The sequence below is a fragment of the Hibiscus syriacus genome, unplaced genomic scaffold (assembly GCF_006381635.1).
Source record: "Hibiscus syriacus cultivar Baekdansim isolate YM2019G1 unplaced genomic scaffold, ASM638163v2 tig00111427_pilon, whole genome shotgun sequence".
Taxonomy (NCBI): Eukaryota; Viridiplantae; Streptophyta; class Magnoliopsida; order Malvales; family Malvaceae; genus Hibiscus; species Hibiscus syriacus.
The window spans coordinates 5,332,722-5,404,810 of NW_024063088.1; the positions used below are offsets into that span (position 1 = coordinate 5,332,722).

General features: G+C 34.1%; 4 protein-coding genes and 2 pseudogenes across 7 annotated transcripts; 5 read left to right on the forward strand and 1 right to left on the reverse strand.

Annotated features, from left to right (window-relative positions):
- The first annotated feature begins 2,799 nt into the window (after positions 1-2,799).
- Positions 2,800-3,937, forward strand: LOC120162955 (expansin-A10-like). Its single transcript, XM_039172987.1, has 4 exons — positions 2,800-2,831; positions 2,928-3,058; positions 3,145-3,457; positions 3,564-3,937. Coding segments are annotated over exons 1-4 (753 nt in total). The 5' UTR covers positions 2,800-2,829; the 3' UTR covers positions 3,871-3,937.
- Positions 3,938-17,042: 13,105 nt separating this feature from the next.
- On the forward strand, positions 17,043-23,806 carry LOC120163195 (annotated as a pseudogene).
- A 9,815-nt stretch (positions 23,807-33,621) lies between these two features.
- On the forward strand, positions 33,622-35,899 carry LOC120163047 (myb family transcription factor PHL8-like). Of its 2 annotated transcripts, none has more exons than XM_039173071.1 (7): positions 33,622-33,750; positions 33,935-34,372; positions 34,499-34,575; positions 34,650-34,707; positions 34,797-34,872; positions 34,974-35,040; positions 35,126-35,899. In XM_039173071.1, the coding sequence occupies exons 2-7, from the start codon at positions 34,195-34,197 to the stop codon at positions 35,744-35,746; spliced, it is 1,077 nt and encodes a 358-aa protein (XP_039029002.1). In that variant the 5' UTR covers positions 33,622-33,750; positions 33,935-34,194; the 3' UTR covers positions 35,747-35,899. The 2 variants fall into 2 exon arrangements, with proteins under 2 accessions (XP_039029002.1, XP_039029001.1); XM_039173070.1 differs by having other exon boundaries at positions 33,624-33,750; positions 34,971-35,040.
- A 19,436-nt stretch (positions 35,900-55,335) lies between these two features.
- On the forward strand, positions 55,336-58,166 carry LOC120163002. Of its 2 annotated transcripts, XM_039173039.1 has the most exons (8): positions 55,336-55,447; positions 55,615-55,865; positions 56,083-56,154; positions 56,552-56,616; positions 56,773-56,929; positions 57,462-57,542; positions 57,658-57,747; positions 57,910-58,166. In XM_039173039.1, the coding sequence occupies exons 2-8, from the start codon at positions 55,620-55,622 to the stop codon at positions 58,027-58,029; spliced, it is 831 nt and encodes a 276-aa protein (XP_039028970.1). In that variant the 5' UTR covers positions 55,336-55,447; positions 55,615-55,619; the 3' UTR covers positions 58,030-58,166. The 2 variants fall into 2 exon arrangements, with proteins under 2 accessions (XP_039028970.1, XP_039028969.1); XM_039173038.1 differs by lacking the exon at positions 55,336-55,447 and having other exon boundaries at positions 55,509-55,865.
- Positions 58,167-65,374: 7,208 nt separating this feature from the next.
- Positions 65,375-66,402, forward strand: LOC120162962 (zinc-finger homeodomain protein 11-like). 2 transcript variants are annotated; one of them, XM_039172996.1, is made up of 2 exons: positions 65,375-66,082; positions 66,116-66,402. In XM_039172996.1, exons 1-2 carry the CDS (start codon positions 65,396-65,398, stop codon positions 66,167-66,169), a joined length of 741 nt encoding a protein of 246 aa, XP_039028927.1. In that variant the 5' UTR covers positions 65,375-65,395; the 3' UTR covers positions 66,170-66,402. The 2 variants fall into 2 exon arrangements, with proteins under 2 accessions (XP_039028927.1, XP_039028926.1); XM_039172995.1 differs by having other exon boundaries at positions 65,375-66,402.
- A 3,235-nt stretch (positions 66,403-69,637) lies between these two features.
- LOC120163076 lies at positions 69,638-71,400 on the reverse strand (annotated as a pseudogene).
- Positions 71,401-72,089: the final 689 nt, after the last annotated feature.

The window sequence follows — 72,089 nt, forward strand, 5'->3', positions numbered from 1 at the left end:
TTTTTAAAAAATAATAATAATAATAATTCTTTTACTATCAAATTTATTTGGTTAGTCTATAATTAAAATAGTAAAAATAAATATAAGGCGGTCCATTTATGGGTTTTTTTTTTTTGAAGTTTGACCTTGAATCTCGAGCGTGGCGCCGAATGGGTGTAGCTTAGTTGGCAGCACGAGCTCGACTTGAAGTTTGAGCTAAACCAAACATTGCCATGCCTAATTCCTTCTACAATGGGGCAAGCAAGCCCTAATACCCTGTGCGCATCTCCTTCCTCATTATTAATCATGTTTTAGTAGTAATCCGCACTTAAAACTAGAGCAGTAAACAATACGAGTCAGGTCGCGAGATATTTGAGATCGACTCGATCAAAGTTCAATAAATAATTGACTCGAGTTTGAGCTCGATTCGAATTCTTAACGAGTCGAAATGGATTCATTCATACTCGACTTAAAAGCTCGCGAGCTGCACGAAAAAATATTGTACTAAAATTTTATGTTTAAAAAAATTTATTATTAATAATATTAATATTTATGTGTTAATTTTTCCCCAAAATATACAATATAAATGTATTTAAGATTCAGATTCGAGTTGAATATAATAATTCTATTTTCTTTCAATTTGAATTATTATTTTAATTATTTAATTCTATTTGATTATATTTTAATCATATTAAAAATTATATTTTAATTTAATCATAAATATTATTAATATTCTAATTATATAATATTCTAATTATAAAAATGAATTCTAATAATAAAAATAATTATAAAAATTATAAAAATAGTTATATATTTCTTATTTATCTATATATTAAGTTCAAGTTTGAGCTTTAACCGGGTTAAGTTTAAGATTTTTTTATTTCGAGCTTTTTCGAGCTTCAATTCATGGTTTTGAGTTCGAGTCGAACTTGAAAATTTTAGACTCATGAGTTTTCTAGCCGAGTCGAACTCCATTTAAGAGTTTTTGAGTCTAGTCGAACTCAGCAATACTCGAGCTTGACTCGGCTCATTTACAACCCTACTTAAAACTATTGGAACTAATATGATAATTATAAGGCTAAATCACATGTTTAACTAATTTTTTTTAAAAAAAATTTCTAACATTTAGTTTATGTTTTATTGGGTACATCTCCGTTAAAAACTTAATGGCAATGTTGACGTGTCATCATAAGATAATGTCATGTCATTATTTAAAAATTTGTAAAAATCTCACATTAGCAGTTCTATTATTCTTTTAACAACGTGTATCAAATTAATACATAAACTAAACATTAAAAATGATTTTACAAAATTTAAAATATAGATACTAAAATGAAATAAAAATAATAATTTAAGTATTGAACTTGTAGTTTATTCTAATTTTAAATTGGACCAGTACTTTTCAACTTGACCCTAGAGATTATGGTTACTCTAGTTAACGCCTACTTTTTTCTAATAAGTGATGTGATTTTATTATCATATTTTTAAGATTTGGAGTGAGTAAATATGTTCACATTGGTATACCAAAAAAAGATAAAGCTCTTGAATTGAATTCATCCAATACCATTTATCTTGGTAATGAATGACAGTGTTACAAACTAGTAAACAAAATTAGGTAAAATTTAATCGATCTAAAAAATTGATAAAATTTAAATAATTAAATATGATTCATCAATTCGATTAATTGGATTTTTTTTTAATTTGAACCACTTATATATTCACTTCTAATTATTCTTACTTCTAATTCATCATTCATTTTAAATTCATGTTTTAACAATTTTTAGTGGAACATGGGTTTTTTTACTCAAATATATACTTAAAAAAATTATTTACATTTTTAGAATCCATTCCAGATTATTTTTTTAATTTAGCATTCTTTTATATCGTGTAAGTGGAAGACATTTTCTGTATGAAGTGCTTTTAAGAAGGCGGTTTATGCGGGAAAAACCTTTGGCTTACGTGACACAAAAGGTTATAACTCTTTATGTTGGATTGAAATGAAAGAAAAATAAAATTATGAGTCAAAAATGTGAAAGAAAATTATAAAAAATTTATCTAAAAGGAATAAACGTGTGATGAATGTGTCAAAGACACGTAATTGCACGAGCACAAACATGAGTAGGGTTGGATGACGATGAATGTGTATTAGCCCATATTGCTTAGATACGTAGATTTACAAATATTTAAATATAATATTTTAAGTATTTATTTATTGAAGGATTAAATATAAGGTTAATACATAACGTCGTCGCTCAACTCAACTCATGCTCGTTTTCATACTAGTGTAAAAGTCACATACTTTTTCATATTTTTAATCACTTTTTCTTTTATTTTAGTTCAATTTGATCGAGATTAACAAAAGATCTTCATGCAAAACGGGTCTTTGCTTATCTCACAAAATAAGTGTTAGATTGAGAATTAATTGAGAATTAGTGTTATTTTGATTATTATTGTTATTATTATTTTTGTTGATATTTGAGTAAAAAAGCCGGGAAATAGGGGATGCTTACAAAATACTGAGCAGAAGGGTAAAAGCGGCATATCCCTACTTATATTTTTAAGGCAATTTCCTACACAGAAAGCTACAAGACCACGCGGTTTCTATCTACTTTCAAGCCACAAAAACAGCTCCCCCATGTGCCTCTGCAAAACTACCTTTTTGTATGTATAAAATATTTTTTAGTTACTGGAAAAAAAACAATTTGTGTCTGGTCCCTAATGCCCCAAAAGTGGAGTTAATGTTAGTTGTAGCTTGCAGCTCTAAACTTTTATATAAATCCCCCTCACCTTCTCCCCATTTCCTTCACCATTCTCATACCCCTGGTTTCAACTCTTTCATCTTCTTCCTTCATGTAATCTTATATTCCTCTTCACAAATGTTTCCATTTTGAGCTTATGGTTCTTACTTGGAAGCTCCAACAAAGTTTTTAACTTGCGTTTGTTTGCAGGAAAATGGCTTTTGCTAAGGTCTTCTTGTTGGGTTTTCTTGCAATGGTCTCTGCTGTTCGTGGACATGGTGCTGGTTGGACTAATGCACATGCAACCTTCTACGGCGGGAGTGATGCTTCCGGGACAATGGGTATGGAACTAAATGAAGCAACTTTATGTGGTACAATGGGGTGGCATGTTCTGTTTCAGTGATTCATTTAAGCTTTTGTTTTGCAGGTGGAGCATGTGGTTATGGAAACCTGTATAGCCAGGGTTATGGGACGAATACTGCGGCTTTGAGCACTGCTCTGTTCAACAATGGGCTGAGTTGTGGGTCGTGCTATGAAATTAAGTGTGTGGATGATGGCAAGTGGTGCCTGCCTGGCTCCATTATGGTCACCGCCACCAATTTTTGCCCTCCCAACAACGCTCTCCCTAATAATGCCGGAGGCTGGTGCAACCCTCCCCTACATCACTTTGATATTTCTCAGCCTGTTTTCCAACACATTGCTCAATACAGAGCCGGAGTTGTGCCTGTTGCTTACCGAAGGTGTGGTAAAATTACATGCAATCGTTTTTACCCTTACCTCCAGTAAAAACTTTTGCTTTTACTTTCTTGATAACATCACTACTTTTTGTGGGTTTTGAAATTGTAGGGTAGCATGCAGAAGAAAGGGAGGAATCAGGTTCACAATCAATGGCCACTCCTACTTCAACCTAGTCCTCATCACCAACGTAGGCGGCGCCGGTGATGTGCACTCGGTGGCTATCAAGGGCTCCAAGACCGGTTGGCAGCCCATGTCTAGGAACTGGGGCCAGAACTGGCAAAGCAACAGCTACCTCAACGGCCAAAGCCTCTCATTTAAGGTCACAACAAGTGATGGCCGTACTGTGGTGTCCTACAATGTTGCCCCACCTGGCTGGTCCTTTGGGCAGACCTTCACTGGCGCCCAATTCCACTAGAGGAACACACTTTGTTGTCTAGATCTTTTCAATTACTATATACTATATATACATTAAAGTAGTAGTATTTATTAGCTTGACTTTTAGTATATGTAAGGAGTCCTATAATGCCATGGGATTTTTGGGTCAGAAATGTGAAAGGGCTTATTTTAAAATAGCCCTTTTATCGTTTTGGGTTTGGTTTTATTGTGGGGGTAGGTGTCCTAGTTAAGGCAAGGTGCCCTTTTTTTAGAGGTATTGTAAGGGCCATTTTTCTTGTGTTGTTTGTGAAAACAGGAGGAAATGGCAGAGGTGGACTTTTACCACCCGCCAACCTATTAGGTCCTTTTTTTCTCACCTAAGGGATGTTGAGAAGAAGCATTGTTTTGGCTTTGATTAGGTTTTGCTGGCTAATTTGTGAATTTTTCTATTCCCACTAGTAATGCAAAAGTGAACTTTGGTTTATCATATTATGATCGAGTTTTATTTGGCATCATTCAGTATAATAAGGCTGTTGGAGAAGAAGGGGCATTGTCCGCCCAGTTGCACCTGCAACGATCCATTTCCACTCGAATCGTTCAGGACACCGTTTTCTTGTCCAGAACACGGTAACTCAGAACTTAAACTGGTTCCAAAGTAACCCGAATAACTTCCGAAGGAAAACCATGCAGAGCCCTCCACATCTCTGGAAATAAGCAGAGACTGTTATATACTAATTCGCCATGCCACTTGTTATCTACATTATATACTAACATCTTCATCTCCTGAGGGGAATCGAATTCGGGTCCTCCGACAAGGCCATATGCCTACCATCATGATTCAACATCCACACAAGATCAGTTTGGAGCTGTTGTTGAGTGCCCATTCTATAGGGTACTTGCATTTCATTTTGGAACTGCAAGAGAAAGGCTTGTTAACTAAGCCAACTTCCACACATGCCCCTTGGGAGGACACTATCATTTTCTGTCAACTACATAGGGGAACATGGCATACCTTATGGACTTGAATTTGATCTAGATATTCCATTGGCCCCAATTGTTCTACATTGCTGATCGTCTATGTTAGTCCAACAGCTGAAAAGTCATAATACTGTTAGAAATATGTTGTAGAGTTGAAGTAAACGAATGAACTATACAAAGAGGCACTGTGCTGAGAAGAAGGTGGTCGTGCACCATGTACCCAGACATTCATGAATATTTACATCATGGTCCAACTTCTTGAATGGTTTTTTTTGAATGCCTAGATTCTCAAAGATAAAAGAACTATGTAATTGATAAGAATGATGACCCAAAAACTTGATAACAGCAAAAAAATATGACGAAAATCTGTTGAAATAATAATGTTTTAGCTAATTTTTTTATTGATTTTGTTATTTAAATAATAATAAAATCGGTAAGTATTTTTAGCCGTATATAAACTGCGCACGTGATCACTTTCCAAATATGATACGCTGTTTAAGATAGTGGGTTTAGGAAAGGACTTACTTCAAGGCTTTCCAACTTCCTGTTTCCAGTAAATAGGAATGGAAATGGAGTGTTGATAAGTATGATATCAAACTGTTAAGTATGAAAAATATACAATTAGTAATAATTTCAGTTACAATCGATAATGTTACATAAGTTTTTTAAGATACTTGTTAAGTTACAACTCAAATAATTATATAATACTGATTTATTATGAATAATATATATATTTAATTTTAACTTCAAATATTATTAATTTTAACATAAAAAAGATTTTCTGTATTTTTATTAAAATTGTTTTGCAAACTTAAAAAAGGAAAACACATGAGGTAGATTTTTAACTTAATTACACAGTTGAAATCCTTCTAACAACAAATTTTAAATTTAACGATATCTAAAATCCTCAAAATTTTATAGAAAAATCAATATGGTCCATGAACTTTTTTTATACTCAATGTGATCCTTAAATGATATTTAATAGTTTAATTTATAGTAATTTTATATAAATATTAAATATCTTAATAATTGTTTATATTTATATTTAAATTTAAACTACATCTTATTTTTTTTAAAAATTAAATAAATCGTCAAACTTTCTAAAAAATCAACTAGACTTTCAAATTTAATAAAAAATTTAATTAAGTTCATCTATAATCATCATTCATCGTGTGCTGCCACAAAATATCGTAAAATGTCACATCAATAATGTAAAATATCATGTAAGCTTTGTGAATGTTATATAAGTGTCGTGACGGTTTAATTCTGTTAGTTAAAAGATTAGATAGATTTTTATCTCAGTTTAAGTCACACTAAGGGCAACTAAAAATGTTCAAGGCTACACTAGTTTTTTATTCCCAAAAATTTGAGGGACTTAAATTAACTAAATATATATTTTTATTCAATGACTCTTTTATGTGCTCTTGCTTACAACAATATTGTCTAATTTTTTTAATTTAATTGATACCCAATACATATTAACATTATACTCTTATTATAAACTAAAATAATTTTTGTGATATGAAATTAATAATCAACTTTATTGTTTATATTTTCATAACTCACATTAATTTAAGTAATGCTTTTTTAATAATTATATTTAATTGAATTATTTAATATTATTTGTTTATCTCCATTTAAAAAATTAGATATCAAATATATTTTACTATTTTATTTTGAAATCACGTTTTCATTTATATTAACCAAACATGTTTTCTAATTTTTAAAAAACTGAAAATAATTTTTTTGATAACAAAATAATAAATAAAAACAAAAAATATTTATAGAACCAAGCAAACCCTTAGTTTTATTATTTTTTATGTGGTTAGAGATTTATTGTTATCCATTGAAATCTTGGGTTTGAGCATAGTATATGTACGAGCATAAGCTTTATTATCAATTATTGAAAGTTCTTAAACAAATATTATATTGTATTAACCTAGATTATAAAAAAATAGAGAAAATAACCTCAGTGACCGAAAAATTCCTTATAATACGATTTTGACCAATTTTTTTTCTATTTGCCAAAATGACCAACAAAATCGCAATGCGGTCTCTAAATCGCAACGCGATCTCCAGTATCGCAAATTAGTTTCCAGATTCGCAACGCGATTTTGACTATCACATTACGATTTTCCAAATTAGCGTTGCGATTTTAGAAAATCGCAATGCGAATATGTAAATCGCAACGCGATAATACATAATCGCAACGCGATTCTGACTATCGCAACGCGATAATACATAATCGCAATGCGATTTTCAAAGCGACATTAGTATCGCAACGCGTATTTTATTTTCATATTCCAAACACGAATATTAATACCCGTAATCGTAACTCTTAACCTAAACCTAAATCACAACTCAGTCCCATCTCCATTCTCACTCTCTACGGCGACATCCTCCCCATCTCCGATGAAATCCGTCCCCATCTCCGGCGAAATCTGTCGATCTCCATCTCAGAGCCACCCTCACAATCATTCACGATAAGAAATGGAAAATCAACCAAATCAACCATCGAGGGTTAGTTTTTTAATTATTTTTATTTTGAAAATTTGCATTATTATTAGTTTTTCATATTGAAATTGATGACAAGTTTACTGGTACATCCCGTAATCGCAACTCTTAACCTAAAATCCTAAATCACAACTCAGTCCCATCTCCATTCTCACTCTCTACGGCGACATCCGTCCCCATCTCCGATGAAATCCGTCCCATCTCCGGCGAAATCTGTCTATCCTCTCAGAGCCACCCTCACAATCATTCACGATCAGAAATGGAAAATCAACCAAATCAACCATCGAGGGTTAGTTTTTTAATTATTTTTATTTTGAAATTTTTGCATTATTATTAGTTTTTTCATATTGAAATTGATGACAAGTTTACTGGTAATTTCAATAATAGATTAACCATTTCACTTAGATTGCTTATTAAATTCATTCAATTGCTGCCAATACTGCTAAACTGTTCTAAAATAACCATGTGAAGTTAGTATTTGTCTTTGTTTTGTTTTTTTGGTTGAAGTAATGCAATCTATTCAAGTTTCAATTTTAGACAATGACTATTTGAAACCGAGGATCGCAACACGAAATGAAAATCGCAACAATAGTCAAATTCGCGTTACGATAGTCATTTTCGTGTTGCGATTTTCATTTCGGGTTGCGATTATCTCATTGCGATAGTCAAATTCGCGTTGCGATAGTCATTTTCGTGTTGCGATTTTCATTTTCGTGTTGCGATTTTCATTATCGTGTTGCGATTTTAAGTTTCAGAAACTATTATTCTTCTGCAAATTGAAACTTGAATGAATTGCATTACTTCAACCAAAAAACAAAGACAAATACGAAATTCACAGTGTTGCAAATTTAAGTTTAAAGAATAAACTACTACTACTTTTATGTTTATTAATGTTTTTGGTATATCTTCACAGTGTAGTTGTTAATCTAACTTGGTATGTTTATTGTTTTTGTAGAACTTTTTTTCGGCTCAATTGACCTTAAGGAATAAAATAAGCCTAGTCACTACAATTGCGTCGAAAGCTTTCACCTGTACAAAGAAAAATGTTTGAGGATACTTGCTTCGGGCCATGGCTGAAAGTACAACATCCAGGTGGAGATGCTATGTTAACCCATTTGTGGCTTCAGACCATGACTAGCGATCTACCCGAGAGTATAAAATGTGGTAATAAAGAGATATGGTTTCATTTTCAACCGGCGTATACGTGTTTTGGGCGGGAGGAGTTTTGCTTAATAACTGGTCTACGCTTCGGACACGATGATGTAGGTCGATACACTAGTCATATTACTCGCCCATCATGGTTATCCCGGGTTTTTCCTGAGCTGTCAATGGAGAAGCCGAATTTACACGTCGACGACTTGACGAGATTATTGAATAAGAAAGATGGTTTTACTCGGATGGATGACGTCGATGTTGTCTGAGTATGCCTTTTAGTTCTTTTGCATGTCGGCTTTTTAGGCAGAGAGGTCAGACAACCTATTCTTAATGACCTAATATTATTGGTAGAGGACATAAATGCATGGAACCTATTTCCGTGGGGTTCATATCTATGGAAAGCTACCTGGAATAAGTTGTCGTCTGCCTTTGATGACCGCAAAAGTTTGCGTGGCGATGATTCCAAATACACTTTGTCAGGCTTTATTTGGGCCTTTAAGGTAAGAATTTATATATAATGTTTCGAAAATTATAATTAATTATTTAACAATTACTAATGTTTGTGTATTATATTGTTTTTGTAGATTTGGATATTTGAGGCTTTTCCCGACATGCAGACATATGCATTAAAAACTTCAAATGATATTTCTAGAGCTATTTCCTGGAAGAGGAAACGTCGACTGTTGATTTGGGAAGAGTTATTACGGTATACGATAATAAATGATGTAAGTTAACACAAATACTACTATATATAAACAAGTTATTACTAGTACACGTTTAACTTTGTTTGAGTTTTTATATTGTTAGGAGGTCAACACTCCATTACAGAGGCTGAAACCCACGGAGGCTAAGCTTGCCACTGATTGGTGGCAAGCTAGTAAGCGTTTTTTTGATGGCACGGATGATGAGAAGCCTCCACTTCGAGAGCCATCACCTCACCCAGAGCCATCACCTGATCGACCACACTATATACCTCTACAACGAGAGCCATCACCTATTCCGTCACATCATCGAGCCTCTTCTCCACCATCACCTCATGATAGGCGACCGTCAAAGATGCCACGACATTTATCTCCCTGTTCTCCACCTCCACCTCCACAGGATGAGTTCGGGGAGTTGCGTGATAAGGTCAATGCCTTGCGTGAGGAAGTCGGTACTTTACGCGATGACAATGGTGCATGGCGTGACGAGGTATCTACTTTACGTGGTGAGGTAGCGGCTCTACGTGAGATGGTAGTATCGTTGTAGAATGAGGTTCATACTCTACGCAACGAGGTAAGTTTAAGATTTTTCATATTTAACTTGATTTACTCGTAATTTCACTTAGATTAACCATTTCACTTAGATTGCTTAGTAAATTTATTCGGTTGCTGCCAATACTGCTAAACAGTTCTAAAATAACCCTGTGAAGTTAGTATTTGTCTTTGTTTTGTCTTTTGGTTGAAGTAGTGCAATCCATTCAAGTTTCAATTTGCAGAAGAAGAATAGTCGCAACACGAAACTTAAAAATTGCAACGCGAAAATGACTATCGCAACGCGGAAATGACTATCGCAACGCGAATTTGACTATCGCAACGGGATAATCGCAATGCGAAATAAAAATCGCAACGAGAAAATCGCAATGCGAAAATGAAAATCGCAATGTGAATTTAGTTTCGCGTTGCGATTTTTATTTCGCATTGCGATAGTCAAACTCGCGTTGCGATAGTCATTTTCACGTTGCGTTTTTAAGTTTCAAAAACTATTCTTCTTCTGCAAATTGAAACTTGAATGGATTGCATTACTTCAACCAAAAGACAAAGACAAATACTAACTTCACAGTGTTGCAAATTTAAGTTTCAAGAATAAACTAATACTCTTTATGTTGTCCTTGAACATGCACTAAACCTATATGTTGTCCTTTTAAATGTTTATATATATATAAGTGCTTACTTCCGCAATGTTATCTGATGCATTTTGTGAACTATGATAGAATAATGACTTGGGTGAATACCGTGCAAGTTTGAAACATATTTGTCTTTGTTTTCACTGTTTAATATCATGTCTATTTATTTACTGATTTATGTATTAATTTATTTAATTTTAGCGGCCCGATAAGGTGGATGCTTTACGTTGGGTTTTTCTTGCACGACGGGGTTCACGCATCAGACGGCGTGCACGTGCCATTACGTCTCCGTTCACCCCAATAGTGCAAAGACTCCATAAAAAGAAGTCCGACTCACCTGTCATCGTTCAAGAGGCCTCTCCTATCGTTCAAGAGGCCCCTATCATCCCTTAAGAGTCCCCTCCCACCGTTCAAGAGGCCCCTGTCATCATTGAAGAGGTTCCTCCCACCATTCAAGAGCCTGATTCATACGGCGTAATATGTCGAATTATTGAGAAACCCCCTCATGTGTCAGACATGATGGATGGCTGTTGGCTTTCGTATGAGTTACCGGCCAGAACCATTCCGGCAGATGAAGTGGAGAGGAGACAACTACCAGAAATAATTCTGGATAATACCCTTTGGGCTAAGACCATAGTTGATTTTTATCTACATGAGCGGAGCCAGGGGTGTTACGGTGACATATACAAACTCAACGATGATATGCATTTGTTGATTGATCAGTCTTGGTGGGGTGTGTTATTAGGGGTCTTCTAATAGTAAGGAAATTGAGGAAAAAAAAATACGCGATATACAATTATGCCGACGTCTTTTCACGTAGTTCACTTGAAGAATCAACGACAGGAATCATATGTGTTGGCTAATGGACAAGCTAAACTTTATCCTACATGGTGGGAGGTCGATAAGGTTAATATTTATTTTTAAATATTTTAAAGGTGTTCATAAATAAGTGCGCAATTTGAATTATTACTTATAATTGCAGGTGTTTATCCCTGTTTTGGAACGTACTCATTGGCTTCTCGTCGAGCTTCAGCTTCCATCCCTGAAGATAATAGTATATGGCAGCATGATAAATTACATATCATTGCCTGATTTGAGAGATATTATTAAGGGATGGAGCTCTCATTTGGCTAAATTCTTGGATGCGATTAATTATTAGACTTATTCTGGAAACAAGAAACCAAAAAAGTTCAATGTTACAGTTATCAGAGACGAGACCGTGCCACAATAAACGTAGGAAGCCAGAGGGGATTGTGGTCCTCTCGTATGCATGTGCTTGGAGCGTTTGACAGGAAGTACACAGTTTCTACCTCCCATTGATAGAGATAGAGGTGCAGTGGGCTTGTGGTTTCGGCATTTTATGGCTAGAGCGATATATGCGAGACGCTGCCTACCTGCATCCGCGTTCTGAAAGTGTCCATAGACAATTTTTAAGTCAAATGCAAGTGTTGTTAAGTACCTAGAATTCTATAATAATTCTATAAAAAGTTTTGTTTGAGCAAATGTTTGGTTTCTGCAGGTTAATCCTGAAGTGAGCTGCGTGAAATTGATGTATGGGTGCATAAACAACTGTCTGGGGTATACTTTTTTTGATTGTTTAATTTATTCTTAAAAGTCTGATTTGTTTAATTGAGGAAAATAAGAATATTAGCATTTTTGCTTGTTTAATTGATTTGTAAAAGTTGATTTGTTTAATTGATGTGTAAATAATTCTTATTTGTGCTTGTTTAATTGATTTGTAAAAGTTGATTTGTAAAAGTTGATTTGTTTAATTGATGTGTAAATAATTTTTATTTGTTCTTATTTAATTGATTGAAATGTAAAAGTTGATTTGTTGATTTCAATCTGCATCATATTGAAAGCAAAAGTCCTGTTGAAGGTACACTTTCGCAACGCTAAACTCAAATCGCAATGCGAAAGTCAAAATCGCAATGCGAAAGCCAAAATCGCAACGCGAAAGTCAATTCCCGTTGCGATAGTCTAATACGCTTTGCAATTTTCTCGTTGCGATAGTCAAATTCCCGTTGTAATAATCAAATTCACGTTGCGATAGTCAAATTCGCGTTGCGATAGTCAAATTCACGTTGCGATTTTGGCGTTGCGATAGTCATATTCGCGTTGCGATAGTCAAATTTACGTTGCGATTTTTGAGTTACGATAGTCAAATTCACGTTGCGATAGTCAAATTCACGTTGCGATAGTCAAATTCGCGTTGCGATAGTCAAATTCGCGTTGCGATATTCAAATGAATGTGTAATAAGTGATAACAACTGAACATATCATAGCAATGTTCAAACTCAAGTTACTAACATGCCTAATGAAAATGTTAAAGTTACACATAAAATACACATAATACAACGTTTGCATTTAAAAATCACCTAAGTTAATAGTCCCAAAAGGTGAAGCCGATTGTGATTGGGATTTTGATTTTGATTGCCTTTTTCTTGACACCATATGAGCTTTGGATTTTGATGAGGATCCATATTTTGGTAGAGGAAAAGATGATTGTGATGGCACTGGTGATCCACATGTCAACCTTGTATGACCACTTTCCTTGCACCGACTACATGTCGATCTCTTCTTCTCTTCACCCTTAGACGGTATACGATCGTGACTTTTTGGTCGGCCAGTAGCCTTCTGTCCATGGCTGGTGGCAAAACTGTTTGTAAGACATCTGGTATGTCCCACTTAGAAGGATGTGGAATAGGGTAGATAATCTCGGCATAAGTCTATCGATATACTTCTGTAGTGTAGCAATCCATAGCGTATGCGCTTGAATCATCTTGGTTTAGATGAAGAGTAACTTTTATAACATGGCCACACGAATAACCAGATGTTTGTCATTTCATACAACTACACGTCTTTGTATTTAGATCGACAAGCCCATTTAAGTTATTATCCAGTACTTCAAACAAAGTGTTGAACATGGTTCAACTCTCCATGACATTGACTTCACAACGCGTTTCGTTATCTTTTTTCAGTCCATGGTGTAACACGATGTTTCCAATGTTCCTGTAAATTTAAATAAATAATATTTAGTAAAATATATGATAAGTTCGAATTTAAAGAAATAATACCTACATGGTTTTTTCTTGTAGTCCACTGTTGAATAAGGCTCAAAAAACTCCATTAACATAGTAATGGGTAATTTCCGGAATGACGACTTAGAGCGTTGATTGATTCTGTACTATTAGACGTCATGAACCATATCTTGCTCCAAGTTGATGTACTCTTGACCATCTTTCAAACCCCGACATCTTCTAGTGTTTGAGCACACTGAGGCAAAACACGTCTTAAACAATTTATATGCTTATTAAAATCCACTTCCCGATAAGCTTTTACAGCCTTCCAGTATGTTCATTTGTGATTTTTTATACCAACAGACCTTGATTTTAGATTTCTATACAAATGAAAACCACAAAGTCCATGAAAAGCATATGGGAAACACCTTCTAACAGCGTTGTCAACTGATTTACCCTATCGGATATGATTGTCAGATGCTAATAAGGACCTATGCAATCCCTAAGATGCCCCATAAACCATGTCCATGAATCAAGGTTTCAGATTTGCCAACCCCGTAAGCTATTGGAGTATCCCATTGTTAGCATCCATGGCTACTGCTAATAAGTTTACTCCAAGGTATCGACATTTCAAATGTGCTCCGTCAACTATAATAACTAGGCGCATGCAAGTAATAAACGAACGAATCTACAAAATACAATACACAAGAAATATAATCATTTAAATGTGAAATGCATACAACTAAAAAAATGAGTCAACAAAATTATAATTATTTACTAACCGCAACACCAATGGCGATAAACAATAACTCAAAGCGTACATCTCTATCTATTTTGATATGTGTTACCGACCCAGGATTTTTCAGCTTTAAATTATGACAATAAGCTGGCAGTTGGGCAAACGTGCTTCTGGCGACCCCCTCAACAATTCAAGGCATAACATTTGGCTCTCCAAGCTTGAGAATATGAGATACTAATCTTGAACCGAGCATTCATGTTAGTCATAATTTTATGCCCCGATATACCCTGCCATTCAAAAACATTAACTCAGCTAGAAAACCACCCAACACCTTTTTGTTTGCCTGTCTATGGTGAGGAAAACTTGGGTTCTTGAACATGTATGTTTATCAATAAAAGTCCTAACTTGAAACATTTCGCAATCTTTATCCTCTTTGCATCATACGCCACGTACAGTTTTTGTCAATCATACACCTTGTTTCGAAACGATCTTTGCTTGATTTGTTAACTTTTAGTTGATAGCCATCTTCTACACATTTCGTATACAAAGCTATCTTCAAGTCTTCTTTTGTATCAAAACAATCATATTTCTTGATACGAATAATTTTGTGTAACAATCAACTGCTATCTTTACCAACTCTTCTTCTCCGGTATTGAAGTAATTCTGGCATATTCCAGTTATACTCCCGTGGCATTTTCTCGGGGACTTTTTTCGGGGATTTCTTCTTCTTCTTTTTCTTCTTCAGGGTTTATATGAATTACATAATTGATGTTTAATATGTTTCATTCACAGTCGTAACTTCCTCTTCCATTATCATCAACAACATCTTCAAGATCAAAGTCCGGGTATTGACCAAGATCAAATTTCGATACTGACTAGTCACAATTTTTTCTGGCTCCTCATCGTCTAACTGGTCAATACGAAAACCAGAATTTGGTGCTGAAAGTTGATTGGGATTTGGATTAGGGAAAGGTTGTGGGTTTTGAGATTGTGTTTGGTATTGGAAATGTGGTGAAACAAAAATTTGCTTGGTGATAAAATTGTGGTGGAACCATTAAATTTTGAGCACCATAAACTGGGGTTGAAAAACTTAGTTGATTACTACCCGCTACTGACCCAACTTCACTACTTCTAGGTTCAACAACATACAATGACATCATCTTGCGAAACACTAATGAAGCAATGAACGTTCAAATCTTCATTGTCGGTTAACAATAAAACTTTACCTTTTCTCTGATAAGAAGCCTAAATCCACTTAGGGGCTCTAAATTAATTTTTGCAACACGTAATATTAGAGTTTCATAAGTTAACTTTTTTAATGACAGTTTAGTTGAAGATTCATGGGTAAAGGCATATATTGTAAAACCATGAACATTCTCCCATGACCTCCAAAACACAAATCTATCCAAATATGATCAACATTAGATGATTTCATTATTGTAAATTAATTTACTAAACAAACGAGCTGCGAAACTAAAACCTGTTGCCGGATGGGGAAGGATGTCGTTGGATAGGATGTCGTTGGATATAGGAACGGATGTCGCCGAAGAGAGTGATAGATGGAGATGGAATGAGTTGCGATTTACATATTCGCATTGCGATAGTCAAAATCACGTTGCGAATCTGGAAACTAATTTGCGATACTAGAGATCGCGTTGCGATTTAGAGATTGCATTGCGATTTTGTTGGTCATTTTGGCAAATCGAAAAAAAGTTGGTCAAAATCATATATTATAAGGAATTTTCGGTCACTGAGGTTATTTTCTCAAAAAAATATGTATCTTATTAAATTTTTATGTTTTTAGTATATTTTATTTTAACTAGGTGTTATGTATAATATTTGGTGATTGATAGAAATTAATTAAAACTTTAATAATTAATTGAAAAAATTTGTTATTCAATGAATAAAATAGAATTAATTTGATAATAGTCTTGTAAATTAGAGATGTGAAATCATTTAACCGTTCAAGTTTCAAGTCGAATCATGTCGGGTCAAGGTAATTCAGATACATATTATGTCAGTTCAATTCAGTAGTTTGACTTGGATTAGGTAAGGTCGAGTCAACTTAGGTTCATCATTTCAGATTATTTGAAATTAGATTCAATTATGGTTCGGATCGAGTTAATTTCAGTTCAGATCAATATTAGTTCAGGTTAAAACAGTTCGGGTGCGAAATAGTTAAATAACAGGTTAATTCAGGTTTAGATAGACTTCAGGTCTAATCTCGTTTAGATTAAGTTATGTAATTAACGGGTAAAATTCAGGTCGGATCTTACCGGATATATATGGACTTCAGGTATAGCCATTTTCGAGTTTCATTCATAAGTTATTGATTTAATAGAACTTTGAATGTATTTATAGATTACAACTTATAAATATAAAAAGTGAACATATTAATTTAATGATCATAGTTAATCATGTACCTTAAATAGTGAAGAATTATTTTGTCACATTATATTATCATAAATTCATAATAACTTAAATATAAAATAATTACAAACATTAACACTTTAGGTGTTCGAGCAGTAAACACCGCTAATTTCTTCAGTTAAGTGACATGTGTACATTCTTGTAATTTAAAAATTTTCATTAAAAATTAAAAAAATTTAAAATTATATATATATTTAAAAAAATATACAAAACTTTCGAAATAACTCCAAAACTTTGAAAACTTTCATTTTAACCCCTAAACTCATACTGTCCACTGCCGAAGCTCCACCCGACCTCGCCTACCACGAGCGATCAATACCCCTATGAAATCACAATTGATTGACGATCGATTGACATTTTGTACCCTACGAATCGTATGATGAAAATCTTGATCCCACACGATTCCGACGGCTAATCAACGATAACTACGACGACGTATGACTAGGAGGATGACACAGACTAATCGACGGTGGTAGTCGTGGTCAGAAAGGATGGTGATGGTGGGTTAGGGTTAAGATTTATGATTTTTATGAATTTGAGTTCTTTTTTAATTTAAGAGAAATTAAGTTTTTTTTATAAATATAATAATATTTTTAATTTTAAAAAAATCAAAACTACCAGAACATGACATGTGTCACTTAACGGAGAAAACTAAAGGCAATTACGGTTCGAGTACCTAAAGTGGTAACATTTGTAATGTTAGACACATGGATGATTCAAAAAAGACTATATATACCTATTTGTGAAAAACGATATAGTTTGAACACTCATTTTATATTTAAGTCATTCATAATCTTACAATTTCATCAATTGCAACTTACAAGTCATGTAAATATCAAATAGGATCTATATCAAATCAACTTAATAACAAGTTGGATCATTTACATGTTGAGTCAATTAAATGTCAAGCTCATAACAGATCGAGTAATATCAGTTATTGACCAGGATAATCTCAAGTTTAGATTCATATAAGGTCGGATGCAGGTCGGGTTCGATTATGACATTATAAAGTTCAATTCGAGCTCAGATCGTTCTCATTTACATATCTAAAAATTACCAAATTCAACTCGAGTTCAGATCGACCCAAATTTAGACTTAAATTGAATTCAAATCATTACTACCTCGAACCACAAATAATTTTGATTCAGTAGATTTCAAACAATGCAAGCTTGCAGATTCCACTCCATTATCCTCAACCCCTCCTTAAATATCCGCCCACCGCCCCACCGGCAACCAAAGACGGTGGTCTCCTCTTCCGCCGAAAGCTCCTTTACCTCCAATCCTTAAATATCAATCCCCACAAAGCTCTCACTATAAACCCTTCTCTCTGTTCCACCCCGCCTTCCTCCCTCCTTTCTGTGGAACGCTCCCTCTGCTCCGTCGGCCTCTCTCGCCCTTCATTGGCCGTATCTCGACATGTGCCCTCTCCTCCTTACCTCCGACCCTCTCCCTCCGATCAACTTCCTCCTCCACGAGGTCCCTCTTCCTTTCCCTCACCTCCCCCTCTCCCTCACCCGTTGCCCTCGCCTCTTGATCTCCTCCGTCGCCACCCAGCTCCGCCCGACGCTCCATTTCCTCAAATCCCTTGGACTTGTTGTCAATTCCCACAGTACCCTTCTTTTAGTTTCCAACGTGGAACACACCCTGAAACCCAAACTTAATTTCCTTCGGTATCTGGGTTTTGACGAGCCGGAGGTGAACCGGATGGTGGTGAGGTCACCCGGGTTGTTGACTTTGAGTGTGGAGAATAATATGAGGCCTAAAGTTGAGTTTTTCCTGGAGGAAATGGAAGGTGACTTGGAGGAATTAAAAAGGTTTCCTCAGTATTTCTCGTTTAGTTTAGAGAAAAAGATTAAGTCAAGGCATAGAGCTTTAGTGGAACATGGGTGTTGCAACCGTATTTCGGTTGGGCCCCGAATTTGAGCTTCGACTTAGATTAAATGGATTAGAGTCGCCATTGATTTTTTATTTTAAAACAAATAGGTAGACCATATATCTTATTTCTTACCTGATCTGCGTTTTACCAGAGACATGTCAGATTCGGGAGTCGATTACAGTCAAGGAAGGGTTAGCACCCTTGAACTGCCCTTTCGGTACTACGTAATTTCCAGTTGTTTTAAATTAAGAAAATTGTAAGTTTAAATTAAAAGGTAAAATTTGACCTTGATTACTTACCTCTGATTGTTTTAAAAAATACCATTGAAAAGTCAAGAAACACGTTAGATAAAAAAAAAGATAAAACACAACAAAAATGAAGATGTACATAATATTAAATAAAAATAATAATAGAAAAATAAGAATATATATAAAACATATAGAACAAAATATAATAACAAAAAATATACGTAGTAACTAAATAATAATAATACATCTCTACTTATACATATAAATAATGACATAATATATATATATAAGAAAAAATTTAATATAATAAATAATTCGAAACAAAAATAGAGAAATATTGTAAATGAAAAGAAAAGTATACTTAAATATATATATATATATACTAATATTAATATTAAAAAATACTAAAGGTAAGAAAGAAAAATATATATATACATGTGTAAATAAACACTAGGAAGACAAAATAAATAAAAAAGAATATATATACATGAGAAAATAATAATATAAATAATAGTAAACATAAAAAAATGTGTATATAAATAACTTGAAAGTAAATAAATAATAAAAATATACAATAAATAAAATGAGGGAAAAAGTTAGATTTCAAAAGTGACTAAATCGAAAGAATCGAAACGTGAAGGTCCAATTTGAAGAGAAAATATTGATTTTGGGGGCAATTAAATACTTTAAAAAACAGAGGGGACCAAGAGTGAGATTACTCCTTTTCACACCCATTCCGAAAATCAAAGTATTTCTCAAGAAAGAAGCCTCTGGGGCTAGATCTATAAAAATAGATCCCGAAAAATGCCCCTGTTCATCGGCAAAAAAGAAAGAAAAGAAAAATCGTTTCTTTGGTGTTTTTCGAATACAAAATGTAACAAGACACAAGCATGCAAGCATAAACTCGAAAAAGATACTATATTTACTTTGTATTTCTCTTCGAAAATTTGCAAGAAAAAAAAACTCTAATTTCACTCTAAGATTGCTCGTAATTTCTGCTTGTATTTCGTATCACAATCCGTGTCTTACAAATGGGGAGGATTACATGTATTTATAGTGAAAAAAAACCTAACTATTCTTAGAATCCTATCAACAATAGAATCCTAATGTAACTAGACTCATTGCCCGGTTGTTGCACGTTTGTTGGTGTAGTTGTTGATTTAAAAGATATGGTGGTGGAAGAGTCCCCTTAGGAGAGAAACTCTTGCTAGTTATATCTTTTAAGAAAATAGGTGTCTACAATGGGTTTAAATTGCCGTTGTCGAAGATGTTAAGGGTTAGTGATGGAGAGTTCAATGCTAGAGTGATTGAGATGCAATTGCAAAGAGTTCATAAGAGAGAGTCTTTTCATGTTGTATTAGATGAAGTAAGTTCCTTTTTGAAGTTTATTTCAAATTTTCGTTTTTCCTCTTAATTTGATGGTGAAAATTTGGGAAATTGTTGATAATTATTACTAGGTTTCCCATTGAAGAATGCCTATCTGTGATGTAAGAGATTTCAAACTTAAGCAGCAACGTGCAAGTTAATGATTAATTCCATGAGAAAAATAGTTCCCCCTTTTTTTAGAAAGAAAAACTAAATATTTTATTGCTTGAGATATGTGGTATGGGAAGTCAGATTTTCATGCTTTATCAGGAGCATTTTAAGTCAATTGTTTATGTTCACATAGTTGAGGTTCGCTGTTTTTACATTTCCTTATGATTCAAGATATTGTGGATAACATGTGAGTTGGAAAATTGTAATGGGATTCTAAGAGTCTCATGCTTATGGCTTTAATCTGTAGAGAGGAGGAAAATGCTGTGATGACATTCAGTCATTTGCGATGAACTCTTTTCACTTTGTGATTTGGTACAATGTCTATCACTTTGGGAGGTTGATCAGCCTAATGTCCTAGGTCATCACACTTGGGACCTGGAATGTTGACAAACTTAGCTCTACCTTCATTACTAGTAGCATAGATAAGAGTAGCTTGTTAACTGAACTGTTACTGTTTTATTTTTTATACCATTTCAGTTATAGGTATTTCATCACGTTTTGATTTGTCGATTTGCTTTTCTGCTACTCCCTGGCTCTCCACCTTTACATTATAATGGAAGGAGATGTTTGGTTGCTAGCCTTGGCAGGCAAGTTGCCTCAGAGATAATTCTTTGAAGTGCTATGCCACATTATCAATTTACTAATAAATTACTGCCAGTAGCAACTCTTTAATTTGATGGGGTAAGTTTGGCTAATTGTTTGGTTTCTGCATTAATTTGTGCTAGGGAATTTTGGTTCATGCCATTGTGCTGCTTTCTACTTTGGAGTTGGAGGGCAGTTTGGTGCAATCGTGCCTTGTATATTTCAAATTAACTAGGTTTCAAGATAGCATCGATTCTATTTGTGGTAAGGCGGCTTATGCCTTAACTAATAAACTTGGGGATTTTAGCCTGATGGGAGTTTTAGGACGCCACTAAGATGATGCTTGGACTTTGAGGGATTACATGAAGCAACATAGCTAAAAAACAGTTTTTCAATAAGATGAAGTTGATTTTAAGTGCTGCTAATTATTTTCTGATGTCACACAGATCAATGCTTGATACAAAAATATCAAAATCAGGATTTGTCTGTGGGTTTTACCCTCCAATAGAAGATCAAGTTTCACAGTTGGCCTCTTGGCCTTTTTTGTATGAACTAAAAATACTGTTGTAATGTTCTTGTAAATTGCCAATGAAATTGCTAGTCTACTGGAATTTGTTATTTTATGCAAAACTAAGAATAAGAATAAAGTTCAGTTGATTTAAATTTGAAAGTATCTTGAAACCGATAGATTTTTATGTTTAGTTAAATGTCATTCATTTATCTTTACTTTCTATCCACCATTTAGAAGCTTTTGATTTTTCTTCTTAGTTATTTACAGATATTGTTGCTTGTGCAATCATAGACTATTGCAGAACTCTGGACCTTGGTGTTCAATGCCTATTTATTTGATGCAAGGCATTTGGAAAGTTGAACTGCCAATGACCTTTTATACTTGCATATTTTCAGAATTAGTTCTGTATAGAAATGTCATCAAATATGCTGTCATGATATATTTTGTCTTTCAAAGTTTCTGCTATCCACGAAAACTTGTCATCTCTCTTTGGCAATTCATGAATATTCCGCTCTATGGTCTTTCTCGTGTTGGGAGAATCTTCGTAACCCACAGTCCTACACAGACATCCGTTGCTGTCATGGTGAAACAGAGCACGAATCTGAAATTATTCTTTCCTACGAACCGAGCAATTGAATCGTTTTTACGCGAGCTTACAACGATGCTAGGGCTGTGTGAAAACTGGGAATCGATGCCGAATGATGTTGGAAGGTTATAGAAAATCTGAAAAATATCTCTGTATTTGATCAATTGATATAAGAACATATTAATGTTTGTGTTATAAATATAAATATAAGAATATATTTGAAGAATGGCTTTATCCTTTTCTTTCCTTCTATCTTGGCTCGTCCTTCCAACTATTTTTTGTTTCATTTATATCTCCCAAGCGTGTTGATAATTTGCTGCGGTTCTTTTCAACCTCCAATTTATTTAATAAGCTAAGTTCAATTGAAAGAAATTAAATGTGAAAAAGCTTTGGCAATGGTAATGACTGCAGCAACAATGGAGGTTAGAAACGATTGTGTCGCTGTCATCTCCATCTCCAATCTCCAATCCTCCCTTGAATATCATAAACACTATTATTTTCATCTCTATTTATATAGTTCATTTCATTGTATGCCATAGACAAAAAGTAATATAATTTTGAAATGAATCACCGAGTCTGTGAAATTTGCTTTTGGTTATATTTTCTAATAGTTTGTTTAACTGATATTATGCCATTATTTGTCAACTAGAATTGCAGGTCTTCCATTCACAAACAAAGGTCATAATCAGCATGTAATTGTAAGCAATGGTAAAGAATCTGAAATGAACATCGAAACTGGAGATTTAATAAGGGACCTCAAAGCTTCCAAAAGATCCATATCTTTTTTGACATTGTCACAAGCCAGTCAGTTATGAAATGGTTACTGATTCCTTTAAACAAACTTTTTTCTTCTAACTCCTTACTAATATTGAATCAGATTTTAGACTTCAACGAATAAGGGAAATGTAAATTTACCAGCACGGACATGGAGGTTCATCAGACGTGAAATTCGGCTTTTAGGTATAAACATTAAAAAGGCTTGCCCGTAGCCTTTTTGGTTTCATAACAAACCCTGAACTGTAAAATGGCGGTTTTGCCATGAAGGCGATGATGAACTCTTTGTGAAGCTTTGAATGGTGTCATCGATTTACCTGTCCCCGTCGAGCTAACAATGACTTCTTCGGTCGGTTCCTTGGATTCAGCAGACATTTGCTTTTATCAAATTTCACGTGTTAGCTGTCACAACCCCCATTTTAAATTAAAAATTAAAATATTAATTTAGTTAATTTATGAACTAAATTGCAAGTTTTCGAAACTTGTAGTTTGATTTTGAATCTGTAAGAAGTTTAAGGACCTAACCTGAAATTTCCCCTTTTTGTTAGTAGAGAAAAAAATTATGGATTAGATGGTTAATGGGTTTTGAATTCCTATCCCTTTGTACGACTACCCATGCCTTAACCATTTAAGATAAGCCACCGCTAATAAATAAAAATAAGTAATATATTTTTTATTTGTTTAAAGCCCAGGATATAACCCGAATCTATTCCCTATTTCCAAAAATCAAAAACCCCAAATTCTCAAATTTCCCAACCCCAATCCCTAGCTATCGCCGCCCCTTCGTTGATTCCTCGCCGTTCGACCATCTTTGGAGTACACTGTCGCCAGCATTCGACTCGCCACCGTCCGGCAACCAAAACCCCTCCATTCTCGCTCCAGAATTTGTCGTTGTTTGCCATAGGGGAGCTCACCAAGGAACCGTCGAAAAACTCACCCCGTCGCTCGGTTTTTCCTCGATTCAAGCCGTTCAAGGCGTTGGTTCTCTTCACCGCCGCCACCACCGAACTCCCACCTCCATGCGCTCAAAACCCAACTGGTGGGTCACGTTGACATCACTAGTTTCGTCTGTCTGCCGTCAGGGTAAGTGTTTCAGCCTTTTGCTTTTGATTATGATGGTTTTAGCTGGTTTTGAGTGCTGATATGACATGGTAATGATGATTTGGTGATCTCGGAGTGCTCGGCTACCACCGCGACCCCTTCGCCACCGTCACACGCCTTTGCGTGCGCGTAGGGCTCATCTGTTAGTCTAGGAGCCTTTTGGAACTGGTCCAGTCAGACCGAACTGGGTCAAGTTGAGTCAACTCACTGAGCCAACTCGCTGAGTCAAACCGGTTGAGTCAACTCGAATAGAGTCAGACCGTTGACTTTGACCAAAAAGTTAAATTTTTCAAAAAGTAATATTTTTATGTTTTTCGACGTCCTGAGTCCGAATCCAAAGTCCGTTTTGTCAAATTCAAACCCGAAAGTCTCCAAATTATCCGTCAAACCCGAGCATGTATATGTACTTAAGCATTTTATTTAAGAATAATTAAACTAAGGTTACTGACTGATCTAAGATATTGTTATTTGAAGGTACACGAGACTCCCCCGACGGTTCGACAACTGGACCCAACTCCTCTCGATCCATTTGACCTCATGAGCCAGTGATTGCTTGTGTGACATGTGAATCCTATGAATACCTAGATTAAAATTTTACTTCGATATTAACTCAGTTATTTATGCATTAGGTTCGAGCACTACTGCAGAGCATGGCGAGATAGGTGCTCAGTAGGCTGCTGACTGATCCGTTTTGCTAGGTGTGTTCCTTATGTGTTATATGATTGTTTTATATGTTTTGAATTGTGATTTTTCCAAAATTATTGGATTATTGAATCTTTTATCAGCTTAACGTTACGATTTACGAATTTACTGGTTGACTGTTTATGAACTATGACTATTTGATAATTGTTATCTGGCTACTTGTTCTTATTGGAAATATGATTTTGCAAATTATGAATCATGGAATTTATTGCTTACTGTGTGAACTGTTTTATTAAGATACTATTTTGGGTAGGATGCTGGAGTATGGAGGTTCAGCTCTGATCAAGCTGATAATTCCTTACGGACCTAAAGCGACCCTTGGGTAGGCTCCGAGGCCCCGAGAACTTTCTTGGGTAGGCTCTCAGGCCCCAATGTGCTCCCTTAGGTTTGGCTCATATACCCAATGGGTATAGGGTAAGTCCTTATGGATGTAGTTCTGGGAGACTACATATCAGTGTACGGGAGGAGGGTAGATATAAATTTTAAACTATAAAATCTCATTGAATGCCTTATGTTACGTTATTGAATCATTTTATGAATACTTTAATACAACATTTTATTTTTACTATTGGGACACACTAAGCTCCGTTGCTCACTTTCCAAACTTTTCCCCTTTCAGATACTTTTGGATAGGCACCCTTGACTTGACACTTGGAGGATCGACACATCACCTACAATAATTTTTGTCGTAATGTTTCTATCTTTCAAAATTGCCCTTATTTGGTGACATGTGCCTGTTTTATTTTGGGTTACATGTTTTATGTCGTATTTGATTTACGACTGATGTACGGGTTATTGTAATATTCAATTTATGGTTTACTTTCGACATTCCATATTTTGTTATACATTTAATATTTTATGTCTTATATTATTTGTTCTAACTTATTTAATATTACTATGATTTAAGTTATTTTAAAATCGTTAACGTAATCTGCTAGATCTAGTCGTAACGTATAGACTGGGTCTAGGGGTTACATTAGCATTGTGTTTATACCAATTTGAAAGGCATTGAAACGTATCAACGATTCTTCAGTTCCATTGACTGGTAAAGTTCGAAAAAACTTTTACTTTTTCTTCCTTTGCTTTGAGTGTACAAAAAACCACATTTTTATCATTTTTTTTTATTTTTGCTTAATAACCTATACTGATAAGAACTAAGAAGCCATAGGAATATGGCAAATGGTTTATCTCCTGATATATTACCAAGCCATGTGTGTCAAATGACAAGGAGTTGGAAGGCTCTTAAGCAAAGTTTTGGATTCACATATTGTGGATGATAATGGTTTCGGGGTCCGATTTGATTTGTATCCTGATATAGTCAGAGCTCATATGGCTACTTGACACCGAAATGACAAAAAAGTAATACAGTTGTGGACTATGAAGTTTATAACACCTAAAGAATGCAACTTGAATTATCATGAGAAATTGGAAGAAAATATGTGAATAATGAATTTTTACTCATGGCAATAAGTGTTGTTTGTTTACAGTGGGTACTCAACTTCAATGATTTGCATAAATGAATGCTGAGTAAATTCCTGGTGATTTTTTTGTTTTCTCCACAGCTGTAGAATATTAACTTACCAGAATTTGCTTCAAACATTGTTTAGATGTTGATAAAGGTGTGGGTGTTGAAGTTGTCTCACTGAGAATATTCTCTAAATATATGCAAACTTAGATGTATATATCATTAAAAGCCTTCATAAAAATTTAAATTTTTTTTTCTTCATATCTTACTTCAGGTAATGAATTCATAAGTTTTTCCTTTTAAAAGAATATGTAGTAGAACTTCAAATCAAGATTAAACTTGAAATTATTAGAGGTTTCAATGATGATCCTCTTTCTCACTAGTATGGTTCTATGAAGCACCCATTTCTCTAATCTCCAGTGGTTCCCCCTTCCATATTCCTTACCAAGCTAATGCACTGGGTTAAGTCATCTCAACCCAATGTGTACTCTTGGTGTTGGATGTACCATTGCATCAGAAATGAAATCCTTGAATTCTTTGAAGGAATATTTCTACATGATTTTACTTTGTCTCTATCAATCATGTTGTGGGCTCTTGGACAAAGATGTTCCCCCTTACCCGTTCAAGAAATTTAGTGAGGTGATTTCAATATTTATGTTCCTTGGTGAAGAAAGCAATCTGTTATGGATTAAGAGAAAATGAATAGATACTAGAGAAGAATTTAGAGAAGAGAGATTTTAGAAGAGGAATTCATCATTCATTGCATAAGGAAAAATTGTTCTCTCAACAGGTATTATTTAGTTACAAGGAGAATCTAAGAATTCCAGTTGGCATAACAAACTGCTAACAGAATTATCTGTCTTTTCCTTTTTTAAGCAGGTACTGGGCCATCTGGTTTTGGGCCACTCCAGCCTTTCTTGGATCCCTTTGTCTGCTCCATCTCATCAGGTAAATTAATCAAATAACTCTCTCGTGCTTCAATTCCCAAATTATTGTCTCCAATCCCTTACCCTTGCTCGTTTATTCCCAATTCCTCTCTTCGCTCGTCCTTTCTCCAATCCTCATCTCTTCGTCGTTCTTCTTCATCTCGGACCATAACAATACCCGCCCCACGAGACGAGCCTTGTCCCCAAGGATCAAAATTAAGAAACTGCCTTATGAGAACCGAATAGTCTTCCCATGTATCATTCGATTCATCCATATTTTCCCATCGAACCAAAAGATGAGTCACTAGTTTATTGTTTATATTCACTATACGTCTTCCCATAATGTTCAAATAGTTAATTCTGAATTGTCCTTCTTCATCGACTGCAGGAGTTTCTTTGGCAGTAGCAGAAGAATCCCCGATGAACTTCTTCAAGAGTCTCACGTGGAAGACTCGGTGGAGTTTTGATGAATCTGGTAAGTCTAATTGATAGTCTCCTATTTTTTCTAGAATTTTATAAGGTCCATAGTATCTGGTTGCTAACTTGAGGTTTTTGCGTATAGCAATCGAAGTTTATCTATATGGCTATAACTTCAGGTAAACCCTATCTCCCACATTAAAAACCCTTTCTGACCTGTTTTTACCTGCCTGCTGTTTCATACGGTTACTAGCCAATTCTAGCTGATGCTTTACTAATTGTTTGATTTGTTCTCTGCTATTCATAATATCCTATACTGTTTGTAATGGAGTCTTTGTAGGCCAAACCATAATAGGTGGTTTCTATCCATATAAAGCTTGAAAAAGAGTAACCTTAAGAACAATGTGATAAGTGGTATTGTACCACCACTCTTTACCTCCCAAGACGACAATGATCTTTTCCAAATCAAATCTAACCTCAAACAACTCTGTTTTCATCTGTTTCGAGTCTAGCTTATTCATAACATGTGTTTTAATTTCTTCTTTAAGATGCTCCATTTCAAATTTCTGTCTTGAAAATGTACACTGTAGTTCTTCCACATAATCATTCTCGGTAGCATCAGCTGGAATCTCATAAATCCTTATTTTAGGCTTGGAAGGATCCTTCACAAGTACATATTTCCCCTCATTTAACTTCATACACAACTCAACAATAGACTTCACAATCCCCCACATTTTCACAGTATTGAGATTAATTTGAGCAACACAATCTCTCGGTTTGTAACCAACGACACCCAATATCACATGATTAAAATGATCCCTAGGATGCACCCTCAAAACATATCCCAATCTCATCAAATTAGCATTGGCTAAAATCACTTGTGCTAAAATCGCTTGTGCAATCTATTTAGCCAACTTATTCGCAATGTTCTTCAACTCAGTAACCAAAACCGCACCCTTTTTAGTCTCCAACTTCTGCCTCCAATCAATACCAGAGTACTTGGGATCAAACTCATTAAGTTCATTCAAAGTAAGAAAGGACTTCTGGTTATTAGCATCAACAACACTCTAACCCTCACACTGAGCAACTAACTACATATCATTATCAAACTTCCACCTTCTATACATATAAGTAACAGAAGCCACTTCGTCGCCTTCATTGTCAAACAGATTTGGCTCATCGAAACTAACTTTTATTCCCATGTCTAACTAAAACCTGCTGTGAAAACTCTTCCAATTCACTATCCTCTTCAGAGTAAGAAATGAAGCTATTTACTCTCTCTGTTTTTAATTCCACAACAGATGGTGTAGCTTTCTCCCTTAAGAATGCCATAATTTTTTTGTTTGGCACTACGTGTTTTAGCATGTTGCAGCCAATGTTTATGCCTTTGAAAAGTTTATTTGCTTAAGAGAACGTTATACATTATAATCTCCACAGCTTCAACATTGGTGAGTACATGTGTTGGAGAAATAAGATTACCAATGCCCATTGCAGCTACTATTTTGTTTCCAAGATCAATGTGTATCATGTAGGCATAGTCAATTACAGTAGCCCCTATAGGAAGATTTTTAATCTCTCCCCCTTGGGGTAAATACAAAGTCATGACTACCTAAGAGATCTCTTGTGATGGTATCCACAAATTCCCTAGAAATCATGTTGCCAACAATATCCTCTAGTCATTTTCTAATTACATTGAGCCACCCAACCCTGAGTATTACGTTTGCATTATTAAGGTACACTGCCTTCCCTCTTGTCTCAACTAGACCAGTAACAAAGACTCCCCCACTATAATGAGCAGTAATCCCTCTTTCAACTATCAAATTCATCTCGCCAGTTCTAATATGAAATTCTAGACAAAACATGCTTTCATACAAAAATAAAATTACTGTTGTATGAAGACTTTGATAGCCATTAGGTTTTGATGTTGCTATGTTGTCTTTCATAGCTCGAGGAACAGGAGTCCAATTGCTATAGATTAATCCAAGAACATAGTAACAAATCTATTGTGGACTACACAAAGGTTGGTCGACGCTGTCCATATCATAAACATTGAAATTGCTCCATATACACAACTTCAATAGAATAGAAAGCAAAAGGTGTAACCTTTGATTCACACTCAAATTCTTAGCCAAATAAATTATACCCCTTCCCATCAACAAAAGTCTAAACACATAAGGATAAAGGATTGATATATGTTCACTGACATTCATATACACCATGAAATAATTTTTCCTCAACATCGATTGAACTATAAAATTTAGGTTATTTTCGTTACCCACTGTTTGACACATAAGCAAATGAGCCACATTTTTCTTTGAAGAAAAATTAATGAATTATTTTTGTGAGTCCATACCAGCAAAGAATTTGGATAAATTCTTACTCAATTCTTTCGGAAACTTAATTTGATTTTGAAGTTGTTTTGCAAATTCCAACTCAACCCTCATAGCAGCCTTGTCATCTCCCGTGGCTTGTTTCTGCTGCAGTCGTGAATTAACTTTCATGGAGCCGGTGATGGATGGGAATACAACATGATCTACTCTTGCTAACATTTTATCGAACACAAGTGAAAGCTGATCAATTTTTTTCTCTCTATGAGTTTGCTCAGTTTAAGGGCTTAGTGGTTCTTGATCATTTGTCCTTCCTGTCAAGTCCCTTAGAATCTGCTCCAAACAGCCCTTATTCATTGTAATCATTGTCTCTAGGTACTGATTTTGCTTCACCATCTTTTTTAAATCTTCAATCTGCTCACCAGCAGAATGCTTTTGCTCCCCAGTTCTGCCTGTCAAAATCTTCAACAATTCTTCCACATAGCCTTGGTTAGTAGCCATTCTAGACTCCAATGTAGTGATTCTATTCTCCTGATTTTCCCACCATTTAGGTGGATTAGTTTCATCTTGGCCCTGTTTCACCAATACAGCGAGATCTTCGATCTATTTTTGTAGCCCAGATAAATCAGTTTCCGCCATAGTTTGGTTCTTCTTTGGCATGCCCACTAAAATTTTGCCAGAATCGAGGCTGAATACCAATTGTTATGGATTAAGAGAAAATGAATAGATACGAGAGAAGAATTTAAAGAAGAGAAATTTTAGAAGATGAATTCATCATTCATTGCATAAGGAAAAATTGTTCTCTCAACAGGTATTATTTAGTTACAAGGAGAATCTAAGAATGCCAGCTGGCATAATAAACTGCTAACAGAATTGTCTGTCTTTTCCTTTCTTAAGTAGGTATTGGGCCATCTGGTTTTGGGCCACTCCAGCCTTCATTGGATCCCTTTGTCTACTCCATCTCATCAGGTAAATTAATCAAATAACTCTCTCGTGCTTCAATTCCCAAATTATTGTCTCCAATCCTTAACCCTTGCTCGTTTATTCCCAATTCCTCTCTTCGCTCGTCCTTTCTCCGATCCTCCTCTCTTCGTCGTTCTTCTTCCTCTCCGACCATAACACAATCATGTCTACCACTTATTAGTGATGTTCTGCTCTTCAAGCCAGATAGGTCGAAAACTTTGTATATTTACCTCGACAAGTCTTTTTTGTGTTAGAGAATTAAATTTTATGTGTTTGTAGTTGTACATATCGATTTGTTCATGTCTTTAACTATTAAGATATATTACTTCCCTAACCTTCATAACTGCCATAGCTCTTGATTAACAGTGTTGCATCCTTCAATGTAAGAATGAATACAATTTAAAACTTGTATGATATATACTGTGACACTAGTTTAACAAGGTTATGAGGGGGGAAAATACAGTGAGGGTTTGTTTCTCCAAATCTTTCTCTCTATATAAAAAAGAAAAAAAATCATATTATTTGCTATAGCATAATTATGAATGGTTCACTTGGGCTTAACTAGCTCCAGGGAAGGCAGAGTTTTTTGTTTCCCATAAATGATTTTTATCCTTTTTTGCAGGTGTATTTGTTTCTTTTTGTTTTCTTCTTATTTAAATCTCATTCTTCCTTTTTAACTTTATGCACATTCTTATAGAAACAAGGAACCTCTAGAACATTGTATTACAACACAATTCTGTCAAGTGGAAGTAGAAAATAGAATACTAAGAACCCTTAATAAAACACGAGAGTGTTTAAGCTCCAACAGGGCTTGAATAGTTGTCGAAATGAATAGCAACATGAATTTCCACTAAACTCACCAGAACAAGAGTCCAGCTTGAAGGGTCAACAGTGTCCTTATCAGCAATATTTAACCATCTGTGCTTGTATTCGTAGCTCATTTTTACCCTGTACTGATATTATTTACTGATTGATATGGTTGTTAAACATTCAACTGTCATTTGAACATGTGACCTTCTTATCGTTAAAATAATCAATCACCCTAATGATATGGAGAAACAAATTTGATTTGTTACATATTGCTAACGTCATTTTCAGTTTGCTGATTGTGTTTGACACAATATTTCAGCTGAAATTTCCATTATTTTTTTGAAGGACGGCGACTAGTCCCTTTTGTTTCTCTTTTCTAGATTCCTGAGGCCATATTCTTTTCATAACCTCATCTTCTTCCTTACTTTTGGATTTATGAAATCTCTTCTGATGGGTCCCTTCAAGAATAATAATTGATGAGGCACATTTGTTTGTATGACTTTTGATTCACTGGACCTTCTGCTACTGACCTAAAAATACCAGGGACCGGGTTGGCATCATCCCAGAATCTCCTTTACCAGTTATGGAATATATTAAAGCAGGAAAGGAGTTTCAAGTATCTCAGTTGGTTAAAGAGAAAGGTACTCCAATAACTCTCCTTTTTCTTATTTTTCAAACATTCGGGCCACATATAATGAAAACTTGTCGATAATTTTATTCCTTTCTTCGAATATGAACTATGAGCTTGCCACTGATGAATTATAGCTCTAGGAGAGAAGCAGATGCTTACTCAAGGAAGAAACTATGTTGGTGTGAAGATGGACCTACCACTTGCAGGTCCACCATGTCGATTTCATTGTTAAATTTTTGTTGAACAGAATGATATCGTGATGATCTCATCAGTGGACCTTCCACTCTATGCTCACTGAATTGTATCCAACTAACTGATTATAAAATTGTGATTATTCAACTGATTGGGGTTTTTTTTTGATAAAAGCATGTAATTAAGCAATCCTAGAGAAACCTTGAACATATCTTCTACCTCTTTAATTAATTGAAACAGCCTTATTGCTTTTCTGGTTGTCTTGATAAAATAACACTTGGCATCTAATCTTCCTCTTCATTGAATCCTGGAAAATGGTTTATCAATTTAGCAGACCAACTGAATGTATGGCACTGAGATGGCAAGTACTTTGGAGTTCAATCATTGGATTTTGATTACGGTAATTTAGCTCTTGACCGCAGCACAAGAAATCTACAGATTAATCTGATTCAATTGACTTTTTTGATTTCTTGTTGGCCATTTTGGCTTCCCTTTATCTCTTTATATTTTGGCATGAAATTTCTTTTCTTTCAGGTCTGCTGGTACATGTATTACAGATTTAAAGCTAGCATTCCCTTTGGAATATGTTTCTTTATAGGACTTTTACCAGAAGGAGCCTTGTTGATTGCTTTCATACTAGGAGAAAGCGTGCACCAGTAAACTATGTGAAGCTTTTTGTCATTTCATTGTGTTTACATTTACCAAAAGATGGAAAAAGGGAGGGTTTGATTTCATTGCCTTGTGTGACATTTGCCAAGGGTTATGCCAGCTATATTGCTTTACACCACCACTTAAGGATTAGTCCGATTCGAGTTTAACACGACTGAATCTTTATGATAATCTAGTTTGATTTCATTGAAGTTGCATCATTGTACAGTCACCTCGAATAACCTTTTCCCCAGTGTTTTGTTTGAGCCTGGTCATCTGGTGATAAAAGAAGCAACAGATTGGAGAGATAACAAATGGCCTACACCTGGTCTAATATACTGAGTTTTTACTTCAGGTGCTGCTTGGATGATAGTGGTAGACGTGTTTGATAAGGTAAAACCCAAGTTGCAAATTCCAAATGTGAAGCTGTCGGCCCTAATGACAGTCTGTATAAAAGAAAACAAAGGGTCTGAGATTCTCCTACAATGGGATAAATTTAATAGAATTGTGTGTCCTTTTGGTTCAATTCATACTATGGGGGTTATTTTCACTTTCACACACCAAGTTTATGTTGTGTTTATCTATTAAGATGGCCTGATTTATTACACTTTTTCAAGGGTAAGAAAAATGGGGCCAGCTGGGTCCCAAAATCTAATACAAGATTCTTTGATTCCTTCATACATACAACGAACAAAAAGAATCTGCCAGTCACACCACACTCTTCTCTAAGAAAAAAAAGGATAATAAAAACAAAGGAGAGAAAAGGACATTGCCAATTTGGTTTACCCTTTCTGTCATCAAAAGGATAATTAAGTTTTCCTGTCAATTTAGTTTTTTTTCCTTGAAAGCTTCTTGTAGTTTTAGTATAGTGGCATCCATCATTCATCTTACCTAATTCATAGAGGTGGTAATTGCACGGATTCGGATTCGGGTTTGTTTTGTTACCTCAAATAACTCACCAAGGGAGAGGAAAAAGAATGTGTTGTGTGTGTGTGAAGATAAAAACAAACCATGCACTTTTCCTCTTTCTCTCCTTTTGAGACTCAAATTGATCTGTGTTTTTCTTTTCAGTTTTTGATGCATCAGAGATTCTCTCCATCCACCCCCTTCCAAGTCAAAGAAGAAAATTTTAAAAGAAAAGTTTATGAAATGGGAGATGATAGAAGGAAGAGGCAGATGTCATGGGCATATATTCCCTCACCAATACAGCCCCACCTATGTTTCCAGATATGGAGTGAGATCATAGGACAGCCTAACAACTCACAAGATTTATAAAGAGAACTACAGCTGCTTCAAATTGAAAGCATAGCCTTCCTTAAAGAAAAAAGAATAAGGGATCAAAACCTACATGAATTTCAGTTTTCTGCAACCTCCTGCCTGTCGCTCTTACACAACACAAAACATGGGTCTGCAAAATCAAGACTTGAATTTGGTTCTGTCAACTGATGCAAAGCCTAGGCTGAAGTGGACTCCAGAACTTCATCAAAGATTTGTTGAAGCTGTCAATCAACTTGGAGGGCCAGATAGTTAAGTTTAATACTTTCAGATAACCTTAATATCATCATCATCATCATCATCTTGTCTATTCATACTGTTGTTTGTATGGGTAAATTTTTTTCTCATATTTCCTTGTGTTTATTATTTCTGGACAGAAGCAACCCCAAAGAATCTGATGAGGGTCATAGGAATTTCTGGACTCACTTTGTACCATCTCAAAAGCCATTTACAGGTAATTACTCTTCATTATATAACCATACTACAATCTCAAAGAAAACATGGTTCGATTGTATTTTCTTCTTGCAGAAATACAGGCTGGCAAAAAGCCAACAGACAGAAATCTGCCTTAGCAATGAACTAGATGGTGAGATTAAGGTTTCATTGCTTGCTGCATTTAGGTTATTATATTGAATTTCACAAAGATATGATCGTTTTTGTTTCATTGTGCTTCAGATTACAGAGATACGCAGAGCAGTAATGGGGATTTGAGTAGTGACACAAGTGATGGAACTCACAAGCAGATGAATGAGTAATATTTAAATGGATCCTTTTATCTTCTGATAAATTTTGGATTTAGAAATGATAATAAAAACAGATGGTACTGACTATCTTCTTATATTTCATCAGAAGCTCGCGGATTGCTCAGGCTCTCCAAATGCAGATGGAAGCACAAAGAAAGCTTCATGAACAGATTGAGGTATGACCTATTGAACCAAATCCCAAATAGTTGGTTTTCAGTTGACTCGTCGACTCGCATCAATCGAGCTAATTTTCTATTTCAGGTACAGAGACATTTACAGCTAAGAATTGAAGCTCAAGGAAAGTACTTGCAATCAGTTTTAAAGAAAGCACAAGAAACACTGGCTGGGTATACCTCATCTTCTATTGGTCTAGAACTTGCCAAAGCCGAACTCTCTCAACTAGTATCAATGGTTAACACCGGCTACACAAGTTCTTCGTTTTCGGAATTGACAGAAATAGGAGGTTCGAGCTTAAAACAGACAGAACGAAAGCCAATGAGAGGTACTATATGTTCCATGGAAAGCTCATTGACATCTTCTGAAAGCTCGGGAAGAAAGAACGATGAGAAGCCACCTAAAAACGAGAATATCTGTACCCAGAAATCTAGTACTTTAGTGGAACTTAACTTAATGGACATTCACCCTGAAAAGAAGCACTCGACTAGTGGCTCAAGCAATCAAGTTAATGGAAAGAAAAGAAGTGGCTCTAACATTGGCATATGTGATGAGCAACCAGTAGTTAAAAGATTAGAGCTTCCTGAAGAGGAAAGTGGTAGTCAATTGAGAAAGTCTGGATTCTTGGGGTCATTTGATCTCAATAATCAATACCAAAATGACATCGAATTAGGTCCAAAAGCAATAGACTTGAACTGCAGGGAGTAGATCGGCTCAATGGGCATGGTTTGGAACTGTAATTCTGCATGGTTGTTAGTAAATATAATCTAAGCTGGAACCTGGTTGTTTAGAAGCAATCCTTCGTTTATAGGCTATTTATATTCTTATATGTATTGAACTCCAACAACTTTTGAAAGAATATTTAATATCAAGAGTGTTAAAGTCAATAATGGATGCACCATTTTGTGCATGATTCAAAGTTTGGCACCATTCGGTGCATAGTTCAAAGATGACAATTTTTTTTTGGAAAATGGTAATGGACTAATTGCAAATTAGTCTTTTCACTTTAGAGTATTTACAAGATTAGTCCTTAAGCTTTAACTATAAATACCTTAACCCTTTTAGCTTCAAAATCATTCAAAATCATTTCTTTCTCCCAAAACTAAAGAGTTTAGAGAGTTTTCTTGTGAATTGTGAGTGTTTTGTAAATACATGTAAATTTTATCTCTTCAGTAAAAGATCTGCAGCAGTTTGGAGACGTAGGCATAATTGGCCGAACTCAGTTATCAATTTCGGATATTATTTTTCCGCTTTTATTTCACATTCTCACTAATATGGTTATAGAGAAATTACTCGTTAAATTTCCCAACAACTGATATCAGAGCTTTTAGTGGTGAATTTTTTCGGGTTTTCTGCGAGGTTACTATTCACATAAATAGTAAATTTCGTGAATAGTAAAATTTGGTCGGCGATACGAATTTATTGACGGAGGTGTTCCACGGTGGTTTGCAAGAATTTTCAAAAACGATCCAAAAGAAGCCAGATTCGAGTGGGAGCGATGGTTGCACACGAAGGGAAGGTGAAAATTGAGAAATTCGATGATGCATACTTTGGGTTTTGGAAGATGCAGATTGAAGATTTTCTGTACCAGAAAAATCTATATCAACCTCTCTCAGGAAAGCAACTAGAGGGCATGAAGAATGAAGACTGAGTTCTTCTCATCAGACAAGCCCTCAGAGTTATCCGACTGACGTTATCCCGCAATGTTGCTTTCAACATAGCAAAGGAAAAGACCACGATGAGTCTTATGGCGGCTCTCTCCAATATGTATGAGAAGTCATCGGCCTCAAACAAAGTTTACTTGATGAAGCGATTATTCAATTTGCGGATGGCAAAAAGGGCATCAATGGCTCAACACCTAAATAAACTCAACACAATCACAACCCAGTGAGTTCCGTGGAAATTGAATTCGATGATGAAGTTCGAGCTTTAATTCTCTTATCATCTCTACTAGACAGTTGGAATGCTACAGTTGAGTGAAGAAATTCGACGGAGAGAATCGGGTGAAGCATCAAGCTCCTCATCCTTCCACACGGAGTCTAGAGGGAGAACTTCAGAAAGAAATCCAAATCGTGGCAAATCGAAATCTAGAAGGGGAAAATCAAGAACGAGAAAGATAGATTTTAACTGTTATAATTACGGCAAGAAGGATCACTTTAAAAGAGATCGTCGAGCATCGAAGAAAGATACTGGCACACAGGAATATGCCAACGTGATAGAGAAAATAGGTGATGTCATGATTCTAATCGTCAACAGTCCGATTGAATCATGGATCTTGGATCCAGGGGCATCTTTCCACTCCACCCCATGCCAAGAAATCATGGAGAACTATGTCAGAGGTGATTTTGGGAATGTTCATCTAGGTGATGATGAAACCTTGAAGATCGTCGGAAAATGAGACATCCGATTAAAGTTGCCAAATCAGACCACCTGGAAGCTAAAAGGAGTGAGACATATTCTTGGTCTCAAAAGAAATTTGATTTTTATACGAAAGCTTGATGGAGAAGGTTATAGTACAACCTTTTCAAGTTGTGAATGGAAGATTACCAAAGGAGCACTTATTATTGCTCGTGGTAAGAAGACTAATACTCTCTATGTAACCTCAAACTTGGAGAATATCATTGCAGTAGTAGATGCTGATGGAAAATCAAACCATGGCACTAAAGGCTTGGCCATATGAGCGAGAAAGGGATGAAGACACTTTTGTGAAAAGAATATAGATGTCGGACTATGTGAGGATTGCATCTTTGGCAAACAAAAAAAAGTTAGTTTTGCAAAGTTTGACAAGACACTCAAGGCTGAAAGGTTAGAGTTGGTTCATATTGATGTATGGGGACCATCTCCATTTCCATCTCTTGTAAGCTCACTATTATGTCACCTTCATCGATGATTCTACAAGGAAGGTGTGGGTTTATTTTCTGAAGAAAAAATCAGAAGTCTTTGATACCTTCAAAAAATGGAAGGTCGTGGTGGAAAATGAGACTGGTTTGAAAGTCAAGCGGTTGAGGTTTGATAATAGAGGAGAGTACAAAAATAGTAGATTCAGAGAATTTACGCAAACAATGGAATCAAAGGTGGAGATACGATACTGACAGTCTATGTAGATGCTGATTAGCCGGAAATGTTGACATCAGAAGAAGCATTACAGGGTATGTATATACTCTAGGAGGTACTGCAGTGAGTTGGGTTTCTCAACTACAGAAGATATTTACTCTCTCCACAACTGAAGTAGAATACGTCGCTGTTACGGAAGCCAACAAGGAGATAGTTTAGCTCCAAAGTTTCTTGGAAGTTAGGCAAGAAACAAGAAAACAATGTCTTGTATTGCGGCAGTCAAAGTGCTATCCATCTAGCGAAGAATCCATCTTTTCATTCCAGGATGAAGTATATACAATTACGATATCATTTTATACGGTCTCTTCTGGAAGATGGGATTTTTGAAACTTGAAAAGATTAGTGGAACTCAAAATCCGGCAGACATGCTAACAAAGACGGTGACTACGGACAAACTGAAGTTGTGTTCAGCTTCAGTTGGCATGCTAGAGTAACAAGACCAGAAATGCTAGTGCATTGATCGAGGTGTGAAGACATATTAAAATTAGTCTTCAAGTGGGAGATTGTTAAAGTCAATAATGGATGCAACATTCGGTGCATGATTTAAAGTTTGGCATCGAATAGTGCATTGTTCAAAGATGACATATTTTTTTTTGAAAAATGATAATGAGATAATTGCAAATTTAGTCCCTATACTTTAGGGTATTTATAAGATTAGTCCTTAAGCTTCAACTATAAATACACTAACCCATTTAGCTTCAAAATCATCCAAAATCATTTCTTTCTCCCAATACTAAAGAGTTTAGAGAGTTTTCTTGTGAGTTGTGAGTGTTTTGTAAACACCTGTAAATTTTATCTCTTTAGTAAAAGATCTGTAGCAGTCTGGAGACATAGGCATAATTGGTCGAACTCAGTTATCAATTTCGGGTATTATTTTTCTGTTTTTATTTCGCATTCTCGCTAATCTGGTTATAGGGAAATTACTCGTTAAATTTCCCAACAAAGAGAAGGTATAATGCATATTCTGCAGAGACATCTCTTCATTATCTTCCTCTTACTGACTGATGCTAATAGCTAAATAATCTATAATGCTTCATTGAAGTCGGTCCAAAAACTCAAATTTTAGGTGGTCATGATTACCAAGAATCATTGTAATTGTATTAATCTTTTTGAAGTATTTAATGTATATTTTTCAAAAGATGTTGAACAAGGGATGTTCCAGCCTTTCTTTCTTCCATGTAAGTTGTTTGGCTTTTGATTGATCCGACCTAGCCCGCGTCGCACACCTGGTTTTGGTGGGTAAGTCTCCCAGCAGGGATTTTCTGTATACACAAGGACTCGAATTCAAGATCTTGTTTAAGCGACATTAAGTTGCTTACCACTTGAACCAAATCATATTAGTAGAGCCTTTGTACTTAAAAAAAAGCAATTAAACTTATGAAAAATTTTACACATAATTAAGTCCTTATATTTGGAAAATTAGTCAATATAATATTTTAACCAAAACAATCATCATTTGTTATGGTATTAGTCTAGTGATTCATGGTTTTGATATGACAGTCTGTTGTGTTGGCATGACGATCATATATGGATGATGATGCGGAAAAATTATTTGTTTTTTTTTTAAATTTAATGACTTAGTTAACTTTTTATAAAGTTTAAAGATTTATTTAACCTTTTAAGAAAAAAAAAAGTTACGTTAAACATGAAAATATAAAAAAAATTAATTAAAATATTCAAAAATTAAACATTAAAAATTACTATAAAATTCAAAAAATCTAAAAATATAAAGAGTTATAAAATGATAAATTGTTAATTATTAAAAACTAAAATTTTAAAAATACTTAAAAAATTTAAAAATAAACACTTTCATTAGTATACGTGTATTACTATTCCTTAAATATATTTTCAATCGAATTAACCATGCATTGCATTACAGTAACAATAGTTTTTGAGGTTCTTCTCATAGTTTAAAGTTGGTAGATCAATAATCAGTTGACCTAGTGGGATTAGGTACTAGGTCCCTTAAGTATGGTCAGTGGTTCTAATCTTGACATTTGTGAATGGAGCAAACTGGGTTGGGGAGAGTCGTCCTCACTTCTGTAATACATGAATTTAATTGTCGATCAATAGATAGATACTAATAATTAATTAAAAAAAAAGTTGGTAGGACAGAGTTCGCAGTAAAATAGTATTCACGAGTCCTATTCATTATCTCAAATTTTAAAATTTTAAATGTAATTCATACGATAATTGTTTGATACAAACTCTTTTAAACTATAGGAAGGAACCTCAAAAGTCATTATTACTTCAATAACATGATGGTTTCATTAAAATATATTTAAGGAATATAATAGACTCAATCTGATGAGAGATAATCGAACTTTTCCGATGAAATGTTTAAATACTTTTAGATTTTAATTTTTTAATAATTTATAATTTTATATTTTTATATTTTTAATCTTTTTAAAATAAACTTTTAAGTATTTTATACTTTTATTTTTTAAAAAACTTTTATCATATTAAATTTTAAATAATTTCTTAATTTTTTTATTGAAATGTTAACTAGATTTTCAAACTTTACAAAAAAATCAATTAAACATTCGAAATTTCTAACATCCCAATTAAATCAATAGTGTATACCAACTTTATAATTTGTAATTTTTTAATCTTTTTAAAATAAACTTTAAGTATTTTTTTACTTTTTATTTTTAAAATTTTTATCATATTAAATTTAAATAAATTCTTAATTTTTATTGAAATGTTGAATAGATTTTCAAACTTTACAAAAAAAATCAATTAAACATTGGAAATTTCTAAAAACCCAATTAAATCAATAGTGTATACCAACTTTTCAAATGTTGCATTATCTAAGGTAATTGGTATCTTTTCTTGTTGGAGAAAAATGTCTTTTGCACAAGTTGTCAAGTTGAGATATTTCTCGATAAATATATTTTATCTTTGTGAAATATTTAGAAATAGACAAGTTTTCTTGTGGAATATCTATAAGTGATTTTTTTAATAAATGAAAACGCATATTTCATAGACGTAGTTGTTCAAATTAAATTTTTTTAAGAAGAATTGTTCGAACTGGGGACTTCTAGGAAGATTAAGACTCTATTTATTTGTATCATGATTAAATATTTTTTTAATAGTATATAGTGATTACAAGAAAATATCTATTCAAAATCTTTTATAATCATTAACAAGACAGACCATACAAATAAAACTACCCGAATTTGAAACCTCTAAAAAAATAACATTCATTTTTTTACTGAAATCATATTAAATATTTAATGTTTAATATATATCCAAATAAATCATAACCATTAATTTCTTAAATAAAATATTAAAATAGATAAAGAGTTGGTTCGGTACAACAAGAAGATTTGAATAAAAAAATTATTATTTTTAAATATTTGAACTTAATTAATAACACCATCACCATCACCACACTAAAACCCAATCAAATCCAGCTTGTTGATGAATTATCTAAAAAGATTAAATTGAAAATGGTGAAAACGACACGTAAACTATGGCATTGCCAACTCACTTTGGTTTGAAGCTAGGGCATATCAAATGCTTTTTATAATATATTAATTGGTATTAGTTACAACTATTAAATGTATAAAAAGGTATTAAGGTCATACTTTCATTTTAATTTGCTTTAGGTAATTATAATAAGGGTAAAATATACAAATAATCTTCCACTATAGAGTGATGCTTTATTAAGTATTCGATTATTAAAGTTAAAAAATAATCTCGATTATAAGGTATTATTTATTGAGTCTCCCAATTATTAAAAGTTAAAAAGCAGTCAAATGATTATTTATATATTTCAAACTTGTCTTTTTCCGTTAAAAATTTGATGGCAGTCAGAGCTGAACAATAATACGCTTACTGGGATATAATATCTGATCCAGAATCTCAAATGACTATCATATCTCAGTTAGTATGTTAACGTCCAACTCAGTCGATCGTTAATTATTTAACGGAAGATGATGAGTTTAAAACATATAAATAGTCATATGATGATTTTGTAATTTTTAATAGTTGAGAGACTCAATAAAATAATATCCTATAATCAGGGCCGACCCTGAGCCTAGGCGGGGAGTGCGACCGTCTAGGGCCCAGGTTTAGAGGGGACCAATTCTTAAAAATAATAATAATTTTATAATTTTTAAGTTTTAATAATTAAAAATATTTTACATAATTTAATGAATAATTATATAGTTAATCTGATAATAAAAATATATCAATGTAAGCACCATTTTTCTTATTTTATTAAATAGCTCATGACCCCGTGTGAAGCACTTTCTCATTGCACATGCTACAACAACTTAGCTCCCACTTGAAGCCAATCAGCCCATGCCTCCACCATTCCCATAATCCCACTCAAATTTTTACCTAAACCACTAAAGATTAAAAAATAAAAATAAATCTCGAAAAGTTGGGATTTCTTCACCAAATCAGAGAAAAAATAGAATCCTACTCATTAGACCTTATCATCTTACCTAAGGAGAATAAATAAAAGGAGCATAACAACGAGAGGTGGGAGTCGAACGGAAGAGAAAAAACAATTGAAACAAGGGAAAAATCTTAGCAAAAATACATTGTAAACGCTCACATTCAAGAAATAGCAAACTCCAAAGGTTACATATTATTCTTTTTTTATTATGTTCGAATGTATGTATTTTTTTTATCGGTTCACTTCTAATTCATCGAGAGATTATGTTTTTTTAGTTCGAATACATAACATTTTTTCCTTGTCGAGCATAGTAATGATTCATACATATATTCGAAGTAATAAAAAAATAAGCCTAGAATTTACCTAAGAAAGGAGGGGTCCCACCAGAGTTGGGGTCGATGGTTAGGTCATAGGGAATGAGGTCGAATAGCTTAAACGTTCTAGGGTTCTTGCATATTGGTTTTATACCTAGATCTAGGTTTTGAGAGGTAGGTTCGACAGTTTTGGGGGTGAGTAGAGGCAGGACCGACCCTGAGCCCAGGCGGGAAGTGCGACTGCCTAGGGCCCAGGTTTGGAGGGGTCTCATTCTTAAAAGTAATAATAATTTTATAATTTTTAAGTTTTAATAATTAAAAAATATTTTTACATAATTTAACGAATAATTATTTAGTTAATCTAATAATAAAAATATATCAATGTAAGCACCATTTTTCTTATTTTATTTAACAACCCATGACCCCACGTGAAGCACTTTCCCATTGCACATGCTACAACAACTCAGCTCCCACTTGAAGCCAAGCAACCCATGACTCCACCATTCCCATAATCCCACTCAAAGTTTTACATAAACCACTAAGAATTAAAAAACAAAAATAAATCTCGAAAAGTGGGGATTTCTTCACCAAATCAGAGAAAAAATGGAATCCTACTCATTAGACCTTATCATCTTACCTAAAGAGAATAAATAAAAGGAGCATAACAACGAGAGGTGGGGGGAGTCAAACGGGAAGAGAAAAAACAGATTAAACAAGGGAAAAATCTTAGCAAAAATACATTGTAAACGCTCATATTCAAGAAATAGCAGACTCCAAAGGTTACATATTATTCTTTTTTTATTATGTTCGAATGTATGTGTTTTTTTCTGATCGGTTCACTTCTAATTCATCGAGAGATTATGTTTTTTAAGTTCAAATACATAACATTTTTTCCTTGTCGAGCATAGTAACGATTCTTACATATATTCGAAATAATAAATATAAAAAAATAAATAAGCCTAGAATTTACCTGAGAAAGCAGGGGTCTCACCGGAGTTGGGGCGGACGGTTAGGTCATAGGGAAGGAGGCCGAATAGCTTAAACGTTCTAGGGTTCTTGGATGTTGGTTTTATACCTAGATCTAGGTTTTGATAGGTAGGTTCGGCGGTTTTGGGGGTGAGTAGAGGTTACTCCGCCGTCGAGGGTTGCCAGAGTGCGAGGTATTCGAAGGGTCGGGTCTTTTTTGGGTTAGATCTGAGGTTAATATTAGGGTTTTGGATGTAGTCATCAGCCTATTTATTTCTATTTTATTTCGAATTAAACTTCAAATTTTAGTTTATTTTATTCCAACCCTTGTATCTTTAATATACTTTTTTATGTTTTTCTTTTGGTGTTCATGTTATAACTATTAATATTTATGTCAACAGTGTCAATTATCAAATTGGGAATTTGGGATTTTATCTTACTCCAATGGGTTACAATTCTAATTGAAGAATCTAGGTGCAATTGTTCATTTCTTATACTTATTTATTATAATTGGTTTGTGTTTGACTCTTTGATGAGATGTTGCCTAAAAAAAATTTGTGTTGAGTTAATCGATCGACGGAATCGGCCAAGAGGGGGGTGAATTGGCAATTAAAATTTTGATGGAAGCTTTTGTAGAAAATTGAAAGTAATTGCATAGCGATTTAGAGTGGTTCGACTTTCTCAATCAAAGTCTACGTCCACTACCTTAGCTATCCACATTAAGGATTTTCCAACAAATTCACTAATTTGTTCTTTCTTTTGAGGCCAAAGAGATAACCTTACAACTCCCTCAAGAATATACCCCAATTCTTGAGAACACTCTTTCTCAAAGAGAAGATTACAAATTTGCAAACTTACAAGGAAATCCTCACAAGGTAGATTGTTTGCACAATTCTAGAGTAAAGAGAAGAACACTAAAAAATGAATACAATTGAGTACAAGTAGTGTTCTTGAAAGCAAAATGAATATTGAATAAAAAATAGGCTTGAAATGCTCAAACTTGAGGTTTGATGCTTTCTCTTTGATTCTCTCTTGATTCTTGTTGATTGTTATTTCTTGTTATTGATCAATGGCTTCTAAGCTTGTTTAAATACACCTTCAAATGATTTTGAACGTTAGGGATGCTTAGTGGAGTCAATATAGCCGTTTAAGTGTGAAAACAATTAATAAAATCAGTTGGGAGTGTCAGTGCATCGATGCATACCCATGGTGCATCAGTGTAAAATTCAAATATTTTGACCGTTGGACCTTTAGTGCATCGATGCATCAAGTGCATTCGATGTTTCAAAATAGCCAGAGTGCATCGATACATCAAATGCATTCGATGTTTTCATAAAATCCTCAGTGCATGAATGCATGAAATGCATTCGATGTTCAATTTATTCCATGGTGCATCGATGCATGGATTGGTGCATCGGTGCATCACTTTGAAAAATTGATTTTAGGCGATTTTGGTTCAAAATACTTTGTGAAAATTGTTTCAAAAATATATTAAGTATAAAACACAATTTTACACTTTTAGTAAGGTTTGAAATTGATCTTAAAAGACTTGGAGTAATAATTTGATATTCGATTAATTAAATCGCATATACTTAGAAAATCATTTGTAAAATCTTAAAATTCATTTAAACTTAGTTTGTTATATCGAAACAAAAATGTTTTCAACAATCTCCCCCTTTTTGATATAACAAAACATTTGTGTTATTTTAAGATTTTCTAAAAATTTTGAAATCAATTTTGAAAAATTACTCCCCCTTACTACAACACTTCTCCCCTTTAACACTTTTACACTTCTCTCCCCTTTTTGTTAAATCAAAAAGACACTAAAATGTTTTAAATAAGGTTTTGAAAAGCATAGCTAATTGATTTTAAATATATATATAGCTTAAGCTGCTAAGATCACAATCAAAAGAGAGATTAGCAATTAGTTTCATAATCAATATTCATAAACAAATGTGAAATGGCATAATTGGCCATAATGTATCTAATGATGCAAAAATAAGAAAATTCAACCAAACCAATTATATATATATATATATATTAAGTTCAAAATCCAATCATCCAAATCATAACAAATTCAAGCATTTAACAATCCAAAACAAACGATTTAAGTTTGAAAATCCAAGAAAATATAACAAGGAAACAAATTCACTCCATCGGAGGATCGAGAGGAGAAGGATAATGAGCTCGAACTTCAAGAGTGAAAGCATCCATACGTTCACGCATCTCTCGCTAAAACTCAGTAATCTGAGACTCCATGGAGGTAAACCTCATATCAAACGACTCCAAGAAAGATAAAAAATATTATGGCATTTGATCTTCTTGCCGTGCCAGTTTCGGTGCAGGCTCATCGTCTGGAACGTGATCGTCGATATCTTGCATAAGTTGTTGAAACTCAAGGTCATTATCAGCAGCCGGTGTCGAAGGATGAGGAGCACGAGAACAGCTAGGAGCAGCTCGTGAAGAACTAGCTCCCGGGGTTTGCTTACCGAGTCGAAATACCCAAAGACCGGTTTCCTCGTCTTGTTTCCGGTCCGCTTTCTTCAAGGAAGTAAGATTGATTTGGTTTTGGAGTGGATAGGATTGTCGAGAGAGACGTCTAGACCAATTTTGATAAAGAGGTTACTAAGAAGACATCCATAAACTAATGTTTCGACATGTTTTGAAGGAACAATGTTTATGACATCAACTAGTTGACTGAAGATAATATGGAGTAGATTGATTTTGATCTTATTCTTGAGACAGTGGATCCACCATAAATCCCTAATACGAAGAGTGAAGTACCTACCTCCGGATGGTCTAAACCACCAAGAGATCATCAGATGAAGAAAATGATCGTGATGAGATCGTAGAGTACTAACACTAGCATTTGGAACATAGGGATAATCTACAGTTTCATTCTCATTATATAATCCATAATCATCTAATCCAAAACGTGAAGCTATAATCGCGGGATCAATATTAATATATTGGCCTAAAAGATATGATCTAATGTCTATAGTCCCACATTGTGTTTCATTTTGAATACATACCGCATTGGAATAGAAAATGCAGACTAACTGTTGATAAACGATAGGTTTGAGCTGAAACATTTTATCAAACTTCCAAGCTTTAAGAATCGAAAGGTATTCAAAGTTAATATCTATCATAGCTTGAAGAGACGGAATACGCTCTTCCCGGATTCTATAAGTTTGAAAAGAACGTCTGTACCTAGAGTACAATTCGTCTCTACGACGCTCAGACATGTTAAAACAAGATCCTAATAGAGATGAAGGTGGAGGAGGAACGGGATTAGGAGGTTGGTTTGAACGAGAACGACTCGATGAAGTTCTAGGGCGTTTGGGATTAGACATAGTTTAAGAATTGGAAAAAGGAATATAACCTGCATATTGAAACACATGTATGCAATTTAATCAATCCCAAAACTCAAATGAGTCTGTAATAATTCAAGGTTCTCTAAATCAAATTCTAATGGGCATAGTTTTTGAAAAACTATTTAGAAAACAACGTTTGAAAATTATAATATGTATTGTTTTTCATGAAGACAACATAATTAAATCAAAAACATTAAATTTAAAAACTAAAATCAGATTTTTGATTTTTTTTAATTTCAAAAATTAAAAAATTTATTGAAAATTTGTGAGTTTTTGATGAAATTGGTTGTAAAATCTAGTTTATAATCATCAAACAATCAATGCCCGATATAATGTTCATCCTAGAACTAATCTAAACTAGTCCTAAGATAAAAAATCAATGAAATAGAGTTTTTGAAATATTACCTTGAAAATTTTTAGATTTGAGGGAATGTGATGTTGTTTTGCACGATTTGATAATAAAAGCAGGATTAGGAGTTGCAAAGCTTGAAGATTCTGACAAAATTTCGTTAATTTTGAGCAAAAGGAGGATTTAGAGAATGAGAGGGATGAGCGGCTAGAGAGGTTTAGTTTTTAGGTTTTGAACCAAATGAGAAAAAATAAGCCTTTTAAACCTAAATCCCGACGGATGCATCGATGCATGGGCTTGTGCATCGATGCACATACAAGGCGTGCATCAGTGTATCAACATGATGAATCGATGCACATTCAAAGGGATGCATCGATGCACTGTTAAGTGTATCGATGCATTAAGCACAGAAATGACAAAAATATGTTTTAAACACTCAAAATGCTAAATTAATTGGCTCTAGTGGTATTGGTAACTCATGTACTGAAAATTAATCATGTTCAATCAATCAAATTAATCCTTTAAAATACTTTTGAACATAAAATTAATTTTCATCAAGCAACATAAACTCCCCCTAACTAATAGTAAAGAATGCAATCAAAAATTATTATTATAAGAATTTTTCATTTATACTTAAAAGTGCTAAAATTATTTTAAGCACCAAGTGAAGATAGGTCAGTTAAACCTAATTCTCTCCTAAGTGTCCAAAATCTTTCTTTGTCTAAAGGTTTTGTAAAGATATCCGCTAATTGGTGCAAAGTATCAACAAATTCTAGAACTACATCTTCCTTAGCGACATGGTCTCTAATGAAGTGATGTCTAATTTCAATATGCTTAGTTCTAGAGTGTTTGATGGGATTTTTAGTGAGACAAATAGCACTAGTATTGTCACACTTGATATGAATGGTACCTACTTCAATTCCATAATCAAAAAGTTGTTGTTTCATCGATAAAACTTGTGAACAACAACTACCGGCTGAAATATATTCCGCTTCAGTGGTAGATAATGCGACACAATTTTGTTTCTTTGAAAACCAAGAAATCAACATATTTCTAAGGAATTGGCAAGTACTGGATTTGCTTTTCTTATCTAATTTGAATCCTCCATAATCCGCATCGGAGAAGGCATGCAAGCTAAAGCTAGAGTCTATAGGATACCAAAGTCCTAAATTAGGAGTGTCCTTAAGGTATCTAAAGATCCTCTTAATAGCTAGTAAATGTAATTCCTTAGGGCATGATTTAAATCTAGCACATAAGCAAACACTAAACATAATGTCCAATCTACTTGCAGTTAGATAAAGCAAAGAACCAATCATTGACCTATATAATTTAACATCCACACATTTAGCTCATTCATCTATGTCAAGCTTTGTTGATGAGCTCATTGGAGTGTTATGTGGCTTCTCATTTTCCAGTCCAAACTTCTTGAGCATATCTTTGATGTACTTAGCTTGATTAATGAAGATGCCATCTTTTCTTTGCTTTATTTGGAGTCCCAAGAAGAATAAGAGCTCCCCTATCATGCTCATCTCAAATTCACTTTGCATTAGCTTAGAAAATTCTTGGCAAAGAACATCATTAGTAGAACCAAATATTATATCATCAACATAAATTTGAACTACTAATAAATCTTTACCTTTATGCTTTAAAAATAATGTAGTGTCAACCTTACCTTTTGAAAAACCTTTTTCATTTAAAAAGTTTGACAATCTTTCATACCAAGCTCTAGGAGCTTGTTTTAAACCATAAAGTGCTTTTGTCAATTTAAGAACATGATTTGAAAATTTTAAATCTTCAAAACCTGGAGGTTGTTCCACATACACTTCTTCCTTTATAAAACTATTTAAAATGCACTTTTAACATCCATTTGATATAATTTAAATTCATGAAAACATGCAAATGCTAATAATATTCTAATTGCTTCCATCCTAGCTACAGGAGCGTATGTTTCATCATAATCTATGCCCTCTTCTTGAGTATAGCCTTGAGCAACAAGTCTAGCCTTGTTTCTCACTATATTACCACTTTCATCAAGCTTATTCCTAAATACCCATCTAGTACCTACAGTAGATTTATTACTAGGCCTTTCAACTAATGTTCATACTTTACTTCTCTCAAATTGATTTAACTCTTCTTGCATAGCCATAATCCAATGTTCATCTTTTAATGCTTCTTTAATATTCTTAGGCTCTATGCATGAGATAAATGCAACATAATTACAAATATTTCTAAGAGAAGATCAAATTGTTACCCCTTTTGATGGATCACCTATAATCTCACCATCCTTGACATAGTTGTACTCTCTTGGGTAAGATACTTCCCTTTCTTCAATGGTTGGATTCTCGAGAAGATCTTGAGTTTTCTCATATTTCATTTCTTCCTTTGATGATGGTTCTCCAACGTCATGTCCAACGTCATTTATATTTATAATACCTACATCATCATTCAAACAAGAATCCATCCTCGGAAGGGGATTATCATTGAAAACAACATACATAGACTCTTCTACAACTAAAGTTCTTTTATTAAATACTCGATAAGCTTTAGAATTTAAGGAATAACCCAGAAAAATTCCTTCATCACTTTTAGCATCAAATTTGTCAAGATTTACCATTGTTTAAAACAAAACATTTACATCCAAAAGGATGAAAATAGCTAATGTTAGGCTTTTTATTTTTGAAAATTTTATATGGAGTTTTCTTTAAGATTGGCCTAATCATTACTTGATTTACAACATAACAAGCGGTATTTGTGGCTTCCGCCCAAAAATATTTTGGCAAATTGTTTTCACAGAGCATGGTTCTAGCCATTTCTTCTAAAGTTCGATTTTTCCTCTCAACAACTCCATTTTGTTGAGGGGTTCTAGGTGTTGAAAAATTATGACTAATACCATTAGAATTAAAAAAAATCAGTAAATCCAAGATTCTCAAATTCAGTTCCATGATCACTTCTAACACTAGTTATAGAATAACCTTTTTCGTGTTGGATTACTTTTGAAAACGTGATAAATTTTTCTAATGTTTCATCTTTAGTAATTAAGAATAGAACCCAAGTATATCTAGAATAGTCATCTACCAAGACAAATACATATTGTTTTCCACCCAAGCTAGTAGTTCTAGTTGGCCAAAAAAAGATATAAATGGATCAATTGCAATACTCTACTAGTTGATACATCATTAATGGATTTAAAAGAAATTCGCTTTTGTTTTCCTTTAGAACAAGCATCACAGATTTTATTATTATCAAATTTTAGTTTAGGCATCCCTTGAACCAATTCTCCTTGAACTAACTGTTGCAAAACACTCATACTAGCATGTCCTAGTCTCCTATGATATAACCAACTATCATGCTCATCCTTAGTAACTAAGCATAAATTAGTCATTTCTATAGAGTCTAAATGCACCATGTAAATGTTTCCTTTTCTATGACCAACAAGCATAATCCGATTAGATACAATGTCAATGACTTTACAACCATTAGTTTCAAACATGACATTGAATCCCTAATCACATAATTAACTAATACTCAAGAGATTATGCTTTAATCCATTCACATATAAAACATTCTTAATTTGTATGGAAGAGGTATTACCTATTGTACCTATACCTTCAATGTGATCTTTTGAATTATCACCAAAAGTCACTTCTCCTCTATTTTTGGCGTTAAGCTCTATGAACCGGCTTTTATCTCTGGTCATGTGTCTTGAGCATCCACTATCAAGGTACCATGAGTTTGAATTTGTTTCCCGTGCCTTGTAGCAATGCTCTTTTTCCTACAAACATAGATTAATTTCTAATTTTTGGTACCCAAATTCTTTTGGGTCCATATTCATTAGTTTCTAAAATTCTAGTCCCCTTAGGTATCTATTTGTGTAGGATATCCTTATCTTTAGTAGTAACGAGTTCTTTAGGAACCCACATACTTCTAATGATTTTTCCATTTGAGGTTCTTCGGGGACCTCTATGATTGTAGTTTCTAAAAAATTTTCTAACAAAGTTGGATTTTGAATTTTCACATTTTTCAAATCTTTTTGTTCCAACTTTATCAAAAGAAGTTTTAAGATCATCAATTTCTTTTTGATGATCATCATGAACTTTTGAAAGTAAGTTATGCAAATCAATATTTTTCTTTTCAAAATCATTAATTTTGATTTGCAAATCTTTAATCTTACTTTCAAGCTCATTTCGTTTTTCAATTTTGAAACATCATTTTTATATTTTGAAAATAGAGTCTTATAATCCGAAGCCAACCCATTATAATCCTCTAATAACTCATCATAAGATAATTCATATGAATTAAATGAGTTAGAGGTTACCTGAGAGTTTTCCCCGATGGCCATTAAACACAAGTTAGATGCTTCTTGTTCCTCTTCATCGGAACCTTCTTCATCGCTCCATATAGCTACATGAGCTTTGTGTTTCTTCTTGGATTGACCTTTCTTCTTCAATTGAGGGCAATCGTATTTGACATGCCCCGACCTTTTGCATTCGTAGCAAATGATCGGGTCTTTCTCCTTCGATTCAGTTTTGAAGCCTTCATTGCATTTAAATTTTCTTCCTCGGTTGGGCCTCATCAATTTTCTGAATCATTTGGCAAATAATGTCATTTCTTCGTCATCGTCATCTTCATCCGAATCACTCTCATCCTTTATAGATTTGAGAGCAACTCCAATGTTTTCTTCTTCTCCTTCTCTTTTGGTGTCTCATCAATCTTATCAAGGTCCACCTCATCTTCAAGCATCATTTCATAAGTGAGGAGGGAACCAATTAGCTCTTCAAGAGTTAAGGATTTTAGGTTCTTAAGCTCGATGATTGTCGTTTTCTTTGATTGCCATGATTTTGAAAGAGAGTAAACTAACTTCCTCACAAGCTTTACATTTGGAATGATCTCTCCATATGATTTGAGACCATTGACAATCGTTGAAAATCTATCCGTCATAGCTTTGATATCTTCATCCGGTTTCATCCTGAAATTTTCATAGCTATGCGTTAGAAGACTAATTTTAGATTCTTTTACCTCATCGGTGCCTTCATATGTGACTTGAAGTTTATCCCATATTTCTTTGGCGGTTGTACAAGATGAAACTCTTCCGTATTCATCCGGTCCAAGGGCACAAAAAATAATATGGATGGCTTTGGAGTTGAGTTGGAACAATCTCGTCTCTCTTTCACTCCACGATATTGGATGAGTGGAAGGTTTGATATATCCGTCTTCTGCGATATTCCACGCTCCCATATCACTTGCTTGAATGAAATACATCATCATATTCTTCCAATAGGCGTAGTTTGCTCCATTGAAGAAAAGAAGCTTGTTGACGGGCATCGAATCGAGACCGGAGTCGACATTTGAAGTAGAGGCCATTGATGACTTGACAATAGATGTAACTCTTCCCGAATCGACTCAAGAGGTGATTAAACCTTTAAATTAGTGAGGCTATGATACCAATTGTTGAGTTAATCGATCGACGAAATCGACCAAGAGGGGGTGAATTGGCAATTAAAAATTTGGTGGAAGCTTTTGCAGAAAATTGAAAGTAATTGCACATCGATTTAGAGTGGTTCGACTTTCTCAATCAAAGTCTGCGTCCACTACCTTAGCTATCCACACTAAGGATTTTCCAACAAATTCACTAATTTTTTCTTTCTTTTGAGGCCAAAGAGATAACCTTACAACTCCCTCAAGAATATACCCCAATTCTTGAGAACACTTTTTCTCAAAGAGAATATTACAAATTTGTAAACTTACAAGGAAATCTTCACAAGGTAGATTGTTTGCACAATTCTAGAGCAAAGAGAAGAACACTAAAAAATGAATACAATTGAGTACAAGTAGTGTTCTTGAAAGCAAAATGAATATTGAATAAAAAATAGGCTTGAAATGCTCAAACTTGAGGTTTGATGCTTTCTCTTTGATTCTCTCTTGATTCTTGTTGATTCTTGTTTCTTGTTATTGATCAATGGCTTCTAAGCTTGTTTAAATACACCTTCAAATGATTCTGAACGTTGGGGATGCTTAGTGGAGTCAATATAGCAGTTTAAGTGTGAAAACAATTAATAAAATCAGTTGGGAGCATCAGTGCATCGATGCATACCCATGGTGTATCGGTGCATCAGTGTAAAATTCAAATATTTTGACCGTTGGACCCTTAGTGCATCGGTGCACTAAGAGTGCATCGATGCATCAAGTGCATTCGATGTTTCAAAATAACCAAAGTGCATCGATGCATGGCTGGTGCATCGATGCATGAAATGCATTCGATGTTTTCATAAAATCCTCAGTGCATCGATGCATGGTATGTGCATTGATGCATGAAATGCATTCGATGTTCAATTTATTCCATGGTGCATCGATGTATGGATTGGTGCATCGGTGCATCACTTTGAAAAATTGATTTTAGGCTTGATTTTGGTTCAAAATACTTTGTGAAAATTGTTTCAAAAATATATTAAGTATAAAACACAATTTTACACTTTTAGTAAGGTTTGAAATTGATCTTAAAAGACTTGGAGTAATAATTTGATATTCGATTAATTAAATTTAATATACTTAGAAAATCATTTGTAAAATCTTAAAATTCATTTAAACTTAATTTGTTATATCGAAACAAAAATGTTTTCAACAATTTGTCTGGAAGTGAAAAAAAAAGTGAGAGGAGGAGTTAAAGAAGTCACAAAAAGGTGCTCTTGATAAATTTATGTTTAAAAAGGCTGATTCTCATGAAACTTTGAATTAATCAACTGAAAATTTGTATACTGAAAATCCTAGAAATTCGGATGATGAAGTGAATGATCCAATTGACTTTAATGATGTGTCAATTGATGAAAATGTTGAAAATTTAGGCATTGGTGAAGAAACACTTTCTCATTTGAATATATATGATCCTATAAATTGAGAGAATCTTGACAATAATGCGAGGGATATATTAGTTGAAAAATGGCCCATAAGAGAAATGGATCTTGAATTTCCTGTTGATAAATATTATAGACATTTCTCATATGAATGTTACACTAGAAAGTTGAGCAATAGTGAGTCTAGTGATAGAAAATGGTTAGTTTATTCCAAAAATGTTGACAAAGTATATTGTTTTTGTTGCAAGTTGTTCAAATCGATTAGTAATGTAAGTTTGTTAGCAAATGATGGCTTAAGTGATTGAAAACATATTAGCCAAAGGCTTAAACAACATGAAAATAATGTTGAACATATAACTAATATGAATACTAAGAGATGATTGAAGACATAATATGAGTAAATTGAGTGAAAAATTGAGATGTCTCTTTATATATTTGGTAAAATAATGTTGGTTAATGTAATAGAATCTACTCGAATAATTTTTAATGAAAAATTTGTTTAGGGTTTATCGAAATTTATTTTTGAATTTTAAGTTATTTTTTAAGAGATCTTATCTCTTATTTTATTTAGGGCCCTTAAAATGTCAGGACCGACCATACCTATAATCGAAAGACAATTTTATAATAGTCAATGAATTAAAAAAAAAATAGTCCCCTATAATCGAATGATCAAATTTATACATTACCCTTATAATAACGAGAAGAAAAGTAATAATTAGGAATCGAGAATTACAAAATGAAGAAATAACCCATTTACTATACTAGATGGATAAAGAGTTGGAGTGTTTTCCTTTTATTCCATGCTTAATTTGATTTCCCAGATTAATTTACACCACACCATCTACATTATGAATTATCAAAAGCAGAGAGATAGCGAGAGAAAGAGAAGGGTTGCCAGCAATGGCCAATCCTAAATTCCAAAAATACCATCGGAGTAGTTGGAAAAAGGAAGGGTTGGCAACAAAGGAAAGACTTTTTTAGAAAATTTGTTGGTTCCGTTGATCCAACATAAAGTCCCCCATTTTCTCCACTACAGGTAAAGTTTTTCTTTTTATAAGATTTCTTTCTTCCTCATTCCCTCATTTGTCAGGAAACCTCCGATTCGCTGCTCTTACTCAGCGCGATTCCGGGGTTTATTATTATTAATTATGTTTTTGGATTGAATTCTATTGTAAAATTTTAATTTTTTTATCATGTCTGTAGAAATTATGAGTGATCACCTGGTGTTGTATGTGGATCGTCTGCTAAGACCGGTGCCATTACAGCCGGTGGAGTCGGAGGCTGCTCTCTCCACGGAGATTCCGGGGCCATCATGCTCCGCCAAGGAAAAGGAGATCATTCATGTAGGCAAGGAGGAGGAGGCGCTCATTCAGGCGGCGGAGTGCCGCATTTGCCAGGAGGAAGATTCCATTGAGAATCTTGAGACTCCTTGTGCCTGCAGCGGCAGCCTCATGGTCCTTTCTTTTATTTATTTTTTATTATTATTTTGTTTTCTTGGTAAAAGTTTGATTAAGAAGGTTTTTTTCATACCTTTGTTTAGAATATAAAGTGCATATATTTTTAGCTTTTATGATCCCGCTTTCAGTTTGATGAACTTCATTGTATTAAGCTAAATTTTGCAATTAGCATTACTGCTTTGGTATCATTAATGCAATCTGATTTTAATTGCAGTATGCGCATAGGAAATGCGTGGAGCATTGGTGCAACGAGAAAGGAGATATCGTTTGCGAGATATGTCATCAGGTATCTACTTGACTTAATTCCCTTTTCGAAGTTGTTATTTTGTTTAGAAACATGCTTTGCCTGCTGCAACTTGATTTCATCCTTTACAAGATCTTCAACTAGCATGTGTAGGCCTTTTGTGTTTTGTAAGGGGTGAATGTTTGTGGATTTCGAAGTAAGCTGTTACAAATGAGTGTGGAATAGGGTGTATCAACTGCTTTTTGGAAGAATATTATTTAATCGTTTGAATGATGGGAAATGCCCTTCTTTTCTTAGTACCGGCTTATTAGAAACACCACCTTTCATCCCTTACCGACACATAAGGCTTGTTAGATTCATAGTTCTTGTTTGTTCCTATTGATAATTGGTTGTTATGGATCCTTTCTGATGCAGTCAGTCCTTTTAATTTTCTGTGCAGACTTATCAACCTGGTTATACTGCTCTGCCTCGTGCTCAAACTGAAGAAGCTGCTATTGATATTGGGTAAGTTTGATGGTTTCACATGTAAGACATTTCTATGCAATGGTTGGTGGTTGGTAGATTTATTGTAAAATAAAACTTACATATGCTGTTGTATTTATCAGGCATACATTCATCAAAAAGTTTGATCTAAATTTGCGTTTTGCATCTTTCTATTAGTGGAGGCTGGACAATCCCTGGCAACCCTCTGGATTTGCATGATCCTTGGCTCTTAGCCATTGCAGAGGCAGAAAGACGACTATTGGAAGCTGAGTATGATGAATATGCTGCATCGAATGCCAGTGGAGCTGCCTTTTTCTGTTCAGCTGCTCTAATCGTAAGCTTTTAACTATGAATCTGCTGGACATGTTGAATCTGCATGGCATAGTAATTGCATTAACAGTAAAGAAACCTACTTTTATTGTTTTACATGATTTTGGGGGTTTCAGCTCCCAATTCTCTTCATCTAAATAGAAACTTGAGCCACTGGAGCAGTGGCACAATTCCACACGGGCCACAATCGATGTGGTCATCTCAGCTGATTTTTCATGTCAACAACTTTTCCCTTGCTCAATTTTATAAAAAAAAAAAAAAACTTTTCCCTTGCTCCTCTCTCTCTGTAACTGGGCTTGTTATGTGTAACAGTGGAGAGAAATAACTTATACCATCCTTCTGAGCCTTCATCTCCCAACTTTGATGTCTGAAGGAAAACCACCCAGATTCTGTCCTGGGCTACAAGCATCTCAGTTGAAAATTTTCATAAGACTTTTGTTTTTTTTTCCCTTTATTTTTCCTTCTTTTCCCTTAAATTTAAACGTTAATTAAGAGTTGTTTTTTAAAATGATTGATGTTTTCTTCAATCCTGTCAGTTAATGGCCCTTCTGCTTCTGCGGCATGCATTGACTGTTTCAGATGCTGATACAGAGGATGACGTGTCTACTTTTTTCACTGTAAGTTTTACCTCAAACTGCATCTCATATTTCACATTAACACTTCTTAAGCATATGCATACAGCCATCATACCATCGAGCCATTTTCTCTTAAAATGCTTGGTTATTTGTGCAGCTTTTCTTGCTTCGTGCTGCTGGATTTCTCTTGCCATGCTACATAATGGCTTGGGCCATCAGCATATTACAGCGACAAAGGCAAAGACAGGTTACTATCCCTTTACTTATATTTCAATTTGAAAACTCATGTTTGTTTCCTTCCAAAGGAAGCCAATAAAGGTATTGCTTTTCTTCGGACCTTGAAACCTTACATCACAGTCATGGTTTTATAATCAAGTTGATATTGAAGCATATATCACTATTGTATCAGGAAGCAGCAGCATTGGCTGCAACACAGATTGCTTTCGTGATACAGTCCGAGCAACATAGGGGTATGCATTTTACCATATCATCAGGACCCACAGTGACCACCCACCAGGAAAGTGCTTGACTTAAAATTAAATTGGTAGTTGATGAACAAATGAGGATTGGTTCCTTTTGCTTTTTATCTTGTTTATCCCTGAATAGATAATATTGAGGAAGACTAAAGCTGCTTCTGTTTGAATGAATTGCTGAAAACATGGGGTAGCTATCAGTCCTTTCCATAGTTTGTAACAATCATTGTGTATATGTAAATCTGTCTGATCATAATTATAAATTAAATTAATTGAGAGTAATGTATCAAATATGAAAATTGTGTGTGGTTCTAACAAAATTATTTGATAGTACACATAAAAAAAATGATGGTAATGAACTCAAAGTAGGTGAGTTTGACTGATAAATGAATTTGAATATATAATGTGTTATATTTAATATATTTATGTGTTTCTTTAAAATGATTCATTGGTTGATAACTATCAAATTGGAAATTCCTGCAAAAAATTGTCTTGAACAGTTATGAATAATATAGAGGCATGTATGTGTAGTATCGTTATCGGTGATTGTTATATGCCCTGTTTAAATGAACTAATAGACTATGATCTTTGTGTTTAAAAAGGGTACTATGATTAACTGAAATTGAAAAGATAGAATAATCGACTATTGGTTGTCTTAGTAATTTGTTGCATATAATTAATATGTCATAAGATTATGGGTAAAGTATTCAAATGGACTCTCGATTATATGACGTTATTTTGTTGAATTTCTTAACTATTAAAAGTTACAAAATGATCCATTGATTATAGGACGATATTTTATCGAGTCCATCGACTATTACAAAATTGTCACTTTGCTATTCATATGTTCCAAGTTCATCATTTTTCGTTAAAAAATTAACGATTGTCTGAGATAGACGTTAATATGTTGATTGAGATTTGATAATGTTTATTGGCACTGTCATTGCTTTTAAGCACTGACTCGACGACGTAATGTTTCAAGCATTATCTCGATGACATAATATACATGGAGAGTCGATCCATAAAATGAAGTTCAAACAATTTGAGATTAGATTTTGTTATTTCTCAATTAACAGATTAACGTCGAACTTAGACGACCATCAATTTTTTGACGGAAAAAGAAGAGTTTAGAACATATGAATAGTCGAGTAACTATTTTATAATCTTTAATAGTCGAGGGATTCAATAAAATAGTGTATTATAGTTAGAGGTTCATTTCGTAACTTTCAATAATAAGAGATTTAACAAAATGTCACCGTTATAATCGGTGAGCTAATTGTGCACTTTACCCTAAAATTTTAATGCTTGCGTACGTGTTTGAGAGGTATATGGATGACACTTCTGGGCTTCTATCAACACTTAGGTGCTTCAGTTGCTCTTTCGTGTTTCATTATACTATGAAAACTGAAACTGTTCTTTGAAGTGTAAACAGTTGCAATTTTCAATGATTGTACGTTTACATTATGTCTAAAATTATAAATTCCATGTATAATTTTAAAAAATAAATTATTTATTTAGTACTCACATACTATTTTTTAATTTTAATAATTTATTATTATTATTATTTTAAAAAAATCATATTCAACATTATATATATATATATTTTATTATCTATCATTAAAAAAATTAATAGTGATGTTGATGTGGTATTTTTAAATTATTTTTTATTTTTCACTTAACTATTCTTTTATTATTATTTTGTTAAGATGGAGTAGGCTGAATTAAATATGAGCCTTTTAAAAGAGAGCCATGCTTGTTTTATGTGTGTAGCTTGGTGTTAATAAATTTTTTTGATGTTTTTTATTTAAAATTTGATGTATTTATTTGATAGTTTATTAAGCATAATAAAGAAAACAATTCAGAAGTAAATTTATTTATTTTTGCTTGTTCAATTTTTTCGATATTTATTATTAGAGGCCTAATTTCTATGTTTGTTCCAGGCCACTAAAATCTCATGGACATGATTTATATATTTGTATGTATTTGAACTTATTCAGTGGCTCACGCTAAGGTTTTTCCTCCCTAAAACTCTCAACCATTTGACAATGAACGTTCAATCACTCGTGCAGTCGTTGGTGCTTAACTCATTACCTCTAAAAATAATAACGATTCATTTAATGACTGAGATAAGTTGGTTCACGTCACTAAGGTTGTTGTTAGATGCAAAGGAAAAACTGGTAACGTTACTTGGCTTCGCCATTACATCACTGGATGGAATTAAGAGCTTAGCTACCAAAAGAAACAATAATAATGGAAAAAGAAAAGCGTAAAGAAACAAACACACTTAACACAGGAAAGCAAGAGACTCATTTTTGTTGCATAGGGAAGAGGGCTTGGAATTCTCGAGCGTAAAGAAAAAACGCTTATGAAAATAGACACTTGGCTTCTCAAGGGTATTATTCCAACCCCTTTATTCTTCCAGGAACAGCCTTACTTTGCTTAGATTGCAACGTTATGATTTGAATGAATCACAAAATCCCTTCAACTAGCTACAACCATTGGGTCCCTCCATGTCGTCCATGGCTTTACTGCTTTAAATCCCTTTCCAGTTCCAATAATACCTACAGAAATGGAACATTAAGAAGAAAAAAGAAAGCATACTCTCTGTTATTCTTGTTTGTTTGAGTTCAGTTAATTGTAGGGGGAAATGGTGTGTAGTACTCGAAGAGTGCTCACTGTATTTCTTTTGTTTTTTGGGTTATTAACAATTCAACCAGATGAAGTTCTGGGTTGGCAAGTATAGATTTTGCCTTAAAACATAGCGAAGAAGGAAATAGCATAGTTGTTACCAGGAGGAAGGCTGTTGGAATGAAGGGAGTGAGCACAGAGCAAAAACCAGCAGTACCTGCAAACAACAAATTGGATCCTAATGAATCAAGCAAAAGAAGAGTTCGAAGAGGACCGGATCCTATCCATAACATGTCTTGATGACAAAATTCAAGTGGTTAATTTCTTCGACAAACGAAGAATCCTAGGCATTAAGTTTTACATTGTGTAAGTAAATTCAAAAGGTGGCAGAACTATATCTTCTTTCTCGTCAAGAAATTATTTTATCTGGGTTGGTTGATTGTTTTCTCTCTTCTTGATTTTCGATATCGTTCTTTTAGAGACGTTGTTAGCAGAAGAAGCCTGATCGTCCCTGAAGGTGAGGCAGCATCTTCATTGTATTGTAAGCTAACATCCTGAGAGATGATCAGGAAGAAAGCAAAGTATAGATAATGGTTTGAACTTCCATGGTAGTAACAGTTATAACTTTTTTTTTTCATTTTCGAGTTTGAAATTCGATCCACGTTTAACTTGAATTGACATGAATTTGAGTTCAACATGAAACCATAACGAGTCGAGTGAAACCAACTCAACTCGATAAATTAGTGAGCGGTTTGTAATTTTTTTTATAATATGTTAGGATCTTAGTTGCCTTAATTTTAGGATTGAAAACTTTTTTTTATTCAAGAATGATTGTAATATTTAGTTTAGTGTATTTGTAAATTGTCACTTTAATCGTAATAGGTTAGTTTCATGTTTTGTGGATTATTACACATTGAAATTGATTCATACACTATTTTGATATGTTTTGTTAAATTTATTAATTTGAGTTTATATTAAACTCTATATAGTATTATTAGATTTTACATAAATTAAAAGAAAATAAAACAAAAATTTTGACGAGTTTAATGAAAAAACGAATCAAGTTGAATAATATTTTTTTAACGAATAAATCAAATAAAATTTATTAAATTTATTGAGTATCGAGTCAAATTAAGTACAAATATATGTTTAGTAAAAGTGCATTGGAAAATATACGTATTCATCATATAATGGTCACGTTCAATTCAATCATGTACACCCTGGAACTTGGTTAAAACCAAAATCCAATACAAAAGGAGTGACAGGATATCAGTTGAGAAGCCCATGTTAGTTGCTCTCAGGACTAGACATTTAGGCCCTGAAAGCAAAATCCAATATATGGATGGATCATCCATCATGATAATGTTATATTCTTATCTTCCGTAATGAATTGTGATTCTAGTTTGTCTTGATTAATCTAAATCGATTCATATCGTACATTTAATTTTGATAGATAAATATTCTAACAATAATTTTTTTATATACATAAACCCTCGAATTTAAACCGTACTTAAATGATATCAAACTGTTTATCATTTAAATTAACCATGTTAGTATGGTGTTTCTGGTTTTGACAAGCTATCCTTTAACTTTGCTGATCTTATCTTCTCGATTAATGTTTCGTGGAAGCAAATAAATGCATTTAGGTGGACGCTGATATGATCCACACATAACTCCAAATATAAATAATAAAAACTTTGTAAATGGTGATAATAATTGTGTGTATACAGGAAACCCAAAGTCAGGGTTATCTATAATTCAATATATATCTGTTTGTGGGGGACTCAATCACTTAAAAGATGGGGCAGTGGACCATGGAATCTGGTTCTCTAGGTTAAAAAAAAGGTTGGTGAGGCCTGTCTGCAGCTAATTTAAAGGCAGATAAAACCAGGACCATTTCTCCTTTCTTTACCATTGGATTGGGGCATTTTGAGGCTTTTAAACCACCACAATTCGTCCAACATGTGCCTTTCCCTTAAGGAATCCTTAATTAATAGGACACTGGCCCTCTTACTAGGTCTCTCCTCTCTTGTTTATATGCAAACAACGAAATGGAACAAAGCTTTGATTAAGGGTTGGGATGGAAGAATTGGTCAACATGTCGTTTGAGTGGGAGAGCATCACTTGTGCCAAATTGTACACAAATGCGCGTGCTTCGTTGATGACGACGACATGGACATTGCCCTAATCCATTAACATTGTTTTTGGGACTCTAATCCTATCAACTTTTTTTAGGCACTTTACTATTTTCTCATTTTTGGTAGCTTAGTTTAGGTCATAATGAATGCAATTACTAATGTTAGGAATTTAGAAGAGATAAGAAAATAATTAAGAGATCAATATATAATATATTAACTGTAAATATTTGTTATAACTATCAGAACGATTAATGATAAAAAAATCTGATCGAATAGAAAAAAAAATAAAAGACATTAAAATTTACGTGCAAAATTTAAAAGCGAAAAACAACAGCGGAGTAAAAAAATCACTATGAGAAGATTACAAGATTTGTCACAATTGTTACATTACAAAACCCTAATATGGTTTAATTGTAAGTTCATAGAGTGGTCCAAGAAGAAATTGAGTGATAACTCTATCAATATTTAATTATTTTATTTATCTTTACAAATGAAAAAGAATAAATCTATTACAAAACACTCTTTCATATATAAATCTAAAAATCAATGCATCTCAAACATTCTTCTAATATCCTTAAAAATTTATTTTACAACATATATCACAATAGTTACATATATCACCAAAATAATTACATTTCTTCAAAATAATTTCCCATCATAATCTTAAAGAGTAAGAAGACCTACACTATACATACTTATATTTAAATAAACTCAATTATTAAATAATTATTAATCATAAAAATATAATAAAATTTAATTACATTATCAATTTAAATTTGAATTAATATATAATAATTAAGATATTATACGCATAAATTTATGAAATAAAATTTTCTTAAATTACTTTGAATTTTGATGCTTCCTTCTGCATTTATTGATTGAGGTATTTGTATCTTGGATTGTAATAAGTATGATTGTGAAGTAAGGATCAACAAGAGGCAAAGCAAATAAAAGACAAAATATCACGTCTCGAAACTAATTATCCAATGGAATAAAATAAAGAAAAAAAGAAGATAAATTTAAATTATAGTGTTCAATTTTCATTTACATTAAAATTATTATTTTAAAATAAATCAATCAAACTAATGTAATTAATTGGATTATTTTCTTATATTTATACCATAAATAAAATTTGGTTCCGTATCTAAGTGCTATCTCCTCATCAATGGAATTACATCCCAACCCAACTGCCAAACAATTTAGAAAATCTTTAGCAATTGGGTCGTATAATTACAACACACTAGAATAAGGAAAAGGGTAAATTATACAAATGGTCCATCGACTGTAAATACTATTTTATTGAGTCTCTTGACTATTAAAAGTTATAAAATGATCCCCTGATTACAAGGTTATGTTTTGTTAAGTATCCTGACCATTAAAAGTTATAAAATAGTCAAATGATTATTCATACGTTCCAAACTCGTCCTTTTCTGTTTAGAAATTATCGGTTATCTGAGTTTGACGTTAACTTGTTTACTGAGATATCATAAAATCATACTTTAATGATTTCTGTTGGCAGTGCGGTTGCTTTCAAGCACTGGTTCGACGACATAATGTTTCAAGCATTGGCTCAATAACATAATGTAAACGGAGTCGATCCACAAAATACAACCAAACAGTTTTGAGATTATATTTTATCATATTTTAGTCAAGTTAATGTCCACCTCAAGCGGCTATCAATTTTTAACGAGGAAGGACGGGTTTGAACATAAGAATAATTAGGTGACCATTTTGTAATTTTTAATAGTCGATGACTTAACAAAACAACCCTATAATTAAAAGATTATTTTATAACTTTTAATAATTAATATACTCAACAAAACAATAATTTAGAGTTGAATCATAATTTATATACTTTATCCTAAGAAAAATGATGGCCATTGCTTTTGCTTTAGCTTTTCAAACAACACGTGGAATAGAGGATGATAATGGCCCCTATGAACCGTTGCCAATTGTTTCCATCCTCAAATTCTGCCTCTTACTTGGTACAATCTTAAACACTAATATAAGTCATTGCTTGGGTTGTAAACCAAGACATGCAATGACTACACTTTTCAGTACATAACGGTATCATAAAGAACCTAGTCAACATGAAGATGCCGATTGGCAGAGCAATAAGGTGGGTTTAGAGCAAAGAGGAACATAAGATCTTATATTAAGAGAATCGAAAACATATTATCAATTAAAAACATTTAAAATATATCATCTCTGGGACTCTCCAACTGGATAGAGTATTATTTACTGCTCATAACCAACTCACTCGTTGGGGAAGAAAATTTAAAGAAAGAGCAAAGGGAACGTGACTAGTGGTTGAACTTAAATTCATTGATGACATTTGTCCTGCGTGCGTTTCTTCTGTATTTTAATGTGTTGCTTAATTGGGTCCTTTACATCTATATTGAAGCTATAAAGAATGTCAGTTCTCATTATAACCACCATCATCACCTTTTCCATGCACATCATCATCATAATTAACCTCACAATCAATCTTTCTTGTCTTTATCTTCACAACAATAACTCATAAGGCATGAACCCACAAATAGGTCCCCACCCCTCCTAATTCACCACGACAAGCCATCACCCATTTTAGCAAATGGAGCTAATCAACATTAAAACCGCCCCATTCCTACAAGATTAGTCCTCATTTTTTGAAGCAATGGTGCTTTCTTACAAAGAGTGTCTCAAAAATCATGCAGCTAGCTTGGGTGGACATGCCCTTGATGGTTGTGGAGAGTTCATGCCTAGCCCTTCTGCCACCCCAACTGACCCCGCCTCCTTGAAATGTGCCGCCTGTGGCTGCCACCGCAACTTCCACCGCCGTGACCCTGCTTTCATCCACCGCTTGCCACCACCGCCTAATGCTAGCTCTAGTCCAAGCCCAACCCATAGTCCGGGTCCAAGCCCTACCCCACCCTCACCTGTGCCATACTCTTACTACTCTTCTGCACCACCGCACATGCTGCTGGCCTTGACCGCTGCTCACTCCTCCGGGCCCTTGGATGAATACCACCATCACCTCGGCCACTCCAACCCTTGGGCGCCGAGGATAAAGAACATCAACAACAACAACAACCACAATCCAAGTGGGAGAAAGAGGTCAAGAACAAAGTTTACCAAAGAACAGAAAGAAAAGATGCATGCTTTTGCTGAGTGGCTTGGTTGGAGAATGGCAAAGAGTGAAGACAGATTGATAGAAGAGTTTTGCTATGAAGTTGGGGTTGATAGAGGAGTTTTCAAGATTTGGATGCACAACAACAAGAACAATTTTAACAAAAAAGATATATTAGCAGTTGGTAATCTCAATCTTCTCGACAACAACAATAACAAGCAAGAGAATGCCAATGCTGTTGATTCCAATACTGACATCCACAACAAAGAGAGTAGTATTAAGCGTCATGATTCTACTAATAAAGGGTCTTCTGCTTCTTAATTCAGGCGAAAAATAGAATACTAAATCTGATAGGAGCAGCAGATTTTAGAGGGTATTCTTGCTGCTCTTTTACAGTTGGCGCTCAATTTTTATGTTGTTTTGCTGATTAGTAATGGCAGATGAAAGAGGAAGTAAACAGAGGATATGACTTGTAAGGATGACAGTTAAAAGAGATTTATTTTGTTATTGTTAATTGATGTTTAGACATACTATAACATAAATTCTTTGTCCTCTGCCTCTGAGTTGATTGTTCCCTTTCTCTTCCTTCTCATTATCTCTTGTTTTTGTTGCCTTTTTGCGTACTCCAAGATTCTTCCATTTTCTTATAATTTGTCCAAAAACTGCTGGGTTTCCTCCCCCTAATTCTGGGTATCAGGACAAACACACACCCTATAATTGTTTAATTTCGGAATTTATAAGAAGAACACTATTTTCTTTTAGCAATGATATAACTTAATAGATTCATATATTGTTAGCTATGTTTTTCTCATTTAATATAAACATGTCTGTTTTTATATGTTATCTGATCTTTAAAGGTAAACAGGGTTTGATGATTAAAGGTTAGGTGCAATAAAATAGTACTTGGAATTCAGCCAACTTTCCTTTTTCTGCGTTTAGTTAACTTAACGTAAGTGCATAATCATAGGCAGCATACCAAAGTTTCTAATTCTAATTAATTAGAGCCTATAGTAAGAGTTCTTTTCAAAAATATTTTATTAATTACATTTGTGGAATATAATATATAATAATTTATTTAATTGTTAATACTTTAATTAATCCACTCTCTGTCTTTGTTAATGACAAGGTGCATGATGCATGGAGAAGGGGGTGCAATATTATTGTCACCAGCTTTTTCTCGACTTAGGAACCCCAACTCTATAGCCGGTCCAAATAGGATAGCAATACTTGTAAAAAATTAAATCTTATAAAGGAGAGCTGCAGTTTATGATCCAAGGAGTTCAGTGCCAATATCATACACTTAAAACCAACAAAAATAATCTTATTGTATCTTGCTTAATGATGCACAAAAGCTCTGCAACATCAAACTTGGATCCATGATCATATAATGAGTTTCCAGTAACACCAGTACCCATGGCATCCATACTAACAGAGCAGAACCATTTTCCAGATTGTCCCCAACTTTCATACCACTTGCAGTATCCTTACATATTCGTTAGATTTACAGGGGAGATGATGACTAGACAAGCTCTTTTCCCACACCCCAAGTCCATTTATGTTGTATAGAATCCGTATTGCTACAGACAGTATTGACATTATATAGACACGAGTAGGAAGTCTATGATTATTTGTCTACAACCATAATTCTCAAGAAATCAACCACTCTTGTACTCACGGAAGGTTGTTAGGGGCGAACTTTTAAAATTAGAAGGCATAACTTCAAAAATAACCTCAACGTTTACCAAAATGATCATTTTGATAAACGTTAGGGGTAATTTTCACATGATGCCATTTTACAAAGGGACGAACTTCTAAAATTTCAGGAAAATGAAAATAAATTTTCAATAAAAAAATTATGAATAAAATCTAAAATATGATAATTTTAAATTTTTAGGGAGGTTACTGCCCTTGCATATTCCCTCTCGATCCATCCCTGCGGCTGTATGTGGCATGCATATGGTAGAATCTTCTCCACAGAAAGAGAATTCCTTTAGATATCTGGAGGCAATTTCATAGAAATTCACTGGGGGCAAATTCAAGCATATGCACTGAGCAATTTTAGCAGACGTCAGAATAGGTAAGCTACCCTTCAACTGACCATAATCATGTCTGTAGGCAAAACTGCTCCCCTTGCAATATGTCATCCTAGAAAAGAAATAACTAAAGAATTTTTTCTTAAGTACTTATTCCATATAACTATTGCTCTGTGACCATGTATGTAGGGGGCTCTGCCTGCCTTGTAGTGAACACAAATAGGCACATCAAGGGTTGTAACTGTCAGTTACTAGATTGTAGCTCATGTTGGCTTGTTAGAGATCACGTCAAGAAACTGTAACCGTAGGGAGGATAAGGAATTTCTGAAACTTCGAGGAATTCTAAAAGATATGGAGCTCAGGAGGTTTCGAAGAACTACAGGGGCCTCAACGATTGATAAACGGAGGAATAACAGAGGGTGTGCTTCTGGAGAAGATCCATAGGAGGTACAACAAGCTGCTGGGGAATTTCAACGTTTCCAAGTGCTTGTGCAAAGATTTGTAGAGGACGAGCCCTGTGAGAACAGACCAAGAGTTGAGAATTATACGAAAAACAGATGTACATTTCGCCATCTTCCTTGAGAAATTACAAAGGATTAACTTTAGAAGTACGAGGATCATAGTGCCCTCATTTACACTGTTCACATGATAACTTTACCAACGATATACTTGTAATCATTTGTGAATGTGTCACACATAAATGATTAAATTCATGAAATAGCCTTCGGTTAAGATTTGGGCTTCAAACTAATAATAAGACAAAAAATCCAATAAGTCAACCTCTTTAAGCCCAAAAGCCACCATCTCATTTAACCATAATGAAATAGAATATACCATTTTTCTTGATCACGTTTGAAATTACAATTAAAATGACAAAAAATATGGATCTATTACTCAAATCCCACTTAATTTATGAAATATAAGCTTCACAATTTGCCTAATACTATTTGACATATCTTACAAAACAACTAAGCAAAGTGAAAATAATGATCAAGTAAACACATATATGCCAATGTTTTAAATCTATTACTGTATTTGATAATATTATCAATATGTAAATATTTTCGATTTATATTGACTCAGTTAGTATAGTTATTGTTGTAGTTTTTTTATATTTGAATCTAAATTATAATAGGTAATTAAGTTGGATTTTATTATAATTTTAGTGGTAGAAGATTATTTGGTAATTAAGTTTATTTAATAAAGTAAATATTTATTCTATGCAAGAATTCTTATTTCATGACCAAGTATTTGGTTCTATAAATAGAGATAATGTCTTAATCTTTAGAATTATGTGAGAGGGAATTATTTTGGAGAAATGTATTCTTCTTTTATTTCTATAACTTTTAGGGTTTATGTTGCATAAATAGTTTTGTAGGGATATTGAGAGGTTTTTCGGATACACCAGGTTTTGGGATACATTTGGTATCTATATCAAGTTTTGGGAATTATGTACTCTTCGTGTTCTCTACATTTATGGTTGATTATTATTTATCTCGCCAGTTGAAGTAGACAATACCGAATCACGTTAAATCTCCCATGTATATGTCTTATTTTATGTTGGTATCTCTTATTATTTTTCCACTTATAATTTCTTGAAACAAATATTTAAGAAACATTTCGATTTGATTGTGTTTAAGCACAAGTATCTCTGATTTTTCATTCTCAAAATAATGAAACAATTTAATATGCCTACAACACAATTCTACAAGTTGATTTCTAAACCGGGAGAAGTTTTCGCACTCTATCAAGTACATCAAGTGTGACACTTGGTCGAGGAAAAACTTGTTGACTTCTCACTAGAACATGAAGAATCCCAAGGCATGCTTGGCTTCCAAGCATCCGCCACACTCATGGGAAAAGGAAAACCGAAGGGAAAGCCAATGGACCGAATAGCATCCCATCGATCATCAACATGGGTGACATTCAGGTTTCTAAACACTGAATTTTCATGATCATCATTATTGATCCCCATGTTCCCTTGCGTCTCATGGGGCAAAGCCCCTGAAGAGAAGGCGTCATTGCAATGATCTTGTGATCCGGCATCAAAGACAACAGTATTAGTATTACTGAAGGCCCTATCGTAATCTCCTAGCATGGAAGATGACATGTTTAGAAACATGGAAGTAACATCGACTTCCGGTCTTGCCGGCTGTGAGGTTTGATCGAGAGGTGCAAAAATAAGGCTGGTTAGGTCTCCATTGAACATGGGAAGTACTTGAGGAAGCTTGTCTGCAGCCATCTGGTTGATGATGGGCTTGTAAGGGACAAAGTCTAAAGGAGAAATGCAGCAAAACATGTATGTAGTGGATCAGTGTTATTGTTAAGGTTAAACTGGACCGCTGATGAACTGGTTTTCGTTGTCAAGGCTATGTTGTCCGAAGAAAGTTGAGAACTATTTGAATATCTACCAATCATATCGGATATTGACGATGTTTCGGGCGTTGGAGAAACCCATGAATGACAAAGAGCTCTTTGAGCTGCGGAGTTGGTTTTCTTGAATATCCTGCATATCGCCCATGAGTCCTGCCAGAGTTCTCAAAGAAAGTTGATAAATAAAATAAAAAATAACTGTAAAAAGGGTATAGTCTAAAAAAATATATGACATTCAAATAGTTACTTTACTCTCTATTTTTCCTTTTGAATCATTTTGACCCTTAATGTTTTATTTTAGAAAAAAAGACCCGTAATATTTGACTAATACTAATCACTTTTGGCACATTTTTTTTTTGAAGTATTTTAGCCTCAATATCTCATTTTAAGGTAAAAATGATATTGTTTTAGAGTTTTAATCGTTTGTTGACTACTATTTGTATTCGCTTTTTCACCTCAAAATGATTATTTTATAAAACTATTTGATGAAATATTTAAAGTATTTTTTAACATTGTATAAAAATAGCAGAAAAGTTTGAAAGAAGGTAGGGGTGTTTTGAGATTGTTTACATCGGCAGGAAGGCATTTGTCAAGGTATCTCTTTGGTGGCGCAGAGTCGGTGAGAGAAGGTAACCTAAACTCATGCATCATCCAATCAGTTTTCACCCCTTTGGCTGCTCGACCTTTGTAGAAAACAAGAGATTTCTTCAAGCCAATGCACTCGGTGGAGCCTTCCGAGGAATAGATGGGGCGATCAGTCCCCGTGGCTTTCCAAAATCCAGCCCTGGTTACCCGGTTTGGCCTTGAACTATTCCTGTATTTCCTGTCCCTGGGACAGTAGAAATACCACTCTTTCTCCCCGGTGGCTGTCAGTTCTTGACAGAAAAAGGAAACAAGCGTCAGTTTCATTTCTAAAGTTCCAGTTTTACAGTAAAACAAGTATGGATATAGGGAAAACTTACTTGGAAGATCCCATGGATCATATTTATAGATGTCTAGTTGCTTAATCAGCTCTATTGAAAGAGGGCGCTGCTGAATCTTTCTTCTCAGATAAAACTGAACAAGCTCTTCATCCGTTGGATGAAACCTGAACCCTGGTAGCATGATTTCTTCCATTTTATCATTATCACTTATTCTCTCATCCATTTTCCCCCCTCTAAAACAAAATCAAGACCCCAAATGTTTGTGAATAACAATGTTAAAAACCCTAAGAGCAAGAAACTTGCTGACACAAGAACAGCTTGACAATGAAAAAAGCCCTAAGAAACAAGCAAGGTTTAAATAAAAAGAGAGAGAGATCAATGGCATCGAGTTGAGTGTTAAGTTTTCACTTAAATTTGACGCCAATATATGCTACCAGAGGAGGGGTCTGCCCCCGAAGGATCAGCCGCTTATTTTGGTGACTTTTGAAAGGGTGTATGTGTTTAGCGAGGATCGGTTGGCTCACCGATGAAGCGAACGGCAAACGCTTGTTATTAATAAAATCAAATTTACTATTACAAGGAGACTCATTATTTTTTTAAGGTTTGTTTAATGAAGGATCTCAAGGAAGATGTAAAATCAACAGCATCTGGGGATACTAACTCTGCAATTTTTTTTAATGCAAATCCAAGTTAAAGTCAAGACAAAAGAAATCCCAAGATATCATGGTTTTAGGGTTTGAATTGGAACCAACTCCCAATAAACAAAGCTGAAACATATAATATGCATTTCGTCTGTAAGAAATCCAATGCCAGTGTTTAGTATTAATCTAATGATATTAGGGTTTATCTCAGAATCCGAAAATTCAGTTTCTATTCCATTCCCCGGAGCTTCTATTCCACTGACTTGGTCAG

Bases quoted from the DNA above. Each gene is read 5' to 3' on its own strand.
- LOC120163047 (XM_039173070.1), top strand. From the start codon at position 34,195: ATGAATTTCAGTTTTCTGCAACCTCCTGCCTGTCGCTCTTACACAACA. The intron at 34,373-34,498 runs GTTAAGTTTAAT...ATTTCTGGACAG, and splicing joins TCAACTTGGAGGGCCAGATA to AAGCAACCCCAAAGAATCTG. The intron at 34,576-34,649 runs GTAATTACTCTT...TTCTTCTTGCAG, and splicing joins ATCTCAAAAGCCATTTACAG to AAATACAGGCTGGCAAAAAG.
- LOC120162962 (XM_039172995.1), top strand. From the start codon at position 65,396: ATGGTGCTTTCTTACAAAGAGTGTCTCAAAAATCATGCAGCTAGCTTG.
- LOC120162955 (XM_039172987.1), top strand. The intron at 3,059-3,144 runs GTATGGAACTAA...TTTGTTTTGCAG, and splicing joins TGATGCTTCCGGGACAATGG to GTGGAGCATGTGGTTATGGA. The intron at 3,458-3,563 runs GTGTGGTAAAAT...TTGAAATTGTAG, and splicing joins GTGCCTGTTGCTTACCGAAG to GGTAGCATGCAGAAGAAAGG.
- LOC120163002 (XM_039173038.1), top strand. From the start codon at position 55,605: ATGTCTGTAGAAATTATGAGTGATCACCTGGTGTTGTATGTGGATCGT. The intron at 56,155-56,551 runs GTATCTACTTGA...TTTTCTGTGCAG, and splicing joins TTTGCGAGATATGTCATCAG to ACTTATCAACCTGGTTATAC. The intron at 56,930-57,461 runs GTAAGCTTTTAA...CAATCCTGTCAG, and splicing joins TCTGTTCAGCTGCTCTAATC to TTAATGGCCCTTCTGCTTCT.